Below are 56,997 nucleotides of genomic sequence, written 5' to 3' on the forward strand. Positions count from 1 at the left end.
CTTCCCGATCCTGCTCACACTATATCTCCTTGAAAGTCCTTTCTTCATAGTCCAGAATAAGAAAACCTTCAGCCCAGAATGTAGTATAGATCAATGGAGAGTTTGGAACTACCTCTCCAACCCAAGGGTGCCCTGGTTAATGGAAGTTTGGGGAGTAACAAGCAACCCCTTCCAACCCCCACCCCCACCCTACACACAAACATATTCTTGAAATGGAAGGGGGAAGGAGGAGGCAGGAAGTTTGCATTAGACACAGTTTAATCGCCTTCGAATAGATGAAAAGTTCTGGTTTACACTCCCCCACCGCATAAGTCATCCAGACAGGACCCTGGCTTAGAAAGAGGAAAACACAGGTGCTCTAGGAAATATAGCCACATATAATACATAAATCTTCTTCCCTGAAATAGAGCAGGTCCTGAGCAGAGCTGACTGGGGGCCACAGCCCACCCCCAGGGTGAAGTGGCTCTGGGACTCTGCCGGTGGAAGTGCTGGAAGAGCGGGGCTTGGAGGAAGCCCCCAGTGTGGTTACCATAGCCAGAGGTGGGCCGAGGCCTTAGGGTGAGTTACCCGAGAGGGCAGCAGTGCTGGGCTTTCCCTCACTCAGCCGAGGCTTAATGGAAGAACTGGTTGGCATTTTTTTTTGAGGGTACATCGGGGGAGAGGAGAGGAGAGGAGAGCCTCTCTGTGCCTTGGTTTCCCATTTGTGCATTCAGGGCCTCTGCAGGCCTCACACAGGGAGTCTGAGGGGATAGTGTTTAAGTGAGCACTCAGGCTTCCTCTAAGGAAAAGAAATGACCAAAGTGCAGACTTTTATTACTGCCATTCCTGCTCCTAATGGGAGCAGGAGTCAAAAGGAAAAACAAATTAAAAGGGGCTAATGAGAAAGGAGGAGAGATGAGACAGAGAGTGTGAAGGGCTATGCCGTTGGCATCTCATAAATTCTTATTGAGAATGGCACAGGTATTAAAAAAGTTTCTGGGTAGTCTACAAGAAATGTCAATTATTATCTCTACTACAACTACTTACATATATCTAATGGGAAAAGAGTGGGGCTTAGGTGTCAGAGTGGATGGGAGACAAAGGAGAAGCTACACTAATAAATACAACAAGTGGAAGGTACCTGTCCCATTCCTAAAAGGATTTGTGGGCAATGCTGGCACTTGGTGGCCAGGAGAATCTTCTGACCCCACTCTCCCTCCTCTTCAGTCCTGAAGACCCCAAGAACCCAGTTAGGATCCCCTGGCCAGAGGTCTCTGTGACTGCCTCTGGACTCGGCACGTGCAGCAGCTTGGGAGGATTTGAGCCAGTCTCAAAAACTTTTAGCCCCAGAATGAGACCAGTGACCCCAAGCAGGAGGGCTGGGATCTGGAGGGAAGAGAGGGGGTCCAAGGGGACCCTGTGGCTGAGGCCATGGAGAACCAGTGCCAGGGCCCAAGAGACCCATTTGTCCAGTTATCAGAGGTGACTGACATCTTCTGCCACTGCCTTGAGTTCAGAAATTTAAAAAAGCTTGCAGCAAGAAAATGCCAGTGTGCAACTGGGTGACTAAAGACCAAAGAAAAACAGTTAAAAGGGACAGCTTACTTGCTCTCTGTCTCAGGTTTAACTTCTCACCTGAAATCTCTCATAGCCCTAATTAAACACAAACAAAAGTCTCTTCCATAGATAGGCTACTTCTCAGCTTCAGCTGCCTCCTGTGGTGGCTCTGGGGGCTCTGGAGGTGGCATCTCTTCGGGAGTGCTGCTGTCCTCCGGCATCTCATTTGAGTTCAGGTGTTCTGTGGGGGCCTGAGAAGGAAAAGATATGAGATTCAACACAAAGCTGTCCCTCAAAATCCAAATGCAGATAAACCTTAGACACTGAACTCTTCCTCTCAGCCCCCTGATCACACTGATGCTACAGATATGCAGCCACCGACACCAAACTCGGAACCAACACCAAGCTATCGTCTTCTCGGCAGAACACAACTGAAGTTTATTTGAGTTTGATCCTTAACTGTTGGTTGGGGACAGATTTTTCTATTATTATTAATAGTCATAATAATAGGAATCACAAATAATTACACAGGTCCTCCCCACTTCAGAACAAGTGTCATAACATACTTATGTAACAAGGCCTGACCCAATGGTCCTCAATCGTGTTTCTGCCCGAACACACAGCTCACTAGAATAGTGATTCTGAACCAAAGAAGGCCAAGTGTCCAAATTTTCAGCTGGTCATATGTGGTTTGAAAATGTCCCCAAGTGATTCTAAAATACCACCCTTCTCCACTTTGAACCAAGAATAACTAACCTAGATTGTTACAATTTGAGTCCAGACTCATTTAAAAAATAATATTAAAAATGACAACAATAATATATAAACACGGGTTGCTGTACTTTAAAAGGAAATTCAAAATTTAGGAAAGGCAAAGCAGAGAACAATTATCTACCTTATAAAAAGAATTCACTTAAAAGTATGATTCTATTTTAAAACAAAGTTCAAACTACTAAAAATCTATTAGAACTAATGAACAAGGGCCGAGTACGGTGGCTCATGCCTATAATTCCAGCACTTTGGGAGGCCGAGGAGGGTAGATCACTTGAGGTCAGGAGTTTGAGACCAGTAGCTGGCCAACATGGCAAAACCCGGTCTCTACTAAAAACACAAAAATTAGCCAGTGTGGTGGTGGGCACCTGTAATCCCAGCTACTTGGGAGGCTGAGGCAGAAGAATCACTTGAACCCAGGAGGTGGAGGTTGCAGTGAGCCAAGATGGCGCTGCCGCACTCCAGCCTGGGCAACAGAGCGAAACTCCATCTCATAAAATAAAAACAAAAACAAACAAAAAAGAACTAATGAACAAGCTTGGCAAGGTTTTAGGGTATAAGATCCATATATAAAAATCAATTGTCTTTCAATACACTCCAAGTGAAAAATCCAAAAATGAAATTAGTAAAACAATTTCACTTACAATAACATGAAAAATAATCAAATATTTATGAATAAATGTAACAAAAGTGTAAAACTTATACTCTGAAAACTACAAAATGTTGTTGAAAGAAATCAAATCATACCTAAATATGTGAAAATACAGTCCATGTAAATGGCTCAGAATATTTAATCTTGTTAGGATGGCAATATTTCCCCAAATTGATCTATAGATTCAATGAAATCCCCATCAAAATTCCAGCTGGCTTCTTTTCATAAATGACAAGTTGATCCTAAGATTCATACGGAAATTTAAGGCACCCAGAAGAGCCAAAACAATCATGAAAAAGAAGTATAAAGTTGGAGGACTCACATTTCCTGATTTCAAAACTTACTACAATGCTAAAGTAATCAAGACAGCGTGGTACTAGCATAAGAACAGACATATTGAGCAATACAATAGAACTGAAAGTCCAGAAATGAACTCTCACATTTATAGATTTTCAACAAGGGTGCCAAGACAAGTCTATGGGAGAAGAATAGTCCTTTCAACAAATGGTGCAGAGACAACTGGATAGCTATAGGCAAAAGAAAGAATGTGGACCCTCTACCTCACACCATATATAAAAATTAACTCAAAATGGATCAAAAATCTAAATGTAAGAGCCAAAACTGTACAGCTCTTACAAGAAAACAAGGGCATAAATCTTCATGACTTTGGATTAGGCAACAGTTTCTCAGATATGACACCAAAAAGTACAAACAACAAAAGAAAAAAATAGACAAACTGGACTACATCAAAATTTAAAAACCAAAGGACACTATCAAGAAAATTAAAAGATAACCCATGGAATAGGAGAAAATATTTGCAAATTGTATATCTGGTAAGAGACTTGCATACAGATTACATAAAGAACTCTTACAACTCAACAATAAAAAAGACAATCCAATTAAAAAATAGACAAAAGCTCTGAACAGACACTTCTCCAATGAGCACATAAAAATGGCCAATAAGCACATGAAAAGATATTCGACATCATTAGTCATCAGGGAAATGCAAATCAAAACCACAATGAGATACCACTTCACATTCACTAAGATGGCTAGACTCAAAATGTCAGATAATAAGTGTTGCAGAGGATGTAGAGAAACTGGAACCCTCAGGCACTGCTAGTGGGGGTATAAAATGGTGCAGCCACTTTGGAAAACAGTTCAGCAGTACCTTAAAGGTTAAACATAGAGCTACCATGTGACCTAGCTATTTTACTCCCAGGTATATAGCCAAGAGAAATGAAAATATATGGCCATGCAAAAATTGGTACACAAATGTTCATAGCAGCATCACTCATAATAATCAAACGGTGGAAACAATCCAAATGTCCATCAACTGATGAATGGATAAATGAAATGTGGTATATCCATATAATGGAATATCATTTGGCCATATAAAGGAATGAAGTACTGCTACATAGTACAACATGGACAAACCTCGAAAACATGCTAAGTAAAAGAAGCCAGTCACAAAAGACCACATATTGTATGATTTCATTTACATGAAATACCCAGAAGAGAAATCTGTACTAAAAGGAAGTAGATTAGTGGTTGCCTAGGGGTGTGGCTGGGGAAGTTGAGGGGAAAGGGAGAGTGACTGCTAATGGGTACAGGGTTTCTTAGGGTGGAAGGGTAACGAAAATGCTCTAAAATTGATTGTTATAATGATTGTACAACTCTGTGAATATTCTAGACCAGTGAATCATACATTTTAAATAGGGATCAGCTGGGCGCAGTGGCTCACGCCTGTAATCCTCCACTTTGGGAGGCTGAGGTGGGCAGATCATCTGAGGTCAGAAGTTCGAGACCAGCCTGACCAACATGGAGAAACCCCGTCTCTACTAAAAAATACAAAATTAGCTGGGTGTGGTGGCACATGCCTGTAATCCCAGCTACTCAGGAGGCTGAGGCAGGAGAACCCGGGAGGCGGAGGTTGCAGTGAGCTGAGATTGCACCACCACACTCCAGCCTGGGTGACAGAGCGAGACTCCGTCTCAAAAAAAAAAAAAAAAAATTGGGACCTATGGTATGTGAATCATATATCTCAATAAAGTTCTTATTAAAAAAAGAAAGCTCAGCTGGGCACGGTGGCTCACGCCTGTAATCCCAACACTTTGGGAGGCTGAGGCGGGAGGATCACGAGGTCAGGAGATGCAGACCATCCTGGCCAGGATGGTGAAACCCTGTCTCTACTGAAAATACAAAAATTAGCCAGGCATGGTGGCGGGCGCCTGTAATCCCAGCTACTCGGAGGCTGAGGCAGAGAATTGCTTGAACCTGGGAGGTGGAGTTGCAATGAGCCGAGATCACACCACTGCACTCCAGCCCGGGTGACAAAGCAAAACTCCATCTCAAAAAAAAAAGCTCAAGTAATATTTTTTTTTAGGAAAGTACTTTATATACTTTAAAGATATACTTTATATATCTTAAATAGGACAGCTGGGAGAGTTTCCACAACTTTTGCATATTCCAGTTAGGAAGCCCCCTTCTACCACGGTAACCACATCACTAACTCTAATACAATCCCCTGACCTCTGTCTTTGCCCCTATAGCATTTTATGCTTTCCTCATCAAGGCACTTTTCACAATGTTGAGCAATGGCCTGTTTACTTGTTTCTTGCCCCCACTAGACAATGAGCTCCTTGAGAGCAGGGACATCGTTTGCCTCATTCATTGGTATATCCCTGGCAGCTAGTACAGTGGCTGGCACAGAGTCACTCAATATACACCAAAGAAATGACTAAATCTTAATCTACATCAAGGACACAAAGATCTGAAGGCAACATCAGGGCAGGTGTAGAGGCAGGGAAGCTGGGGTGATTAGAATACAATATTGCCTAATTATATTTCCAAGCTGTAAATTAGCCTCCGCCCTCTCTATATCGACCCAGCCTTAAGTCAGGAACACTTACTGGGCTCTGTGGCAAGAGGCTGCTACTGGTCTCTTGAGTACTGGGAGGTCGACTTCCACTTTCCTCCAGTGGCAAAATACCCCTTCGATCCAGCACACTGAAGGAGATAAGAGAGTTAACAAAGAACTGGGCATTCACCCCTCCACCCACCTGGCCTACGGAATTTTGCTGCATAGACTGGAAAATATAAACCTGTCCTTTGGCAATCTAGCCTGAACACAGCACACGCCTCTTATCTCCCATTCACTTTTTCTTCCACAAACCAGGAAATGTCACGTTAACCAGGGAACAAACAAATGAAATTAAGAATGAAAGATCATCCCTCCAAAACAACCAGCCCATGGTCTATGGTCCATGTAGACATGGTACCAAGTGGCAAGCCCTGGAAAGACCTATTTGACACCAAGAGGCCACACTCAGAAAAACACATCAGACAAGGTAACAGGATCAGGTTGAGCTGCTCATCCCAACAGTCCCAGGACTTTTGAGTGCCCTGAGCACCTGGGGGGCAAGGGGCCACACAGCACTTCACAGCAGTTCTTCACAATATTGCCATGGCTATAGGGATTCTGGACGCGATTCTTCCCTGTCCATGATCCTTTGATCTGCAAGATAAAAACCAAGGCTCACATTAAAAATAATGTTAAAATGAACAAATAATAATAATAAAATTAAAAACACACACAAAAAAGAAAAATAATAATAATAATGTTGAAGAAACACATGCAGCATGGGATAATAAAAAAGTTCTGGAAATGGATGGTGGCAATGGTTGCACAACAATGTGATGCCACTGAACTGTACATTTAGGATGTGAGGGCGATCTGGCTGCAACAACTGTCACCCCATTGATCGCCAGGGTTGAAAGACATTTAATATAGCACACTTTATATTATGTATATTTTATCACAACAAAAAAGAAATACATATACAGCCATGAAAAATACTCACAATAGAGTGAAAAAAGCAGATAACTGAATGATATATACTATTTTTATTTAAAAGTACATAATATAAACAAATAAATAAACATGGAAAAAAGTCTAGACAAGTCTAGAATATATAAATCATACTACTAACAAAGGTGATGTCTAAGAAGTAAATTAAGAGGAACTTACTTTTTCTTTTTGCTCATCTGTATTTTCTGATTTTCTACAGTGAATGTAGATTAATTGCTAACTTTTTTTTTTTTTCTCCAGACAGAGTCTCATTCTGTTGTCCAGGCTGGAGTGCAGTGGCATGATCTTTGCTCGCTGCAACCTCCACCTCCCGGGTTCAAGTGATTCTCCTGCCTCAGCCTCCCGAGTAGCTGGGACTACAGGTGCATACTAACACATCCGGCTAATTTTTGTATTTTTAGTAGAGACAGGGTTTTGCCATGTTGGCCAGGCTGGTCTTGAACTCTTGACTTCAGGTGATCCGCCCGCCTCAGCCTCCCAAAGTGCTGAGATTACAGGCGTGAGCCACCACACCCAGCCTAATTGGTAACTTTTTATATAGCAAGGATTCATCCAGTGCAACTGTCCCTCTCCATGCCAAACAGAGGCACCAGCTAGCCTTTAAGGACCCGTGAACAGTTAAAGGCTGTATACCCACCCAACTTTTCAACCTCTTCTTCCTAATGCTCCACAAGCATTCAACAAAGCCCTCTCCTTTCTCTTCCACACATCTGACTTAACAATCTCGCATACCACGTTTCTGCCTGCCTCAACCTCCCAGGCCCTGGAGACTCGGTAGTTCTCTAGCAGGTAGCAAGAGGATAGGCTTTGGGAAGAAGAATATGTGGTGAGGAGAAGAGAAAGTTGACTCACGTCTTCATTGGTTGTCTGGTTGAGAGCCACGAGGAAAGTATGAAATCCAGTCAGTCCCACGACGGACCAGAGTGTAAAGAAGCAAATGAGGACTTCTAGAACAGTGAGGTGTGGTTAAGGAGTATTGAAGAACTCAACATTAGGAGACTTGATGCCTCCGCCCATATTCAGAGCACCAGTCATACCATCTTTACCTCCTGGAACGTATATCACAAAAAGCCATGTTTCCATATATAACAATAGATGAATTCTGAACTTACTGGATAGATCCCTTATGAAAGAATTTCTAGCGTATCTAGGGTATTTAAGGGTGTGCCTATTTACCCATCATTGGCTCTTGGAAGGGGATGCGTGGGAGGGGCCAAAGCTAAACAATGTTGGCCATCACTGCCAATGGAAATTCTGTCAAAAAACAAAATTCATGTAATCCCGGCACTTTGGGAGGCCAAGGTGGGCGGATCACAAGGTCAGGAGTTCGAGAACAGCCTGGCCAACATGGTGAAACCCCCGTCTCTATTAAAAATACAAAAAATTAGCTGGGCGTGGTGGCGGGCATCTGTAGTCCAAGCTACTCGGGAGGCTGAGGCAGGAGAATCATTTGAACCCAGGAGGCGAGCTGGGGCAACAGTACAAGACTCTGTCTCAAAAAAAGAAAATTCATAAATGAAGAACTGGTGGGGGAAAAAAAAGAGGATGTGATTTATAGAAATCTCATCTGAACCCCCTTTGCAGAAATGCAGCCACTGTCCTGAGCAGGGGGTGAAGGAAAGACCTCCCTTTTAGTCCTGGTCATCTTCCATTCTGGTTGCTACCACTAAGACTATATTTTTTTTAATTATTTTAGACCTTGGCACGCTCTGATGTCTGAAAAACTAGATAGTGGGAGAACTGTGGGGAAAAAGCATGCTGGAAAGTAGCTTAAGAAGGCTTCACAGGGACATACTGCCAGCGGAGGATATGTTCCAGGAGTTTCTTTCAATGTCTCCAAGAAGCCAATTTTCAAAGATTCTGTGAAATTGGATGGAAGAGTAGAGAGAAAAATTAGTGACTTCAGTCAAAACTACACACTATCCTAGTGCCTACTCACTTCCTTCCCTCCCTCTCCCGTGTTACACACTGGCAAGAGCTAAGCTCTCACTCGGGCAAGGGTGAAGAGCCTCATCTCCTAGCTGGTAGTCTCATGACTAAAGAGTTCACATTTCCAGTGCAGGACCAGGCCCTGGACTAGACAGCGGGCAGAAGAGCAGCAGGCTCCCTTCCCTTTTCCCTAGCCCCCAACTATGGACATGTTAGGGGGATATTAACAGATAAAAGAAATCAGAAATACCCAAGAAAAATCCTCTCTCCTTGCCAATACGTGTCCCTCCCTTGTTCAAAATCCAGCTCAGAACTCTTCTCTTTCCAGAAAGCTGTCTTAAGACCACTCCCTTAACTCCACATCACATCTGCTCTTAGATTGGCGTGTGTGTGGGTGTGTATGTTTGTGCACATGTACACATGTGGGTGTGCTTTCTATCTCCCAAACTAGACCATGAGCTACCAAAAGACATTTCTCAGGCAAAACCCTTACCCTTTTCTACCCCTTAGCACAAGGCAAGTTTTACAAGGCAGAAGAAGAGAGGATGCTCCGAGACAAAATACATCCCCAACCTTTGGGATTACCTCAGAAATGCCCCAGTACTCTGGATACAGACCAGTAATTATGGCCCCAGTGCCCAGCAGTTGGCCAAAGAGAAGGCCAACACACTGATTAATACTCATTGATGTGCACTGAGGTTTGCAACCCTGCTCAAGAGCAGATAACTGTGCTCATTTCTAACCTGTCCTAAAGTACCTTTCACAATGGTACCACCAGGAAACCCAACCACCCTCTAAGCTGCCCTTAACTCTTCCCCCACCCCGCCCCACTCCAACAACGGACACTGCCCTGTATACTCACTGAGGGCCACATAGACGATGTTGAAGGCGAAGACATAGATTGTGAGGAGGGAGAGAGAAAGGATGAAGAGGTAGAAGTAGCGGTAGTTCCTCTTTCCAACACAATTCCCCACCCAGGGGCAGTGATGGTCGAAGCGCTCTGTGGGAGAAAGAGAGAGTCCAAAGCCAAAAGCCTCCAGAACAAAAATCAACCCCACCATCCCTATAATACCTAATTCAAAGACCTCCAGGATCATTGTCTATTTCAGTTGTAAAAAATACAGGGTTTTTTTTTTTTTTACTTTTTCAAAATGTTTTCATAACCATCTCATTTGATCCTCACAATTTCCCTGGAACTTGGGGAAAAGGAGATACTCTTTTCCCCACTTTACAGATGAAGAAACAAAGGCATGGAGAGGTTAAGTGATTTGCCTCACTCAGCTCATTAAAAGCAGAGACACTGCTTTTCCAAATAAAATCTTAATCGGTGGGCCTACTAAGTTCAAGAAGAATAAACAGGTCAAAATAGCCAAGGAAAAATGTAAAACTACAATATTTAAAATGGTATGGCATAGCTCAATGGAATGGAAAGAGCCCAGAAACAGATCTTAGAATATAGAAGATTTTGTTGTCTAATAAACTCAGCATTACAAAATCAGAGGTAAAAGGAAGTATTATTCCATAAACAATTACGTGACAATTGGCTATTTGGTGCAAAATAAGGATCGATTTTTTTGTCTTCATACTACTTGTCATAGTAAATTCCAGATGAATTAAAGAACTAAATGTAAAAACAAAGTGAATCCATAAAATAACTATAAAGAATAAATGTTTATTTGTCCTCTATATGCAGAAGGACTTTCTAAGCATAAAAGTACTGGAAGAAAACAGATGACAAGGAAAAATAGATTTGACTCCATAAACTTTAAAAAAGTATTTTGTGGTTTTGATTTGCATTTCCTTGGTGATCAATGATGTGATTATTACACATTGCATGCCTGTATCAAAACTTCTCATGTACACCATAAATATATATACCTACTATATACCAACAAAAAATTAAAAATTTAAAAAATATTTTGTGTATGTTAAAATTACCATAAAGAAGACTAAAGAAAAAAAAAACAATGGCAATCTATGTAAAGTTGTACCTGACTATATGAAAAGTTCTTAGAAATCAATAGGAAAATACAAATACTTCGTCAAGAAAATAATAGTCAAAAGTTACTTGAAATTTGCTAAGAGAGTAATCTTAAGTGTCCTCACCACACACACACATGCACACACAATGTTAACTATGTGTGGTGATGAATATGTTCATTTGATTGTGGTAAGCATTACAGGCAGACACCAAAATCCACCCATACTCAAGTCATTCAGCAGCCCTGCAGAACCCACGGATAAGAAAAGTTGCCCCTCATGTACACAGGTTTTGCATCTTGTGAATACTGTACATTTGAACCTTGAACAACTCAGGTTAGAACTGCGTGCGTCCACTTGTACATGGATTTGTTTCAATAAACACAGTTGGCCCTCCGTATCAACAGGTTCTGCATCCACAACTAAACCTAGATCAAAAATATGGTATTCACAAAATATGAAACTCCTGGAGACGGATACAGAGGGCTGACTTCATATCCATGGGTTCCACAGGGCCACTGCAGGACTTGAGAATGCATGGGGTTTGGTATTCAAGGGCAATCCCTGAAACCAATCCCCCAAGGATACTTAGGGACGACTGTATTTTGGATCCGCGTTTGGTTGCAGATGAGGAACACACTGATACTGTATTTATTGGAAAAAAAAAACCCTCATTATTAAGTGGGCCCATGCAGTTCAAAACTGCATTGTTCAAGAGTCGACTGTACATAAAACAAAAACAAAAAACAAACAAAAAGGAAATAGGGCAAAAACTAATAAATACCATAAAACCTATATTTAATATTTTTCCTAGTCACCAATAATTCAGTGTAATACTAGTAAAATAATAGCATATTTTATGCCTATCAAAATATGAATATAAATAATAAAATCCAGTGCTAGTGAGAATAGGGTAAAATGGACACTCTAACATACTGCTTGTGGGAGCATAAAATGAAAGAACCTTCCCAGAAAGCAATTTGGCAGTACGTATCAAGAGCCTTCATAAAGCTTGTACCCCTTTGGCAGAATAAGTCCATTTTCAGCAATTTCTCATAAGAAAATAGAAATGTACACAGAAATTTTAAGTTCAAATTTTTATTTTTATTTATTTATTTATTTTTGAGACACAGTTTCACACTTGTCACCCAGGCTGGAGTGCAATGGTGCGATCTCGGCTCACTGCAACCTCCACCTCCCAGGTTCAAGCCTCATCAGCCACCCGAGTAGCTGGGATTACAGGCATCCGCCACCATGCACAGCTAATTTTTGTATTTTTAGCAGAGACGGGGTTTTGCCATGTTAGCCAGGCTGATCTCGAACTCCTGACCTCAGGTGAAATGCCCGCCTCAGCCTCCCAAAGTACTGGGATTACAGGCATGAGCCACTGCGCCCGGCCGAAGTTCAAACTTTTAAATTAAATTTTGTATTGTTTGGAAGGCCCAGGCAGGGGAATCACGAGGTCAGGAGTTTGAGACCAGCCTGGCCAACATGGTGAAACCCCATCTCTACCAAAAAATGCAAAAATTCGTGGGTCGTGGTGGTGCACACCTGTAATCCCAGCCAATCACGAGGCTGAGGTGGGGGGATCACTTGAGCTCGGGAGGCGGAGGTTGCAGTGAGCTGAGATCACGCCACTGCACTCCAGCCTGGGTGACAGAGTGAGACCCTGTCTTAAAAAAAAAATCTATTATGGTAAAATATACATAATATACAATTTGCCATTTTAACCATTTTAAGTGTGCAATTCAGTGGCATTAATTACATTCGTAATGTGGAACCATCACCATTATCTATTTCCAAAACCCTTTCATTACTCCAAACAGAAACTCTGCACCCATTAAGCAGTAACTCTCCATTTCCCCCTTCCCCATCCCCTAGCAATCTCTAATCTTCTGTCTCTATGAATTTGCCCATTCTAGATATCTCATATAAGCGGAATCACACAATATTTGTCTTTTTGTGTCTTTTTTTTTTCACATAGCATGTTTTCAAGGTTCATCCACATTGTATCAGTACTGTATTCCTTTTTATGACTGGATAATATTCCACCGTATGTACATACCACATTTTGTTTAACCATTCATCTGTTGATAGACACTTGGGTTGGTTACACCTTTTGGCTACTGTGAATAATGATGCTACGAACACTGGCGTACAAGTAGGTTTTGAGTCCTTGTTGTCAATTCTTTTGGCTATTGTTATGGAATGAACTGTACCCCCACTCCCCAGTTCCATATGTTGAAGCCCTAACCCCCAATGTAGCTGCACTTGGAGGCAGAACCTTTAAGGAGGTAGCTAAAGTTAAATGAGGTCATCTGGATGGGGCCCTAATCCGATGGGACTGGTGTCCTTGTAAGGAGAGGATGAGACACCAGTAGTGTGTGAGCACAGAGAAAAGGTCACGTGAGGACACAGCAAGAAGGCAGCCATCTGCAAGCCAGGGGGAGAGGCCTCACCAGAAACCATCCCTTCTCGCACCTCTATCTTGGACTTCCAGCCTCCAGAATTGTGAGAGAAAAATTCCCATTGTTTGAGCCAGCCAGTCTGAGGTATTTTGTTATGGTAACCCAAGCAGACTAATATAGGTATACACCCAGGAGTGGAATTGCTGGGTCATGTGGTAATCCTATGTTTAACTTTTTGAGGAACCACCAAACTTTTCCACAGCAGCTGCATGATTTTACATTCTCACCAGAAATGTATGAAGGTTCCAATTGTTCCACATCCTAAAGTTTAATAATTATGATTGCAGCGTTACAACAATGAATAAAATAGAAGAATGAATAACGTCTAATGACAGAAGACTGCCTGAATAAACTTGAATAGAACCATATGATGGATTATGCAGTCATTAAAATAATATATTAAAGAAACATTTATTAAAGATGTAGAAAAACGCTCAGGATAGAATGTTAAATGACAAAAGCAGGATTAAAAACTCTATCATGTTACAGTCCAATTTTGCAGAAACACTAGTAGGAAATATAGCAAAATGGAGAGTGAATTTAGGATTAAGTTTTATTTATACTTTCTGCACTTCCCATATTTTCCACAATGAACATGTGTTATTTTGATGAATAAAAGACTACAAAAGAATAAAATACATCAATTTGGGCCAGGCGTGGTGGCTCACACCAGTAATCCCAGCACTTTGGGAGGCCGAGGCGGGTGGATCACAAGGTCAGGAGATAGAGACCATCCTGGCTAACACGGTGAAATCCCGTCTCTACTAAAAATACAAAAAAATTAGCCAGGCATGGTGGCGGGAGCCTGTAGTCCCAGCTACTCGGGAGGCTGAGGCAGAAGAATGGCGTGAACCCGGGAGGCGGAGCTTGCAGTGAGCTGAGATCGCGCCACTGCACTCCAGACTGGGAGAGAGAGACAGCCTCCGTCTCAAAAAAAAAAAAAGAATAAAATATATCAATTTGAAAGAAAAGTGAGCTGTGTACTGGTGAAAAAATAAGGCTGTAAAAATGGTCTATCTCCTGCTGAGGAAGCTACATCTTTTCAGGAAAGGGAAGAAAGGTATAGAGAAGAATGGTTATACAGATATATATTTTTTACAGTATTTTAAATCACATCTTTTCTGATAATACAAGTAATACATGCTCATTGTAGAAAACTTGAAAAAAATAAAAGGAAAAATGAAGAAATCACAGTAGTGGAGGATGGCATATGAAAAAATGAAGGAAACAAAATCACTCATAATCCCACAACCTATAGATAATAAACTATAAAAATTGTGGCATATTTCCTGTATTTCCTTGCATATTTCTTTAAACATCATTAGATTTTTTTAAAATAGGTAACTGACTTCACACTGTAAATGTAGCCTATCTCCCATTTTGTCATTTAGCTTTCTGGTATGAACTCTTTCCATCAGTCTAATGTACGAATGTCCTATTATTTATTTATTTATTTATTTATTTAGAGACAGAGTCTTACTCTGTCGCCCAGGCTGGAGTGCAGTGGCACAATCTCGGTTCAATGCAGCCTCCACCTCATGGGTTTTTTATTCTCATGCCTCAGCCAGGGTCTCAGCTGGGATTACAGGCACATGTCACCACGTCCAGCTAATTTTTGTATGTTTTAGTAGAGACGAGGTTTCACCATGTTGCTCAGGCCGGTCTCAAACTTCTGGCCTCAAGTGATCTGCCCACCTCGGCCTCCCAAAGTGCTGGGATTACAGGAGTGAGCCACCACACCCGGCTCTATAATTTATTTGGCTACTCATCTATTGGTAGACAATTAGGTTCTTTTCAACTTTTAATTGTCATAATAATCCTGAGTTAAACATTTCCACCCCGAAATATTTTCCCACATCTCTGATTTCATGGGACAGACTCCCTAGAAAGTGAACCACTGGCACCAAAAGGTATAGATGTTTTAAGGCTTTCGATTAATCTTATTAGATTGCCTTCCAAAAAGTTTGTTCCAATTTACTAGTGGAAGAATAAACATCAGGTTTTCCTTGCTAATTTTCTAGATTTAAAAAAGCATATTGGGCTGGGGGTATTGGCTCACACCTGTAATCACAACACTTTGGGAGGCTGCAGCAGGTGGGCTGCTTGAGCCCAGGAGTTTGAGACCAGCCTGGGCAACATGGGGAAAACCCATCTCTACAAAAAATACAAAAAAAAAAAAAAAAAAATAGCCAGGCATGGTAATGCATGCCTGTAGTCTCAGCAACTTGGGAGGCTGAGGTGGGAGGATCACCTGAACCCAGGAGGTTGAGTCTGCAGTGAGCTGTGATCGTGCCACTGCCCTCCAGCCTGGGAAAAAGAGTGAGATCCTATCTCAAAACAAAAGCATCCTGAAATCATTTATTTGACTATTAGTCATGATAACTAGCCAATTATATTGTTACGAACTGTTTATATTTCTCCTGGAATATCAGTGCTTTTTAAAAAAATTGATTTGTATGAGTTCCTTATAGTTAAGAATATTAATAAGGAAAGGAAATACTACCTCACATCAGACCTTTTTATTTTACTTAAGTTCTGGGGTACATGTGCAGGATGTGCAGGTTTGTTACATAGGTAAATGTGTGCCATGGTGGTTTGCTGCACCTATAAAGCCATCACCTAGGTATTAAGCCCAGCATGCATTAGCTATTTTTCCTAATGATCTCCCTCCCTTCCCCACCCCTCAACAGGCCCCGGTGTGTGTTGTTCCCCTCCCTGTGTCCATGTGTTCTCATTGTTCTCGAAAGAAGACATTCATGCAGCCAACAAATATATGAAAAAATGCTCAACATCACTGATCATTAGAGAAATGCAAATCAAAAACCACACTGAGATACCATCTCATGCCAGTCAGAATGGCGATTATTAAAAAGTCAAAAAACAACAGATGCTGGCAAGGTTGCGGGGAAATAGGAACGCTATTGTTGTTGGGAATGTAAATTAGTTCAACCATTGTGGAAGATGTGGCAATTCCTCAAAGATCTAGAACCAGAAATACCATTTGACCCAGCAATCCCATTACTGGGTATAGACCTTCTTCTTTTTTTTTTTTTTGAGATGGAGTCTTGCTCTGTCGCCCAGGCTGGAGTGCAGTGGCGCGATCTTGGCTCACTACAACCTCCGCCTCCTGGGTTCACGCCATTCTCCTGCCTTAGCCTCCCGAGTAGCTGGGACTACAGGCGCCCACCACCACGCCCGGCTAATTTTTTGTATTTTTAGTAGAGATGGGGTTTCACCATGTTAGCCAGAGTGGTCTCGATCTCCTGACCTCGTGATCCTCCCGCTTTGGCCTCCCAAAGTGCTGGGATTACAGGTGTGAGCCACCGCGCCCGGCCAGACCTTCTTTAAATATCAAGTTTCCTGCTTCATTTAAAATGGGTTTCGACAGCCGGGTGTGGTGGCTCATGCCTGTAATCTCAGCACTTTGGGAGGCCTAGGTGGGTGGATCACAAGGTCAGGAGTTCCAGACCAGCCTGACCAACATGGTGAAACTCCATCTCTACTAAAAATACAAAAATTAGCCGGGCGTGGTGGTGTGCACCTGTAATACCAGCTACTCAGGAGGCTGAGGCAGAAGAATCGCTTGAACCCAGGAGGTGGAGGTTGCAGTGAGCCGAGATCATGCCACTGCACTCCAGCCTGGGCGACACAGTGAGACTCCATCTCAAAAAATAAATAAATAAAATGGGCTTTGACAATAGATGCTGATGAGGCTGTGGAGAAATAGGAACACTTTTACACTGTTGGTGGGAGTGTAAATTAGTTCAACCATTGTGGAAGACAGTGTGGCAATTCCTCAAGGATCCAGTACCAGAAATACCATTTGACCCAGCAATCCCATTACTGGGTATATACCCAAAGCATTATAAATCATTCTACCATAAAGACACATGCACACATATGTTTATTGCAGCACTATTTACAATACCAAAGACTTGGAACCAACCCAAATGCTCACCCATGATAGACCGGATAAAGAAAATGTGGCACATATACACCATGGAATACTATGCACCCATAAAAAAGGATGAGTTCATGTCCTTTGTAGGGACATGGATGAAGCTGGAAGCCATCATTCTCAGCAAACTAACACAGGAACAGAAAACCAAACACCGCATGTTCTCACTCATAAGTGGGAGTTGAACAATGAGAACACATGGACACAGGGAGGGGAACAACACATACTGGGGTCTGTCGGGGGGTGGGGTGAGGAGGGAGGGCATTAGGACAAATACCTAATGCATGCAGGGCTTAAAACGTAGATGACAGGTTGATAGGTGCAGCAAACCACCATGGCACATGTATACCTATGTAACAAACCTGCACATTCTGCACACGTATCCCAGAACTTAAAGTAAAATTAAAAAAAATAATAATAATAAAATGGGTTTTGATTTATAAAAATCTTATATACATATAGTAGCTTTTTAGTATACACGCTGCCGAAGAGAGCACCATATAGCTTTTACCATATAAAGCAATATATATCTCCCAACCTTTGCCTAAAGAAATGGCTAGTAAGAGGAAAGCAATGCCCTTAGGATGCCACATGGTATACAGAAAAAACATTTATCCAATCATGGGAACTCAAGAAAAAGTAATTTTAAAAAGAACGTTAGAAGTATGCCTAGTGATGATATAAGCAATTTCACATATAGGCCTATCAACAGGAATCTTTATGGCCCATTTCTCATCTTGGCCAGGGTTTAGCACACAGTAGGCAGTGATTACAACAAAGCCACATATATGTGGATGGAAGCACAGACCACTGTATTAGACACACATATACCTGACCCTCTTGCAGCAGCAGCAAAGAGAAGAAATAAGCAGTTTGGAATCAGACCTGCTCTAGCCTAATCTCATACTAATTATGTGAACTTACATACTGGTGCTTCACCTATTTCCTCATCCGTAAAATGGGGATAATACCAATCTCATGGGGCTGTTACAAGTCTTAAATGAGAGAAAGGTAAATCACTTAGCACAGTGCCCAATATGTAGTAGAAACTCAATAAATGCTAGCAACTTTCCTCTTCTTGGGTTGCGTCTTAGACAGACCTTCCTTCCTCAATGCTGCCCTCCAGTGGACTAGGTGTCTCCTCCCACTATGTAAGGTGGGTCCCACATGAAAATCCAGTACAGGAAAATCTAAATTTCAAAAATAGGTAAAGTTTATTTTTCTCATTTACTAAAGAGGTTTTTGTAAAGTTTAGGCTAGAGGATATTTAAATTTTGATTTGATCTACACAAGTACAGCTGATTTGCAGTTTTTCAGGAGCTTGTTGCCTATCTAAATTTCCCTATCTAAATCTAGCTCATTTCTCATCTAAATCTATCTTCCCTCCTCCCAAAATTGGTGACCACCCTGACTTTCTAGTTCAACTCAGCCTTTTCCCTAGGCAATGTCCCCGTAGTTTTACTCACCCACACAGTTGTCACAGATGCTGCAATGGGAGGCCCGGGGAGGCCGGAAGATCTTGCATGTGTAACAGTATTTCAGTTTCACAATCTGGTTGTTTATCTGGAAATTCTTGATACGAGGCGGTGGTCGCTGGCCCTGGGGCACCGCACCATTGGTAGCTTCTGTAAATCAATAAAGACAGTTAATATCACAGCTAGCCATTACTTGAGCCCAAAAGTCTCACCACCTCTCCAAAACCAATGGGGGCATTCAAAGGTTCCCTAAGCCCCCTGTCTTTTATAGACTAGACACTCAACATCACAGAATATGCCCATAAAACTCCACTAAGTGCGTGCAGTTCTGTTGTATACATAAGAAAAAGTGTTTCTTCGAGGCTTTTTTTTCTGATTACAAAGAAAAACATTCATTTAAAAAAATAGCTAAAAATACATTAAATGAAAACATCCAATTTCACTAATAATCAGAGAAATAAAAATTAAAGCACAAAGATACCATTTTTACCTATCATATTAAAAAACTTTACAAAGAATAAAAATACCCCATGTTAGCAAGGGTGGGGAAAGGTCATTCTTAGATCTTATCAGTGAGCAATATGGCAGCTGCTACTAAACTTTTTTTTCTTTTAAGATGAAGTCTCGCTCTGTCGCCCAGGCTGGAGTGCAGTGGTGGGATCTCAGTCTTGGCTCACTGCAACTTCTGCCTCCTGGGTTCAAGTGATTCTCCTGTCTCAGCCTCCTGAGTAGCTGGGATTACAGGGGCCCACCACCATGCCTGGCTGATTTTTGTATTTTTAATAGAGATGGGGTTTTATCATGTTTGTCAGGCTGGTCTCAAACTCCAGACCTCAAGTGATCCACCCGCCTCAGCCTCCCAAAGTGCTGGGATTACAGGTGTGAGCCACCGTGCCCAGCCAGCTACCAAAGTTTTAAACGTGTATATTCATTTACTGATCAAGTCTACTTCGAGAAACTTATCAAAATTATAATGAGATATACGAAAGATGTTTATATAAGGATATTTGTCACAGAGTTCCTTTTAATAGTGAAAAACTAAAAATAACTTCAATGTCACAATAGAAGGGTGGTTAAGTAAATTATGTTATGTGCATAGAATGGAATATTATGCAGCCGTTAAAAATGACATAGACGAAAGAATGGTGAAAACAGGAAAATACAATATATGGCAAAATGAAAATGTATGTTAAAAAGCAATACGCATAAAACAATACTATCTTGCAAACAAAATATATGCATGTGAAAAGAAAAGACTGGTAACACAAAAACAGTTACTGAAATAAAAGTAATGCTTGCTTATTGTAAAAATTTTGGAAAAAAACAGAATAGGGCCAGGCATGGTGGCTCACGCCTGTAATCCCAGCACTTTGGGAGGCTGAGGCAGGCGGGGCACCTGAGATCAGGAGTTTGAGACCAGTCTGGCCAACATGGCAAAACCCCGTGTCTACTAAAAATACAAAAATTAGCCATGCATGGTGGCACGCATCTGTAATCCCAGCTACTCTGGAGGCTGAGGCAGGAGAATCGCTTGAACCTGGGAGGCAGCCTGGGTGACAGAGCGAGCAAGACTCCAACTCAAAAAAAAATTTTTTTTTGGAAAAAAACAAAGTATAAATAAGAAAACATAAAAATCACTGACAGTCAGTCTCTCAGCTCAGAGATATTTATATTTTTTGGCGTATTTCCTTCTAATCTTCTATTAACAGGTAAACATTCATAATTTTTAAAAAATTGAGATCGTATTATAAATGCAGATTTGTACCATGAAGTATTTACTTAATATTATATGCTGTGAACATTTTCTCATTGTTAATTTTTTTCTAAAACATAACTACTGGTAATATTCCATCATATACGTGTACTATGATTTATTTAAATATTCCATATTGTTGGGATTTTTTACTATTTAGGTGATGTTTCATGTAAAAATTTAAAACATTACAGAGAAAAGCTTAAATCTCCTTCGATCACCACCTCAATCCTAGTCCCCTCCTCCCTTCCAAGAACATACTCATGTGTTAAAATTAATTTCTAAAACAGAAAGAATAAAGAAAAGAATGGTGAAGTATAAGCAGTAATACATGAAGTTGCCGGCATTAAAATAGCTACTCATGTTTAAAAGAAAAGAAAAAATGATGCACCAAAAATCCTTCTACAGTAATTTGTAAAAATCTGTTTATCTCCTTTAGCTAAACCCTCAGAGAAGTAGAACTACTGGGTCAAAGGGTATGACCCTTTAAAGTCCATATTACTTGTTGCCAAACTGCTTCCCAGACAGACCGTATGAATTTGCATGCCTGCCCATCCGCAGCATATGAGAGTGCCTGTCTCATTGCACTCTCACCATGCAGTATAATTCTAAAAACAGAATATTTTTCAATTCACTTTGATTTTAAAAATATCTGCCATATGGAACATTTTTCCTTTTTTTTGTGGAGTGGGGTAGATGCTGTGAAATCAAACAATAACAATGTGTCACAAGTCTTAAAAGGATGAGGACAGCTATTCATTAGAGGATAAGTACCAGCATGCCACCTTAATATTCTATGCATATGCTTTCCATGAGGGCACCTGGGAGACAGGGTTCACGGTTCACCTTTCTCAGGAGGCCGTATCAGGCAAGGGCATCACATGACTTCCTCTCTCCCCATCCCCCACCCACAGCATACCCAGTACAGGACTGAATATAAGATGACAAAAACTTGCTAACATAAACATACCTATGAACTGAAAAATGTACTCTTCTAGTGAGAGAAACATGCTAAATGCAGAGGCCACAATGTGACTGCTTGAGTCTGAGCCCCAGGCCCAGTGATCAGGCAGAAAAGAGCTAACTTTGTTAACAACCTGCTGTGAGAGGCAGGAGACAAGTCAAGGTACTGCCTTGACCCTCAGTTTCTCCATATGTGAATGGGAAGGGAACTGGAAAAGAATAATCCAGATGGAGAAAAAACAGCACTCACAACTCTTCCTCACCATCTTGCTCCTAACTACTCCTAGTTCTATCGGGTCTCCCCAGAACTCCAGCTGTGCCAGCACACGTCGCCTCTGCTCTCTTCCCACTATCCCCACCCTCACCCCACCCCCAAATAGTTATAGCTCACATGTGCACAAACCCATTTCTCCTTAGCTCAACTAAAACAGGCTGGAATTTTTCAAAATGAAATCCATTAAGAAGCCTAAGGGAAAACACAGCTAAAATAAACAAAAGAAATACATGGGCCGAGCGCAGTGGCTTACGCCTGTAATCCCAGAACTTTGGAAGGCCAAGGTGAGAGGATAACTTGAGGTCGGGAGTTCAAGACTAGCCTGGCCAATATGGTGAAACACCGTCTCTACTAAAAATACAAAAATTAGCTGGGAGTGGTGGCGGGTGCCCATAATCCCAGCTACTCTGGAGGCTGAGGCACGAGAATCACTTGAACCTGGGAGGTGGGGGTTGCATTGAGCTGAGATCACGCCACTGCACTCCAGCGTGGGGGACAGAGTGAAACTGTGAAAAATAAAAAAGAAGAAAGGAAGGAAAAATAAAAAAGAAGAAAGGAAGGAAAGGAAGGAAAAAGGAAGGAAGGAAGGAAGGAAGGAAGGAAGGGAGGGAGGGAGGGAAGGAGGGAAGGAGGGAGGGAAAGAAAAAGAAAAAAGAAATACATGGAAGCCTTCAAAGCACTGTCAAAGAACTAAAGGCTAGCCACAGATTGGTGCTCTACTGGCACAGCTTCTTAGTCTTACAAGTCCTGGGTCCCTTTTTCTTACTCTGTCTAGCTTGGATGCTGACTCAAGCTACCTGGGTACCAAACCTGAGAACCATTTAGGTAGGCACTGCTGTTGATCTGGTGGGCTCCCACTCCCTCCTAGTACTTGCATCATAGTCTTCTTTCTCACTGTGAGATCCCAGGATATCTCCTCCTCTGGCCCTGGGATGGTTCTGCTTCAAATCATGAAGCCACCCTGGCTCCTAGATAATGTAGCACTTCATCTCTGTACCAAAGATCCTTATCCTGAGCTGCAGTCTGCACTCTACTGAGCCTGCAATTGCTTCTTTTACCCCTCCTAGAATTCTCAGTGGTTCCTGGCACCACAGCTGCCCCCTTTCACATTGCATGTTCCCCTAAAGCAGCATTTTTTGTTTGTTTGTTTTGGTTTGGTTTTTTGAGATGGAGTCTCGCTCTGTTGCCCAGGCTGGAGTGCAGTGGCGCAATCTAGACTCACTGCAACCTCCGCCTCCCAGGTTCAAGCAATTCTCGTGCCTCAGCCTCCCGAGTAGCTGGGATTACAGGCACATGCCACCACACCCGGCTAATTTTTGTATTTTAAGTAGAGACAGGGCTTCACCATGTTGGCCAGGCTAGTCTTGAACTCCTGACCTCAAGTGATCTGCCCGCCTCAGCCTCCCCAAGTGCTGGGATTACAGGCGTGAGCCACAGCGCCCGGCCTAAAGCAGGAATTCTTGGTTGGGGGGGACATGAATGAACTTCAGAAGATCTATGAATCCCTGAAATTACATACAAAATTGTGTACATGTACATGCATATAAGAGCATTTTTATGGGGAGAAGGTTTACAGCTTTCATCAAAAAACCAAAAAGTGGCTCTTGAGCCACTTGCTCGAGCCCCCTCCCACTCTGTGGAGTGTACTTTTGTTTCAATAAATTTGTGCTGGCCAGGTGTGGTGGCTCACGCCTGTAATCCCAGCAATTTGGGAGATCAAGGCGGGCGGATCACAAGGTCAGGAGATCGAGACCATCCTGGCCAACATGGTGAAATCCCCGTCTCTACTAAAAATACAAAAATTAGCTGGGTGTGGTGGCGTGTGACTGTAATCCCAGCTACTCGGGAGGCTGAGGCAGGAGAATCACTTAAACCTGGGAGTCAGAGGTTGCAGTGAGCCAAGATCACGCCACTGCACTTCAGCCTGGTAACAGAGCCAGGCTCTGTCTCTAAATAAATAAATAAATAAATAATAAATCTGTGCTTTCATTGCTTCAGAAAAAAATGTGTTGGTGACCACCTCCCCCAAAAAAGTAAAAAATCATCCTCCTGGGAACAATACAGCAGGACCTTGGTAACAAATCCTTCCTGAAATGTGACCAAATGCAGTGAAGGACAAAGTCTATGACTTTAGACTGTTGCTAGACCTGCATTACTAAATTCACAGGGTAGTCATGATCTCAGATTCAGGATCTCAGAGAGAAAAGGCTAGAAGTGATTATTAATTTGCAACTACTATTATGATTCCATTCTCTTACTGATTAGGGCCACCCACTACACAGCAGCTTGCCAGCTGGTTGGAAGACTCACCTATCTCCATTTCTATGAAAGCTGCTTCATCTGGTAGCGCCCGAGGAATCACTCCAGGGTCACTGAAGCTGGTCCTCAACAGTGTAGCCATGGAGAATAGGAAGAGCATGGCAGCAAATACAGGGATGGCAGGAGACAGCTGAACAGCCAGGTAGCGGCACCTGAAGAAAGCAGGCAATTCAGCATTTAATGATACCTACCCTATATTGATCTCCAATTGTTACCAGTATGTCAATCTGGCCCCCACAACAGAATCAGCAGCACCTCAAGGGCAGGGACCATGTTTCTTCTCTTGAATTACCCCAAACCCCTAACATATGGCTTTACCCATAGTAGGAGCTCAACAAATAATTGACTGCTGCCACCTATAACATACAGAAGACACGCTTGAGGACACTCTCTTACCCCCAAGTCCAGTCTATCCTATCAACCCACTGGGAGCTACATTTCCTCTACCTCAGGAAAGGTTCACACCTGCTAAGAATAGGGAAGCAACTGAACCTGGATTTCTAAGCAACACAGGTTGATCTCACTCTGGGAATGTCCAGGGCTTCTCATAACCACTGATCTGGCATTCAAGCTGAGCTTGATGAAGAGGGAGAAAAGATGAGGACCAACCAGAAAGCAGGTTCACAGTGTCAGACAGAGAGTATCTCAGCATGCTTCAAGACCAGTGAAAACCTTCAGGGCTGTTGACTGACTCTGCAACATCCATTCCTCTGGTCTCCTCAATTAGCTCAGCTAATAAGTGACTAACGACCATCAGCAAGAAAATAAGAAAATCGTTTATCCTTAGTACCCCTTCCCAACATCATGTTCACTCCCCTCTTTCCTCATAATGCATCTGGCAAGCAATTTCTCTTCCTCTCTGAATATCCCAACTCTACTCATCTTTCAGGTGCCAGAGACATCAATATCATTGTCATCATTGCAACTATAATTTATTGAGGGCTCTCCATAAGACAGGCACTGCACTAAGCTCTTCATCTACATTATCCCATCCAATTCTCACACTAAATCTATGAAATAGATCCTACTATACCCATTTGATAGATGAAGAATCTGAGACTTAGAGAATTCTTACCTCCTCCAAAAGGCTTATGCTAAGCTGCACTAATCTCTCTCTTCTCTACTCCCTGTGGTCCTCACTTCCAGAGCCTTGCATTATTTCTCAGTATGTTGATGGCATCTCCCTCAACTGGACTTCCTAAGAGCAAGGACCTAGTCTTATTGGACTGGGAATGCTCGGGTTTGAATTCTGGCTCTACCAGCTCCTAGTTGGGTGACTTAGTTAACTTCAGTCTCCTTATCGATAAAATGAGGATAATAACAGTGCTTGATGTGGTCATTGTGTGGATCAAACGCACTAGTATAAATAAAGTGCTTAGAACTGCACTTGACACACAGTAAATACTAAACACTAAGTAAAATGTTAGCTATTAACATTATCACCATGATTCTGTATCTCCCAGAGCTTTAATACAAATAAGGGAACAAAGAAGCTATCAATAAATACTTGTTGATCTGAACTGAATTTCAAACAAAATAAATAGGAATATGTGAGGAGAGTTATCGCTGACCTATTTTTATCCTCCTCCTCCTGAGGCACATTTCTCCTTGAAAACAGAGTTTTCACTTGGAGGCAGACTATAAGTGGATGAGCAAGGAGCAGAGAGAGAGCAGAGAAAGTAAGCTAAGAAAAACGCTTACCTCATCAGCATGGGGAGTAAGCAAGCTACTGGCCATTCAAAGCAAACGTTTAACCCCTGGTTATATATTCTCTGCAGTTTCGGAACAACCCCCATGAGGTCTTCCCCTAGCTCCCTGCCACACACACAACTTCATGGGGGGACACAAGCCAAGTTTTATATTAGACTAAGCAGTTTTTGATGAAGGTGAACATATGTACTGAACCTGAAGGATGATTTTCGTGACTTTTGTGTTTGCTTGCTTGCTTATTTTTAACAAAATCCTTCATCTTAAGTTGCTTTTTTAATGATTTACTTCCTTCTCCTAAAAGCCAAGGGTTGGGGGAAAACTGGAGAACTGAAGGATCTGGCAGCTGAGTTCAGGGTAATTAAGGTTCTTACATATCACTAGCTTGTGGATTACCCTATTTTCCACTACTCCTTTTCACTGGTACAGATTAACCAAAAAGGGAATTCAGAAGCAAAAATCACCTCCACTTATCAGGAACCCAAAGGATGCAGGAAAAGCATGAGGCTTCATTTCATGAACAAGCCAAGTGAAATTACCACACTAACAGCAAATAGGAATCTTCCTGGCCACTGCCCATCACTAAGATCATTCTTGAAAACAAAGAAGTAATGTCTCCAGGACGCAAACTGCCCTGGATGTATAGTCTCCAATGAAAAGCCTTAAAAAATCAGATGTATCTGATTGGCCACCAAAGAGAGCTTAATTTTTTTATTAAAGGGAAAACATACAGAGTGAGTAGAGCAACAGCAAAAAATTCTAAATTAATGCTGCCCCGCTGCACAGAAGGACCCGAGCTTAACTAAGTCCAGTTCCAACACCTGCTTGTAGGCCAGACAAAGGACAACTTAGATTTGAATTACGCTATGCCATCAAGGATAAAGGTCTCTGTAATCTCCACACAGAGCATCTTCTGCACCTGCTAAAACAATCCACTCTGTATGTCAACAAGTACACAACAGGCCTATTGTATTGTTCTCCTCCAGAGATGAGGCTATTGGCAGCCAGTCGTCTCTAGTGAGTGGGTGTGGCTGGGAAGCCAGATGTGGGACTAGCAGGCCTTTCTACTCTGAGTAAGGGGAAACTTCGAGCGCCAGCCACTAAGACTATTGTGAACTACAACCCATAGTGTTTGTCTTCAAAAGTTATGATAAAAAATACCCCCACCGGGGGTATTGGGAAGGGAGGATTGGGAAGATGTTTGTCAAAGGACATAAAATTTCAGTAAGGAAGAATAAGTTCATGAGATCTATTGCCCAACATGCGGACTATGGTTAATAACACTATATTGTATACCAGAAAATTGCTAGGAGAGTAGATTTTAAGCGTTCTCACCATTAAAAAAATAAGTATGTAAGGTAATACATATGTTAATTAGCTTGATTTAACTATTCCAAATGTATACATGTATCAAAACATCATATTGTATACCAGATACATATATATCTTTGTATATATATCTTTATATATATATATATAAATATTTGTCAATTTAAAAAATACTTCAAAAATATCACCCTAGACTAATCCCATAATTGCTATAAGCTGGAAGTCTGTCTCTGACAAGAATAAGCTACGTGAAAGTTTGGTGGTAATTCCCAATATAGACCTCCAAAGTCAGGAGTATCCTCAAACATCACTAATTTGTCTTAGATAAAGATTAGATCAGCCAGGCGCAGTCGCTCACACCTGTAATCCCAGCACTTTGGGAGGCCAAGGCAGGTGGATCATCTGAGGTCAGGAGTTCAAGACCATCCTGGCCAACATGGCAAAACCCCGTCTCTACTAAAAACACAAAAATAAGGCCGGGTGCAGTGGCTCACGCCTGTAATCCCAGCACTTTGGGAGGCTGAGGTGGGTGGATCACAAGGTCAGGAGATCAAGACCATCCTGGCTAACACAGTGAAACCCCGTCTCTACTAAAAATACAAAAAATTAGCCAGGCGTGGTGGTGGGTGCCTGTAGTCCCAGCTACTTGGGAGGCTGAGGCAGGAGAATGGTGTGAACCCGGGAGGTGGAGCTTGCAGTGAGCGGAGATTGTGCCACTGCACTCCAGCCTGGGTGACAGTGCAAGACTCCGTCTCAAAAATAAATAAATAAATAAATAAATAAATAAATAAATAAATAAGCCGGACGTGGTGGCATGCACCTGTAATCCCAGCTTACTCGGGAAGCTGAGACAGGAGAATCACTTGAACCCATGAGGCGGAGGTTGCAGTGAGCTGAGATTGTACCACTGCACTCCAGCCTGGTGACAGAGCAAGACTCCACCTCAAAAAAAAAAAAAAAAAAGACTAGATCAGATCCGTCATCCACAAATATAAGCTAATTGTTTTTGAAACTCCCTATATCACTCCATGGAATAATAATATCCATATACTTCTTAAAACAGAACTCTCCTGTATTCAAAGTACCAAGAGGCCTTTCTCCTTCCTGGGGATTAGAGTTCCTTTTCTCCCTTGTGAATTTTATAAATGCAACCATGTCCCAACTAAGTCTTCATTTCTGCCACCTGAAGAGACATCATCATTTTAAACCATCCTCTACTGACTTCTTGACTGTCCTCAGGCTACCATAGCTGGACTAGACAACTGGACTCCCACATGTCCCCTCAGGCGGCACAGTGGTACTGACCAGCAGTAACCATCAGTGCCAGGCTGGGCTCATGTGTCGTGTCCCATCCCCCATCCCTAGCATGCTAGTTCACTGGAGGGATGATGATAATGACACAGACTTCAATTCACATGAAAACACTCAGAAGAGATTCATGAGTAGAATGGGTAAGAATCTAGACAGAGAGCTATGCCTTACGGATTGACAGCTTGGATTGGTGTTCTGTACAATACACTGCTTCTAAGTCTCCCTAACAGCTTTCTTGCTATGTTTTTTGGTTTGTTTGTTCTTTTATCAATGTAATCAGTCAGCCAACAAGTACTTGTTGGTCTAACAAATGAAGAACAAGGGAAATAGGAGTTAATTTTGTTGGGGAAAACGTAACTGAAATATGAAACAGCTAAAGAATAAGATGACCGATAATCAAGTGTTAGAATGGTGACTCAGCCTCTAAGGGCTGTAAGTGGTCAGGGAAGAGCTCTGTAGGGGAGCTGCTGGCTGCTTGAAACTGCTCCAGTAGCAGCTGGTAAGTATGGCTTTAAGGAAGAAGGCCCAAGGATCAGAGCCCCATGATACTCTTTGGTCACACATGGGAGAAATAAGCCTTTGCTATAATACCTCCCTGATATGGATGGCCATCTGTCCTCTTACTACCTACCTGCTACTGACTGAATGTCTGTATCCCTGCAAAATTCATATGTTGAAATCTTAACATCCAATGTGATGGATTTTGGAGGTGGGGCCTTTGGGGGGTGATTAGGTCACCTAAGGCTCCACCCTCATGAATGGGATTAGCATCCTTATAAAAGAAATCCTGGCAAGCTCCCTTGCCCCTTTGGCAAGGGAGAGAAGACAGCCATCTATGAACCAGAAAGCAGGCCTTCATCAGTCACCAAACCTGCAGGCATCTTGATCTTGTACTTGCCAGCCTCCAGAACTATGAGACACAAATTTCTGTTGTTTATAAGCCACCCAGTCAATGGTGGTTTCTTACAGCAGCCAGAACAGACTAAGACACTACCTCTAGAACACAATAAACATGTAGAACCACCCATAAGACTGTTTCAAGATTCTTCTGATGACCCTCAGAGTCTGCTGAGAGGGGAAGTTTCCCTTAACACTAAAAACATAATTTACAATCAGCCTCCAGATTTACTTCTATGTGAAGGTCAGAGAAAAATGCACAACCCTCTTTTGCTCCAGTAGCAATAAAGAAAATTAACCAAACAGGGACACTTTCAATTCTGAAGTGAGAAGCCATCCTCTCATCAAAATCTCTATCCAGGTAAACCCGCTCAGTAGTTTCCAAATTTCAGTTATAATAACAAAGTTCAAATTTCAGTTACAATATACCCCTGCTCGAGAACTTAGAACCATTCACTGCTGCCTATTATATTATGCCCCAAACTCCACAGGTCAGTATTCCAAGGCTCTCCATTAACTGGCCTTATCTAATCATCATCATAGGGGCCCTGTCTTCCCCACTCCATTCCAGAAACATCCCACTAATTAATCACCCTGAATTAGCTAGCTTCTTGCTACTGCAAATAGCCTAAGGTACCTCCTTTGTTCTTAAGCACAATACTAGCACCAGCATCTCTGAGGAGAAAGATTTAGGAGTCTCTTCTTTCCCTCAATAACATCTCAACTGATGTCAGCATGTTGGGGAACATCCCTGTTCTCTGGGCTTGCTTTTCCCAAAACAGAGGATCACTATATTTAATTAAGACTCATCCTCAAAAGATGGGAGAGGCATTCAGTGGAGACTGACAATGTGAAACTCATTACCACAAAAGGAAATAGAGGCTGAAAATGTAGAGAAATTCTGAATGACAGAACCATAAAGAATTATTAAAGGAGCCAGGCATGGTGGCTTACACCTGTAATCCCAGCACTTTGGGAGGCCAAGGCTGTTGGATCACTTGAGCTCAGGAGTTCAAGACCAGCCTGGGCAAGATGGTGAGATCCTGTCTCTACAAAAAATACAAAACTTAGTCAGGCATAGTGGCTCACTCCTGTAGTCCCAGATACTTGGGAGGCTGAGGTGGGAGGACTGTTTAAGCCCAGGAGGCAGAGGATGCAGTGAGCCAAGATCACACCACTGCACTCCAGCCTAGGCAAGAGAGGGAGACCCTATCTCAAAAAAAAAAAAAAAAAAGAGGAAAAAAAAAGAATTATTAAAAGAAAGCAAACTGCCGCCAGGTGCAGTAGCTCACGCCTGTAATCCCAGCACTTTGGGAGGCAGAGGCGGGCGGATCACCTGAGGTCAGGAGTTCGAGACCAGCCTGGCCAACACGGAGAAACCCTGTCTCTACTAAAAAATACAAAATTAGCAAGGCGTGGTGGCGCATGCCTGTAATCCCAGCTACTCAGGAGGCTGAGGCAGGAGAATCGCTTGAACCCGGGAGGCGGAGGTTGCAGTGAGCCGAGATTGTGCCATTGCACTCCAGCCTGGGCAACAAGAATGAAACTCCGTCTCAAAGAAAAACAAGAAAAAGAAAGCAAACTGTTCAGGAGATACAACCCAAGGAACTCTTGGGAAGAACTCTCTCTCAAGGAACATACTTCATCAGGAAGTTAAGTTTAGCTAAGTACTGTAACAGATTGATACCAAAGAGGCAACTATGCCTTTCTAAAACTCATTTGGTTAGTCAAGTCACAGACAGAATCCGAAGCTAGATAAAGCCAAGACTGACCTCCATAGAGTCATTCCCCAGAGAATGCACTCTTGGTTACAGAGCACAATATAGTCACTTTTTCCTCTTCCCAATCTCACATAAGGATGCTCTTCAGGAACCTGGACCTTGTCACTGTGGGCACTAACATTCTGGTATGTCAAAGTTTGGCTTTGGTCTACATAGTCTTGTGTCTCCTCAAACCTAGTAAGTTCATATTATCAGGTCTGCTTTTTCTATTTCACCTGTCTGCCAGACACACCTCCTCTTTCTTTTCTTTATTTTATTTATTTATTTATTTATTTATTTAGATGGAGTTTTGTTCTTGTTTTGTTGCCCAGGCTGGAGTGCAATGGCACAATCTCGGCTCACTGCAACCTCCGCCTCCCAAGTTCAAGTGATTCTCCTGCCTCAGCCTCCCAAGTAGCTGGGAATACAGGTGTGCACCACCAAGCCCAGCTGACTTTTTGTACTTTTAGTAGAGACAGGGTTTCACCATGTTGGCCCGGCTGGTCTCGAACTCCTGACCTCAAGTGATCCACCTGCCTCAGCATCCTAAAGTGCTGGGATTACAGGCATGAGCCACTGCGCCCAGCCCACACTGCCCCTTTCATCAGGATAAGTCACTAAGTAACAATGTACAGAGCACACATTGCTTGATTTTTCTCCAAGCCATCCTCATCTTGGCAGCAGGGACCAGGAGTGGCCACAGCAGTGATGATCCCTCGTTAACTCACAAAGCTCCTGATAGGCTTCCCTGTTCCTGCAAGGCTACCAGAAATGCCATGCTGCAATACCATCAGTTCTCTGCAAAGATGCCTTCATTTTCTAGGAGCATAAGCTTGGGAGACCCAAAGAGCCTAGATACCACTGGGTAACACACACACTAGCTCGCAAGAATCTGGAATATGCTGGCCTAGTATTTGGTACTATGTACACTTTACTAAAGCATGTGTGTTTGAATATCTTCAGGATTCCATAGCCAAAGGGTAACAATGAACAATGGGATAAAATGTCGAAATTAGAAGAAAAAGCCCTGAGTCAGTATAGAGACGTTGGCTGGTCAACTCATCTTGATAAAGGAACCTCACTTCTGTGGGCCTGGTTTCCTCACCCCACACAAGGATGGAGATAGTCTCCAAAGCCCTTTCCAGATCTACCATTCTATGATTCTGTGGGTCAAGATTGTTAAATTTTAAGTACATCTAGAATGTTTTAATTCAGCAACACTTATTGGCCATCTACTCTATGTAAGGCATGGTAGAGAGCACTGTGGGGGCTACACAGCCATTGAACATAGTCTCTGACCTTGAAAGAGACTAGCTGCGGGGGACAACAACAGTGAGAAGTGTAATCACCACATAGCTCCAAACTATAAGAAATGCCATGTGATTATCTGTTGAATGAGCGGTGTGTACAATTAGCCCAATGAATGCAGAAATTACTGGAAAGTTTTCATGAAGAAAGACTCAAGAAAGAATTTGAAAGAGGGGTAGAATTTGGATAGGCTAGAAAAGTATTGTTTGTATTGATTACTATTGATTACTAAGCAGTGTTACAAAGCTGTTTTCAGTTCATCCAATTCAATGACTCTTCTGCCAATATATACATCAAAAGCTCTAATGGGGACCAATCTGACAGAACCTGGTCTGACAGTGCCTTGATAAGATTTCCTTCATATGCAGAGGACACAGTGAGACCATAAGCACTGATTATAGCAGCAAACTGCTTCTGCTTCAGGGGTCAAGAGTCTCATAGTCATTCTTGCCACAAGAGAAGTCTGAGGACCTTGACGCCACTAGTGGCCAGGTCAGAAAGCTAAAAGAGAAAGCTGGAAGCCAATTCCAGGAGACAGTGCACTTGTTCCTTTCTCCAGGATCACACTTTATCAGGAAGTTGAATTTGACTGAATACCACGATAGCCTTTCAGTAGCTGGATGTCTCCTAGGTTGTCAGTGGCATTCTGCTACAGTGTCCTAACACTTCAGGCCAAGCTGGTAGCTATGTGTTCATCGCACAAGCTGGATAGAGCTTAAGCAGAAAGAACTGAAAATTGTTCATGTGCTCAAAGCTGAAACTGGCAATACACACTCACATTTCTTAAATACCTCACCCTAAGAATTAATTAGAAAATCCTTTTTCTTTAAGCATTATACCATTTTTCACTCTGCTTTTAAACTTAAATACGTTTACCATGAATACAATTATATTTAAATATAGCAACCTACTGGTAATCTATAATCTCCTTTTGTGTGTATTTGAGTCTTCCAGACAGACACAGAGTTATACAGAATTTCAGGTTCTTGGAGTTGCAAGAGGCTTAGTGAATATTTGGCCAAATTTCTACTCGGTGACAGCGGCCCTGAGAGAGACCCCCCGGCTTCTTCAGAAACACCTCTAACAGGCCGGGCACAGTGGCTCATGCCTGTAATCCCAGCACTTGGGGAGGCTGAGGCAGGTGGATAACTTGAGGTCAGGAGTTCGAGACAAGCCTGGACAACATGGTGAAACCCTGTCTCTACTGAAAACACAAAAATTATTTGTATTTGGCAGATGTCTGTAATCCCAGCTACTCGGGAGGCTGAGACAGGAGAAGTGCTTGAACCTGGGAGGCAGAGGTTGCAAAAGCAGAGATCATGCCACTGCACTCCACCCTGGGTGATGGGGCAAGGCCCTGTCTCAAAAAATAAATAAAAAATAAAAAATAATTAAAAAAAAAAAGAAACACTCTAACAATACAGAGCTAACTGGCCCCAGGATGGACAACTTTTTTTTGTTTTATGTATTCAATCTACTATGTGTCCACTGAAAATTACAGGTCACTCATTTGAAAAGTCTTCTAGAAGGTATGTAAAGGCATAATCCAAAAATAAAAGGACATCTGCCAGCACTGCTAACATTATGCGTTTTTCATTAAGGGGCACCCACATGCCTGACCAGACTTATCAAGCCATCTGGCTGGCCCAGAGCTGTGCTGCAGGCAGCTATAAATCAACTCACACTTGTTCCTAAGCACCTGCTGCAAGCAGGACCCTGCTACTAAAATGCAGCTCCAGATGTGCCTCAAGATTTGGACTATCTTCCCACAAGGCAAAAATACAGCAGCCAGAGGATGTGGAGTCTCTACTCCTAGACAATGTAAGAATGAAAATAGATCACCATTTGTCTATTCAGACACCCTCACCTGCCTGAAGGCAGGGGGCTAGATCAACTGATTTCCTGAGGCCTCACTAAGTTCTTTTTTTTTTTTTTTTTTTAAGACAGAGTCTCACTCTGTCATCCAGGCTAAGATCTCAGCTCACTGCAACCTCCGCCTCCCAGGTGCAAGGGATTCTCCTGCCTCAGCCTTCCGAGTAGCTGGGACTACAGGCGCACAACATCCACACGGGGCTAATTTTTGTATTTTTAGTAGAGACGGGGGTTTCACCACGTTGGCCAGGCTGGTCTCGAACTCCTGACCTCAAGTGATCTGCCTGCCTCGGCCTCCCCAAGTGCTGGGATTACAGGCATGAGCCACTGCGCTAAGTCCTAATACTAACAAAGCAGCCCACATTCTGCTCCCCAAACCCTGCCCCCACTATGTGGTGGACAGGAAATTATAGATGCCAAAGAAAAAGGCCGACCAGAAGGAGATTTCATTCCTCAGAGGCATGCTGGTGTACCTTGTACAACCTGTCACTGGCTAGGCGCAAGGCAGCCACCACCTAAAGTGTCTATGTGTCTGTATATGACAGACACACACACACATACACAAGCACACACATGCACACATGTACAAAGTATTCATCACCAGGGTCCTCTCCTCTGTGGTCACATTTCCACCTTCCCCCTCCACTCCTCTGCTAACACATTTACTTCCTTCTCCCCTCTTCTTCCCACTACTCCCTCCTCCAGCCCTATCTTCAAAAATATTTAGTCTTTCACACAGACAGCTGGTACTCAAGTAAGTTTTACAAATAACCTCACCCTTCAAAATGCAAGAAATAACCTGGGGCGGGGGGAAGTCATCATGGTAGAAAACTCAACCTGCCTCTGTCAAATGGTAACTTGGCTAATTAGAAGCTTCATCCCACCAGCGGTTTTCTTCAGAGGCCTGCAGGGGCCTCAGTGGAACAGATTCCAGTCAGATTCTTCTGCTGGCTCCCAGATACAAAAGGGGACAAATGGCAATACCTCCAAATTTCAAGTACCCCTGGCCAGTCAAACCAGAGGTTTCCTGGGCCCAGAACTACCAACTAACTCAAAGCCTGGGAACAAGGCTCATCTCTGTTTGGAATAGTTGTAATAAAAATTTAACCTGGAGGTGGGGGTGGGGACAAAAAGAGAAAAAGAGAGGAAGAATGATAAAGAACAGATGTCAGCTTTGCACTTCCAAGAAGAAGCAGGGCAGGAATGAGGCAAGGAATACTTGGAGAGAAGGGTGAGGAGAAGGAAAAACAATTTTTAATGCTAGGGGCTTATGCCTGCCTGACTACACATGCTCACTGGTACCACACACAAGCACGTGCGTGCACATATGCACACACACACACTCATTCAGGAAACTCAAACTGGAAAGCAAATAAGAAGCCTTCAGCAACCTGCCTGACTTCGCTAAACACTTCACAAAGTCAGCAGTAGCGGCGGCAGCAGCAAAAGGACCTTTAACAAAGAGTTCCTCTGACCTTACTTTCCCAGCCCCGTTATAAACTGGATCCCCCTCCCCCTGCTGTTACTCAAGCCAGCTGCAACCACCCAAAAGTCTGGCAAAGCAGCCCAAAAATCACTCTGGGTGCACTGGGAAAGCCTGAAGCCCTCACAGAAGGACAAAAATGAGCCCCAAGGGACCAGAGCTCATTTTACTTCCCCAGTAGGCTGGCCAAGGTGCCCCCTCCTACCTCCCATGGCCACACCCCAGCATAAGCCCTCCATTTCCAGGTCACCCATGTACATACACCATAGCATGCTCACCTCAGGTGTGGCTTACAGTCCACACACACACCTCTTGGCTCTCAAAGGCCTCCTCACAGTAATCCCAAAACAATTAGCAATGCTCCCATCCCTAGAGTGTAGAGCATTCTCAGCACACCCAGGAGACACGCCACAGTGCCCTAGAATCCAGCCGGCCACCTCCCCTAGAGATGAGACCTACACAGACTTCAAACAGTGGCTCGAGTACGAGGTATTACACCACAGAAAAAAAATCACTCCAAGGCTGGTACCAGACATACACAGAATATAGAGCTGTTTACGTTGAGTGATTTTGAGGGAAAGAGCAACTCACTTCTAATAAGCACGTATGTGCCACGCACACAACTAGTATGTGGTCCAGCTGAGGCTGGAACTAATCTGTAGGTTCCCAACTCAGTTGGCTTTTCACTGTACCAGCTAGCTGAGAGCTGAGCCTTAAGGAAACAGGACCCAGAATAACAAAATAGGTGAGGATTGCTGAGTAATGTAACAATGAGGGGTGCCCTCAGGTTTGTGTGCAGGGGAGGCCATATGTCATTTAGCTTCTAAGGAGACCACTAAAAGGGAGAGGTGAGTAATTAAGACAAACTTTCTTATTTCCCAAGTCTATCAAGGACAGCCCCAAATCAGTACTACAAAATTGGTATCAAAGGTATTGGTCTCTTTAGGAAGTACATACTCTGTGATGACCACGAAGCAATGAATTCAGCTGGCATCTCTACAGACATCGCTCAAGAGGACGTTAAAGTCATCCAAGGACCAGCCCCAAACTCCCCAGAAAGCAGGTTCTTCCCCTGGACCCAAAGTAACCATAATCAGGTAACTCTACTCAACCGAAACTCACTCAAAGGCGAAGAAGAGTGTACATGTCCCCAGGATGAGGAAAAGGGTCAGGTAGAAAATGCCCTTTTGCCGGGCCATCATGACGCGGCCATCACAGCAAAAGGTGTTCCTGCCTGGGAGTTTCTCCCATTTCCGTGTCACCTTCTTTCTCACCACCATCACAGACATGATTGGAATTCCTGCTCCAAAATGGGTTTTGCGATTACACGAGAGAAGAAACAGAGGCTGAGCCCAGCTTTGAAATCACGTTGCCTGCTATTCCTGCCGCTGGGTCAAACATCATCAAAAGTCCAATTGTTAGCCCTAAGAAAAAGCAGAAAAAGAAAAAAAAATGAGGCAATAATAAGAAAATACAGTTCAACCCTCCTTTCCCAGAGACAGAAAGTTGAAAACTGACTGAAGGGGTGGGGACGGGGAAGTGGGAAAAGTTTATTTCCAATTCGTGTTTGTTCTCTAAAAGAAGGTATGATAAAAGGTTCTCAAAAAAGGAAAGGGGCCAGTATTTCTTCTTAAATAAGCCTCTATGCTTCCAATCTAATGCTGATGATCTGATCATCACAGAACCTTGGAACTAGAGAGGATTTTATAGGTGATCGTGCCAATTATTAATACTTTGTTTTGTAAATGAGTAAACTGAGGACCAGAGAGAGGAAATAACTTATCCAGGACCACACAGCAGCAATGCTGATACTGCTAACTTCCAGTCAAGGGCATGTTCCACTATGCCACAATGTTCTTTCAACATCATTAAAAGGACTCTAAAAATAATAGTAGAGTTTCTGTCCTTATAAAACCTCCCTCCCTTCCTCCACTTCACCTTCTTTCTTCAATTAGCCACTCGAATATGAATCACAGCAGGGAACAAGTCACCCTCTGGCAGGGCCAGGAGGTTCTGGACGCTCTGTGCACATACGTGCATTGTATTTACACAAAACAGATTTCCCCTCATCAAACCCTCTGCAACTTCCTGAGTCCGGGAAATGAAACAATCTGGCTGGTCTAGCCTAACATTTGTGAGAATCTTAATGAAACCACATCAGAGACCTGTAGGTGAAAGGCTGACTTAAGCAGGAGAGATTCTGGAATGGTTGGTGACTGCTGATGGCTGGTTGGGGGGTGGGGAATGGCAGCAGCTAAGAAAAGTCACAAGGGCGCTTTCTGGGACATGTCCTAAGTACCATCTCTACTCAGCATCCTGAATTCCCAGGCCCAGAGTTTCTCAGCCTCTGCTACCCTTCTCCTCCGCTCAGGTGTGGTGTTGTGGCCTCTATTTACCGACACCACATGCCCCACGCTGGCAGGACTGAGGCGGAAGCCTGCAGCCCGACGGACGGAGGGAGAAACAGCCAACTCGAGATCATTCCTGGGCTGGAGAGGGCAAAGGTCCAAAAACAGCCTAGGAGCGGAGCAGGGAAACGAGAAGGTAGAAGGTTCGGGGAAGGGGAGGGGGGCCCAGAGGTGCAGAGAACCCGTCCTTTGTGTAAAACTAACCTGGAAGACAATCTCCTCCCGATAAACCGGCCCAGCAGGAGAAGGGAGACCAGGAAGGGGGAGCTGGCCTGGAAGAACAAAGATCAAAATCCGTCGGGAAGCAGCGACCGGCTCCCCAGCGGGGGGCCGGAGGCCGGGGCCGAGCCGCGGGCGCGGCCTCTCGAGGCCCGCCCTGACTCCGCCACGCCGCGGACCACCGCCCCAGGCAGGTTGGGACGCGCGCCACATCCACACGCACACGCAGCCACACGCTCGTACACACTCACACACGCCCCGCCACGTGTAGTCACCCCGGGCCAGGGGCTCGGCGGCTGCCGAGCTGAGAAGGGCGGTGCCGACGTCCCCGCCTCCAGGCGCCGCGGAAGGGGAGGCAGCCCACCCTGCAGCCGAGCCCGGGAGACCCCCGCCCCCACCCCTCGTTACCTGAACCACGGAGACCCAACTCGGCCGGCAGCTGACGGCAGGAAACGGACCGTCCCAGGGAATCACGTCGGCAGCCAAAGGTGGCAGCGACTTCTCCTCCCCGGGCCGGGAGGCTGTCTCCTCCTGACAAGGGGCCCCAGTGGTCGGGGCCCTAAACCAGCTGTGGCAACCGCCCACCACTGGCCAAATGGAACGCTCCTCACGTCACCAGGTCGCTCCAGTAGTTGCTCGCCCTCTATTGGCCGATCGGCCTCGGCGCCTCCGCCCCGGCCGCCCCTATCCCGAACTGCCATTGGTTTTGCCTAACGCCACTCGACGATGCCTCCGCCCACTCCTCCACCCATCTCCCTGCTGCATGCCCACCTGCCAAGCCACTGCCAGCCTCTCTTTGGGGTCTGAGCGCCAGTATGTGAAGTGTTGCCTTCTATTAATATAGTTACGCAGAGACGGAGGTTAAGGGTAGTGCCGATGGGACAGCAAAGGGTGGAACCAGGCTACACACGCGCGCGCGCGCACACACACACACGCGCGCGCGCGCGCGCACACACACACAGTGAGATGCTGAAGCAACACTAGCTCACAGATCCGGGTGCTCACCCCAAACTAGGTCTGCCATGGGCCTCTCCAGCCCTGCTTGCATTTTAAAATCAACCGCAACTTGAGATTTTACTCTTTATCGGCATAAAAACAAGTCCTCTGCCTCCCAAGTCTCATTCAGTAGCCAGGGACCCCATATCTGTCCCAGTCACCCTAGCCTACATCTCTAAGTCTTTCAAATCAAAACACACAAACAAGCATAAAAAGCATGTTGTAAAGGATAAATGTCCCCAAGAACGTATTATCATTTTGCGGCACCTAAAACAACTAATTGACATTAATGGAGTTAAAGAAACTCCACTGAGGACATAAATTCTTCCAGGTAGGTAATGAAGTAAAGATTGCCAAAAAGGTTGTAAATTTTTATTCGGTTTGGAAAGCTTGTGATAATTAAGGGGAGAATCCAAGGCAGAATTCCCACCCACCAACCAGATTGATTCTTTCCTTCTGCCACCCAGCTCTGCATTACTGCCACCATGAGCCACTGCTACTGATCCGAGTGAGTTGCATGCATTAAAAGTTTGAGATTGGGCTGGGCGCGGTGGCTCACGCCTGTAATCCCAGCACTTTGGGAGGCCAAGGCAGGTGGATCACCTGAGGTCAGGAGTTCAAGACCAGCCTGGCCAACATGGCAAAACCCGTCTCTACTAGAAAGACAAAAGTTAGCGGGGAGTGGTGGGACTCGCCTGTAGTCCCAGCTACCAGGGAGGCTGAGGCAGGAGGATCGCTTGAACCCAGGAGGTGAAGGTTGCAGTGAGCCAAGATCATGCCACTGCACTCCAGCCTGGGCGACAGAGAGAGACCCTGTCTTAAAAAAAAAAAAAAAAAAAAAAAAAAAAAAAAAGTTTGAGATTGAAGGGGGAAACAATTGAGAACCACAGTATTATACTATAGGGTGACTTTAAAAGACACTAGGTCTGTTTTCACCAGTATGGCTCCTGCCTTCCAAATATAAGAGGAAATATGAGAAAAGGTTAAAGGTGGCATCTCCTTTCCAAGTGTAAGAGGAGATAAGAGAAAAGGTTGAAGATTGGAGGAGAATGCCTACATTACCAGCCTAGGTTTTCCTAAGCGTGATAAAAATTTCAAAGTTTTAGAGATTTGGTATTTGGAATTAGTACAGAAGAGACTGCCAAAGCTCTTCCTAAGGCAGTTGTATGGTAGTTGAAGGACCACATACATGGTCAAGAACTATTTTTCCTTTACAGTATATGTGTCCCACACAATATGAAATAAAAAGCTACATAATAATTACATTTGACACTTTCATGGCACCCTTCAAAATTCTTAAAGGATTTAAAAAACACTAGGTAATTCTGAGATGTGTTGTAATTAACTTGCAAAGGAAGGTTTGTCTTTATAAAGCTTCCATTGTTCCTTAGCACTCATGCTGATTATGATCATCAGTTTATTCCTCATGAAGTGTACGATCAGTATCATTGCCTCCAATTCTCCCACTTTGAATTCTGGAGGGTGCTGGTATTGCACACACTTGGTATGGAGGGAGAAGAACTTCCCTAAACCTCATCAGCCCTGTGGATTTCCAAGCCTATGTATATCAGATGCCCTTAGGAATAGTATGGTCACCCCAGCTGCCATCCTTCTGACTATGGAGCAGTGAAAAATAAGCCTCTGTAGCACTCAAACATATTTTGTCCATAGCTCAGGTGCAGGTGAAGCCTGAGGAGTCCTGGAATCGATGTGTCATGGTGACACATTCCTGAGCTCTGTCCCTCCCTGCTCTGGGTCACATTCCCTCTCGGATTAAGTGGCTATGTGAGTCAGGCTTGTTTTATTACAATCTGTTATTATTTATGCTCAACACTCAAAGAAAAATAAGGAAAATTTATGTGGACAAACATCCCATAGTACTTCCTCCTATGTAGTTACATCATTTTATATAATCCTTAAAGTCTTAATACACACACACAACTAAATTGTGACTATAAACTGAGACTGTTTTTTCCTATTCTTTTCTCTTCTCTTTTCAACAGACTTCCCACTTTTTACATCCAAGTCAGTGTTGGCTCTTTTGAAAAGAGGTTACAGGCCGGGCACAGTGGCTCACGTCTGTAATCCCAGCACTATGGGAGACCAAGGCGGGCAGATCACTTGAGGACAGGAGTTTGAGACCAGCCTGGCCAACATTGTGAAACCCTGTCTCTAGCCAGGCATGGTGGCAGGTGCCTGTAATCCCAGCTACTCAGGAGGCTGAGCATGAGAATCACTTGAATCTGGGAGGCGGAGGTTGCAATGAGCCCAGATCGCTCCACTGCACTCCAGCCTGGACAACAGAGCAAGATTCCATCTAAGAGAGAGAGAGAGAGGGAGAGAAAGAAAGAAAGAAAGAAAGAAAGAAAGAAAGAAAGAAAGAAAGAAAGAAAGAGAAGAGAAGGGGTTATAGTCATGTGATGAGCACTAGAAACACCACAAAAATCAAGGTATAGCCTTCCAGTTTATAAGACAGCTCCTTGTGTTATCATGTATGTTCTGGAGTATTTGTTTAAAAATACCTGTCTCCACATTTATTCTTCATGTGTGTGTGTTTGTGTGTGTGTGTGTGTGTGTGTGTAGGCGTGTGTAGGTGTAGGTGTAATGTGCTGTTTGATCCTGAGTGCCACCACTGGGTTGAAGCTTTCCTGTTAGTGCTGCTTCAAAGACTCTTCTGTAACCACCCGGAGACCCATTCAGTACTACATCCAGGAGCAGACATAAAGCATCAGCCCCCATCCTGCTTTTGAGCTCATGATAGCTCCTTTATTCTCTATTTTCTGTAGCCTCAAACTTGTCATGTCACTTTGCCCTCCTCCCCACACACACAGCCCTTTCCACCCCACCTCTCTGACTTGCACATCTCTTTCTGCTTTCTGGCTATAAATGCATGTGTGTGTAGAACGAATTGATGAACAAAAGAATGAACCACGGAATGCCCTACCCACGCATGATGAGCTAGTATTCTTAAGCAACATCTGTTTCTCTGAGGCCTGGGCTGCTATCACTGACATAGAAGATCCAGGATGGTAGGTAGCTCAGAAAGCACATAAGCCTTACGGCCAGACAGGCCTCGGTTCAAATCTTGGCTCTGCTACGTAATAGCTTGTATAACCTGTGGCAAGTAATTTATCCTTTCTGAGACTATTTCTTCATCTGTAAAATAAAGCTAATACCTATATCATGGGGTTATAAAGGGAATTGTGTGCTAACTGTCTGGCATGGAAGAGAGACACAGTCAATGCTGTATGTTATAATGACGTCTCCATTACTGCCCCCTCCCATCTCCCTCCCTTAGCCATCCTGCTGACTGGGGTAGAGAGGTAGAAAAAATGAGACCCATTCTTCACTGTATAGAGTCCTTGTCATCCATGTACCACCACGTTTTCATAACCTCTAAATTCATCACTGAATTGAATCCTTATCTGACTGGGTTTCCCAGTCCCCTACCCCACCCGGGACTGGGGAAAGCCTGGATAGTAATCTTGTTCTAGTAGAATGGCTGATCCTTAGCCTCCTCTTCTCAAGCAAGTCATTGACATTCCTGCCACATTATCTGTTTCAACAGGCAAAAGGTAAATGGGATTGCTTTCACTGAGCACCTCCTATGTTCACAGCCCTGTGCTGAGATTGTTGGCTTCTCTTGGGAACTAAGCAGCACCTTAAAGATGTCCTCGCATGGCCAGGTGTGGTGGCTCACGCTTGTAATCCCAGAACTTTGGGGGACTGAGGCGGGTGGATCACCTGAGGTCAGCAGTTCAAGACCAGCCTGACCAACACGGCGAAACCCCGACTCTAACAAAAACACAAAAATTGGCTGGGCTTGGTGGCAGGTGCCTATAATCCCAGCTACTTGGGAGGCTGAGGCACAACAATCGCTTCAACCCGGGAGACAAAGGTTGCAGTGGGCTGAGATTGCGCCACTGCACTCCAGCCTGGGCGACAGAGCAAGACTCCGTCTCAAAAACAAACAAAAAAGATACTTTTGCATGAAAGCCAAACATGCAGAAAGCCCCCCAAAAAACAGCCTGGGATGGCCAGGAAAGTGTTCATCACAATGCAAGTGAACTGCCCAAACCCAGGTCTCTGTTTCTGCCTCAGATGCCCGGCCGCTCCCACTGGTTCCCAATTTGACTTCATCTCTGGACTGTGGATTTCTGACTCTGCCTGGGATGGCTTTAGGTCCTATGCTTGAACCCTCAACAGTAGCCCTAAGACAATCCTCTCATTAAAAGAGAATCATAACAGCAATAGAAATCATTTATTGGGGACCTCCTCTGAGCCAGGGATTGTAGTAGGTGCTTTATACATTTAGATTCTCAGATTACGGTCTAAACTTGATGTGCAAGTGACAGCATCTGATACTGACCCGGCACAGCCCTAGTCTCTGACTCTGCCCAGCTCTCTCATTCCAAGAGCTCACCTCAATCACTGTGCAGCCCAAAAATAGAACCAGTTTATCAATCAATCATGAAGTATGTATTAAGCAACAGCCATAGTTTGCTCAGCCTGTACTAGGCAATATGGGAAATACCAAGGAAGTATATGACATGATCCCAGCCTCCAAGGAACTTAAAATATTCTAGGGGCAAAAAGACTAGCACCTATGAAGTCATTAAAGATAAATACAAAACAGTGCAGAGTCAAATTCTCAACTATGCATAGCAGAGTCTCCAACTTCTTAAGGAGATCTTGCCTCAAAGGGTTGTAGCTTCTCAAATACTATTGGTAGAGGAGTAAACTGGTAAAAATCTTTCAGCAGGGCTATTTGGCGGTATCTTTTAACATTTTTGCATTACACAACCACTGACCCAACAATCCTACTTCTATCTAGAAATACTCGCACAAATGTTCAAAGATATATGTTCAAAGATGTTCACTACACACATTGCAATTGTTTGTGAATGTGCATAATTGTGTATGTGTAATTGCAAAAATTAGCAAACAAAAAAGGCCATTAACTATTGGAAATCCACATAGTACAGTACTATGCAACTATTAAAAATAATGGTATATAACATTCATACAGAAAAGAGCAGACCACTGCCTTCCTATATGTGGGAATATTTCAATGGAAATTTTACATTAAAATATTTTCTTGAGGCCGGGCACACTAGCTCACGCCTGTAATCCCAGCACTTTGGGAGGCCGAGGCGCGTGGATTGCTTGGGGCCAGGAGTTTGAGACCAGCCTGGCCAACATGGTGAAACCCCGTCTCTACTAAAAATACAAAAATTAGCCAGGTGTGGTGGTGCGCACCTGTAGTCCCAGCTACTCGGGAGGCTGAGGCAGGGGAATCACTTGAACCTAGGAGGCGGAGGTTGCAGTGAGCCGAGATTGCGCCACTGCACTCCAGCCTGGTGACAGAGTGAGACTCCGTCTCAGAAAAAATAAAAAATAAAAAAATTTTTTTAAAAAAAGAAGCTCTGGACGCATATAGGCAAGAGCAGAAAGGCAAGAAGGGGGCCTCAGAGCAAAAGAAGAAGGACAAAGACAAAAAAACAGACTCGGAAGAGCAAGAAAAGAGCAGAGATGAGAACAATGATGAAGATGAAGAAAGGCTGGAAGAAGAACAGAACGAAGAGGAAGAAGTAGACAACTGAATAGGGCAGGAGACTGTGGCATCTTGGAAGGTACCACTTGAGATGTGCTACATGTTTCTGTGAAGCTTTTTCATGCTGGGCAGAGTAGTCTCAGGCAGAAGTGCCTGAAGAGATCAGAATAAAAACTGACTAGAAATACCATCAAAACCAGCACTTCCTAAACTCAAAGCATCTGAGTAGCAGAATCCTGTTTTACTTCATCAACCTCAAGGTTATGACTTTTTGGCAAAAGGGATTCTGAACGGCTAAATTAGTCAGTTTGATCACTTTTGGTTACTTATTTGTATGGTTAGGTGGTTTTTGATCCGCAGTCTTTCCTATTCCCCCAAATAAGTAATAATAACTTCCATGCTGCCTGATGTGTTCCAGATCACAGAGGCAGCCAAGGCTCAGGAAAATTGGGGCTTTGCTTATGGTCAGCCTATGTTTGATTGCACAGTCTTTGACAATAGTAGCTTACTAAGACTGGTCAGAATGAGTAAGCTTTAGGAAACTACTAAAATGCTGTGGGATAATAACAAAATCTGTTCTGTCTCTTCACTTGACAGAAGCATTAACTGAATTTTGTTTTTCATAGACCCACTTGGCTCAAAACCTTTCTAAATTGCCTGTAGATATTCGACCTGCTGGGGTGGGGGTAATCTGGTCACAAATGTTCTTAAATCAGCAGTTTAAAATGGTATTCGTCAAGCAAGGGTGCCAGTGTCTTACTTTTACAAAAACAGATGGCATAGTGTCACATGTACCTTACTCTCTGCTACTGTACAGCTTTGGGATTTGTCATCACCTGCTGGAAGGTGTAAAACCCCAGGCTTCCTCTTCTTGAAGTCCATCTCCCAGACTTGTGACTATGGCTTTTCATTCTTCAATTCATGATGAGTTCCAAACTTTATTTCCTCTAGGCACAGCTTCCTCCCTCTGCGCCTCTTACTTCCTTTCTCTCTTCTGCCTCTCCTCTGCTCCCCATCCCACTTTCTGCTCTCCCTCCTTTTCTCACTTATGTCAGTCTAGGAGCTTTGATTACCTGCTTAGTACTCCAAAGTGTGAGTTCCTCTGATCTCTTGATTCCTTGGTTCTAATCTCATCATGCTTTTTGTTGTTGTTGTTGTTGCTGTTTGTTTGTTTGTTTGTTTGTTTTTGAGATGGAGTCTTGCTCTGTCGCCAGGCTGGAGTGCAGTGGCATGATCTCAGCTCACTGTAACCTCCACCTCCTGGGTTCAAGTGATTCCCCTACCTCAGCCTCTCAAGTAGCTGGGACTACAGGTGCGCACCAGCATGTCCAGCTAATGTTTTGCATTTTAGTAGAGACAGGGTTTCACCATGTTGGCCAGGATGGTCTCAATCTCCTGACCTCATGATCCACCCGCCTCGGCCTCCCAAAGTGCTGGGATTACAGGCGTAAGCCACCATGCCCGGCCTTGTTTATTTATTTATTTATTTAATTATACTTTAAGTTCTAGGGTACATGTGCACAACATGCAGGTTTGTTACAAATGTATACATGTGCCATGTTGGTGTGCTGCACCCATTAACTTGTCATTTATATTAGGTATATCTCTTAATGCCATCCCTCCCCCCTCCCCCCACCCCACGACAGGCCCTGGTGTGTGATGTTCCCCTTCCTGTGTCCAAGTGTTCTCATTGGTCAGTTCCCACCTATGAGGGAGAACATGCAGTGTTTCGTTTTCTGTCCTTGCGATAGTTTGCTGAGAATGAAGGTTTCCAGCTTCATCCATGTCCCTACAACGGACATGAACTCATCCTTTTTATGGCTGCATAGTATTCCATGGTGTATATGTGCCACATTTTCTTAATCCAGTCTATCATTGATGGACATTTGGGTTGGTTCCAAGTCTTTGCTATTGTGAATAGTGCTGCAATAAACATACGTGTGCATGGGTCTTTATAGCAGCATGATTTATAATCCTTTGGGTATATACCCAGTAATGGGATGGCTGGGTCAAATGGTATTTTAGTTCTAGATCCTTGAGGAATCACCACACTGTCTTCCACAATGGTTGAACTAGTTTACACTCCCACCAACAGTGTAAAAGTGTTCCTATTTCTCCACATCCTCTCCAGCACCTGTTGTTTCCTGACTTTTTAATGATCGCCATTCTAACTGGTGTGAGATGGTATCTCATTGTGGTTTTGATTTGCATTTCTCTGATGGCCAGTGATGATGAGCTTTTTTTCATGTGTCTGTTGCCTGCATAAATGTCTTCTTTTGAGAAGAGTCTGTTCGCATCCTTCGCCCACTTTTTGATGGGGTTGTTTGATTTTTTTTCTTGTACATTTGTTTAAGTTCTTTGTAGATTCTGGATATTAGCCCTTTGTCAGATGGGTAGATTGCAAAAATTTTCTCCCATTCTGTAGGTTGCCTACTCACTCTGATGGTAGTTTCTTTTGCTGTGCAGAAGCTGTTTAGTTTAATGAGATCCCATTTGTCAATTTTGGCTTTTGTTGCCATTGATTTTGGTGTTTTAGATATGAAGTCCTTGCCCATGCCTATGTCCTGAATGGTATTCCTAGGTTTTCTTCTAGGGTTTTTATGGTTTTAGGTCTAACATTTAAGTCTTTAATCCATCTTGAATTAATTTTTGTATAAGGTGTAAGGAAGGGATCCAGTTTCAGCTTTCTACATATGGCTAGCCAGCTTTCCCAGCACCATTTATTAAATAGGGAATCCTTTCCCCATTTCTTGTTTTTTTTCAGGTTTGTCAAAAATCAGATGGTTGTAGATGTGTGGTGTTATTTCTGAGGCCTCTGTTCTGTTCCACTGGTCTATATCTCTGTTTTGGAACCAGTACCATGCTGTTTTGGTTACTGTAGCCTTGTAGTATAGTTTGAAGTCAGGTAGCGTGATGCCTCCAGCTATGTTCTTTTTGCTTAGGATTGTCTTGGCAATGTGCGCTCTTTTTTGGTTCCGTATGAACTTTAAAGTAATTTTTTCCAATTCTGTGAAGAAAGTCCTTGGTAGCTTGATGGGGATGGCATTGAATCCATAAATTACCTTGGGCAGTATGGCCATTTTCATGATATTGATTCTTCCTATCCATGAGCATGGAATGTTCTTCCATTTGTTTGTGTCCTCTTTTATTTCGTTGAGCAGTGGTTTGTACTTCTCCTTGAAGAGGTCCTTCACATCCCTTGTAAGTTGGATTCCTAGATATTTTATTCTCTTTGAAGCAATTGTGAATGGGAGTTCACTCATGATTTGGCTCTCTGGTTGTTATTGGTGTATAGGAATGCTTGTGATTTTTGCACATTGATTTTGTATCCTGAGACTTTGCTGAAGTTGCTTATCAGCTTAAGGAGATTTTGGGCTGAGATGATGGGGTTTTCTAAATATCCAATCATGTCATCTGCAAACAGGGACAATTTGACTTCCTCTTTTCCTAATTGAATACCCTTTATTTCCTTCTCCTGCCTGATTGCCCTGGCCAGAACTTCCAACACTATGTTGAATAGGAGTGGTGAGAGGGCATCCCTGTCTTGTGCCAGTTTTCAAAGGGAATGCTTCCAGTTTTTGCCCATTCAGTATGATATTGGTTGTGGGTTTGTCATAAATAGCTCTTATTATTTTGAGATACATCCCATCAATACCTAATTTATTGAGAGTTTTTAGCATGAAGGGCTGTTGAATTTTGTCAAAGGCCTTTTCTGCATCTATTGAGATAATCATGTGGTTTTTGTCTTTGGTTCTGTTTATATGATGGATTAAGTTTATTGATTTGCATATGTTGAACCAGCCTTGCATCCCAGGGATGAAGCCCACTTGATCATGGTGGATAAGCTTTTTGATGTGTTGCTGGAATCGGTTTGCCAGTATTTTATTGAGGATATTTGTGTCGCTATTCATCAGGGATATTGGTCTAAAATTCCCTTTTTTTGTTGTGTCTCTGTCAGGCTTTGGTATCAGGATGACGCTGGCCTCAGAAAATGAGTTAGGGAGGATTCCCTCTTTTTCTATTGATTGGAATAATTTCAGAAGGAATGGTACCTGTTCCTCCTTGTACCTCTGGTAGAATTCGGCTGTGAATCCATCTGGTCCTGGACGTTTTTTGGTTGGTAAGCTATTAATTATTGCCTCAATTTCAGAGCCTGTTACTGGTCTATTCGGAGATTCAACTTCTTCCTGGTTTAGTCTTGGGAGGGCGTATGTGTCCAGGAATTTATCTGTATCTTCTAGATTTGCTAGTTTATTTGCATAGAGGTGTTTATGGTATTCTCTGATGGTAGTTTGTATTTCTGTGGGATTGGTGGTGATAACCCCTTTAGCATTTTTATTGCATCTATTTGATTCTTCTCTCTTTTCTTCTTTATTAGTCTTTCTAGCAGTCTATCAATTTTGGTGATCTTTTCAAAAAACCAGCTCCTGGATTCATTGATTTTTTGAAGGGTTTTTTTGTGTCTCTATCTCCTTCAGTTCTGCTCTGATCTTAGTTATTTCTTGCCTTCTGCTAGCTTTTGAATGTGTTTGCTCTTGCTTCTCTAGTTCTTTTAATTGTGATGTTAGGGTGTCAATTTTAGATCTTTCCTGCTTTCTCTTGTGGGCATTTAGTGCCATAAATGTCCCTCTACACACTGCTTTAAATGTGTCCCAGAGATTCTGGTATGTTGTGTCTTTGTTCTCATTGGTTTCAAAGAACATCTTTATTTCTGCCTTCATTTTGTTATGTATCCAGTAGTCATTCAGGAGCAGGTTGTTCAGTTTCCATGTAGTTGAGTGATTTCGAGTGAGTTTCTTAATCCTGAGTTCTAGTTTGATTGCACTGTGGTCTGAGAGACAGTTTGTTATAATTTCTGTTCTTTTACAGTTGCTGAGGAGTGCTTTACTTCCAACTATGTGGTCAGTTTTGGAATAAGTGCGATGTGGTGCTGAGAAGAATGTATATTCTGTTGATTTAGGCTGGAGAGTTCGGTAGATGTCTATTAGGTCCACTTGGTACAGAGCTGAGTTCAATTCCTGGATATCCTTGTTAACTTTCTGTCTCGTTGATCTGTCTAATGTTGACAGTGGGGTGTTAAAGTCTCCCATTATTATTGTGTGGGAATCTAAGTCTCTTTGTAGGCCTCTAAGAACTTGCTTTATGAATCTGGGTGCTCCTGTATTGGATGCATATATATTTAGGATAGTTAGCTCTTCTTGTTGAATTGATCCCTTTACCCTTATGCAATGGCCTTCTTTGTCTCTTCTGATCTTTGTTGGTTGAAAGTCTGTTTTATCAGACACTAGGATTGCAACCCCTCCTTTTTTTTTGTTTTGCATTTGCTTGGTAGATCTTCCTCCATCCCTTTATTTTGAGCCTATGTGTGTCTCTGCACGTGAGATGGGTTTCCTGAATACAGCACACTGATGGGTCTTGACTCTTTATCCAATTTGCCAGTCTGTGTCTTTTAATTGGAGCATTTAGTCCATTTACATTTAAGATTAATATTGTTATGTGTGATTTTGATCCTGTCATTATGATGTTAGCTGGTTATTTTGCTCGTTAGTTGATGCAGTTTCTTCCTAGCCTCGATGGTCTTTACAATTTGGCATGTTTTTGCAGTGGCTGGTACCGGTTTTTCCTTTCCATGTTTAGTGCTTCCTTCAGGAGCTCTTTTAGGGCAGGCCTGGTGGTGACAAAATCTCTCAGCATTTGCTTGTCTGTAAAGTATTTTATTTCTCCTTGACTTATGAAGCTTAGTTTGGCTGGATATGAAATTCTGGGTTGAAAATACTTTTCTTTAAGAATGTTGAATATTGGCCCCCACTCTCTTCTGGCTTGTAGAGTTTCTGCCGAGAGATCAGCTGTTAGTCTGATGGGCTTCCCTTTGTGGGTAACCTGAAATTTCTCTCTGGCTGCCCTTAACATTTTTTCCTTCATTTCATCTTTGGTGAATCTGACAATTACTTGTCTTGGAGTTGCTCTTCTTGAGGAGTAACTTTGTGGCGTTCTCTGTATTTCCTGAATTTGAATTTTGGCCTGCCTTGCTAGTTTGTGGAAATTCTCCTGTATTATATCCTGCAGAGTGTTCTCCAACTTGGTTCTGTTCCCCGTCTCTTTCAGGTACACCAATCAGATGTAGATTTGGTCTTTTCACATATTCCCATATTTCTTGGAGGCTTTGTTCATTTGTTTTTACTCTTTTTTCTCTAAACTTCTCTTCTTGTTTCATTTCATTCATTTCATCTTCTATCACTGATACCCTTTCTTCCAGTTGATTGAATCGGCTCCTGAAGCTTGTGCACGCATCATGTAGTTCTCATGCCATGGTTTTCAGCTCCACCAGGTCATTTAAGGACTTCTCTACACTGATTATTCTAGTTAGCCATTTGCCTAATCTTTTTTCCGGGTTTTTAGCTTCTTTGCGATGGGTTCGAACATCCTCCTTTAGCTCAGAGATGTTTGATTGTCTGAAGCCTTCTTCTCTCAACTTGTCAAAGTCATTCTCCATCCAGCTTTGTTCCATTGCTGGTGAGGAGCTGCATTCCTTTGGAGGAGAAGAGGCACTCTGATTTTTAGAATTTTCAGCTTTTCTGCTCTGGTTTCCCCCCATCTTTGTGGTTTTATCCACCTTTGGTCTTTGATGATGGTGATGTACAGATGGGGTTTTGGTGTGGTTGTCCTTTCTGTTAGTTAGTTTTCCTTCTAACAGTCAGGATCCTTAGCTGCAGGTCTGTTGGAGTTTGCTGGAGGTCCACTCCAGACCCTGTTTGCCTGGGTATCACCAGTGGAGGCTGCAGAACAGCAAATATTGCAGAATAGCAAATGTTGCTGCCTGATCATTCCTCCGGAAGCTTCATCTCAGAGGGGCACCCGGCCGTGTGAGGTGTCAGTCGGCCCCTACTGGGAGGTGCCTCCCAGTTAGGCTACTCGGGGGTCAGGGACCCACTTGAGGAGGCAGTCTGTCTGTTCTCAGATCTTAAACTCCATGCTGGGAGAACCACTACTCTCTTCAAAGCTGTCAGACAGGGACATTTAAGTCTGCAGTAGTTTCTGCTGCCTTTTGTTCAGCTATGCCCTGCCCCTAGAGGTGGAGTCTACAGAAGCAGGCAGGCCTCCTTGAGCTGCGGTGGGCTCCACCCAGTTCGAGCTTTCTGGACGCTTTGTTTACCTACTCAAGCCTCAGCAATGGCTGGCGCCCCTCCGCCATATTTATTTATTTTTTTAAGAGATGGGGTCTCTCTCTCACTCTGGCCCAGGGTGGAGTACAGTGGCATGATCATAGCTCACTGCCTGCTTGAACTCCTGGGCTCAAGTCATCCTCCTGCCTGAGCCTCGCGAGTATCTGGGACTACAGATGCATGCCACCAAGCCCAGCTAATTTTGTCTCATGTCTACTAAAAATTATTTTGTGAAGCCCCTCTGAACCTTAAGGGAAATCTGATGTTGCTCAGGAATCTAACTCTCCCCAAACCATCCTCTTTGACTGCTTCTAAAATATCTCTGTTGGCCTTTCTTAGCCTTTTTCTGTTTCCATTCAGTGCTCCAAGCACTTTTTGTTTGTCTCTAAGTTGAACGCTTGGGGCTTGACAGGTAGTAACATGTAGTTTGGCACTGTTAACTTGTTAAATAAATATAGTGAAAAGTTTGTGAATAAAGAATGCTGAGAAGATTGTAATGCTTTGTACAAATAAAGAACACTCTTGTTAAAAATATATATATATTTTCTCAATAATTAACTATCTATGTGCTGACAGGCAAGTGTCCCCTAAATATTAAGTGTAAACATTTATATTAATAAAATACAACTTTTAGGCCAGGTGCAGTGGCTTGCACCTGTAATCCCAGTACTTTGGGAGGCCGAGGTGAGCAGATCACCTCTTGACAAGAGTTTGGGACCACCCTGGCCAACATGGTGAAACCCCGCCTCTACTAGAAATACAAAAATTAGCCAGGCGTGGTTGTGCATGCCTGTAATCCCAGCTACTCGGGAGGCTGAGGCAGGAGAATCACTTGAACCCAGGAGGTGGAGGCTGCAATGGGCCCAGTTCATGCACTCCAGCCTGGGCGACAGAGCAAGATTCCATCTTCATAAAAAAGAAAAAAAAAAGAAAAACAACAACAACAACAACAACGACAACAACAACAAAAGAACTAACACAGGAAGTGGGCTTTAAGAAGAATGGACTTTATTCTAAGCAATAGACAAAATAAGGAAGAAGCTGGAAGATAGCAGAGATATGGTAAAGAAGGCATATATCTAGCTTAACTACAAAAAAAGGCAATCAAGAATGCCATTTTCTAATAATAAAGGCAGCTAGAATATGGAATGATATAGAGTTATTGATGGAGGTTGTGACATTGGAACTATAAAGAAGAAAATGCAATCAAGGCACATCCCTTGGCTTTACACTGAAAAATATTTATATAATTATAACAATGTAAATACTATCTTTATTGGTTTTCAACTTTTGGAGTCTAACCTAGAGACAAATCACAGGAAATTTAACTATGATTACAAAGTATAAAGGAAATGTTAACAAACTTAATGTAAAAGCATAGCTTACAGAAGTTGGAAAATAGAATGAGGGGAGGTGGAAGGATGTGTAGCGGCACTAATACTCTAATTTTAGAAAGTGTACAATTAAGAGATATTATCTATAGATGAACAAGAAATAGAGGTTTATGTACCTTATATAAAGGCACAAAGAGACCAGGCACAGTGGCTCATGCCTGTAATCACAGGGCTTTTGGAGCCTGAGGTGGTGGATTGCTGGAGCCCAGGAGCTCAAGACTAGCCTGGGCAACATGGCGACACTTGTCTCTACAAAAAAGTCAAAAAATTAGCTGGGCATGGTGATGCAAGTCTGTCACCCCAGCTACTCAGAAGGCTGAGATGGGAGGATCACTTGAGCCCAGGAAGTCGAGGCTGCAGTGAGCTGTGATCACATAACTGCACTCCAGCCTGGGCAACAGAGCAAGACTTTGTCTCAAAAAAAAAAAAAAAAGGCACAAAGATAACCAAAAAGGCATGCAAACAAAAAGATACCATTAGAATGATTGCCTCTGGGGAAAGGACCTAAACAGAGAAACTAAAACTAGTGATGTATTAGCAGGAAGAAAAAGGCAGTGCTGCAGCAGAAGTGAGCTAAATCCCCACCTATCAGAGCAGGTCAATAGAGGATGTCTAGAGCTGGTAAACCAAGGAAGGATTCAGAAAAAATGGATTATTGCAACATTCCCCTTACTGGTCTCCCTGCTTCCTCCCTAACCCCCTTTTAGTCTGTTATTCACAGAGCAGCTAGAGAGATTCTTCTGAAACCTGCCTCCACCCATGACTTGTCCAATGGCTTGCTATCTCACTCAGAACAAAAGCCAAAGCCATGACAATGGTTTACTAGGCCTTATGCCATCATCTGCCTCACCATCCCCCGACCCCTGCAGCTCCTGCTACTCCCCCTTGCTCATTTCACACCAGCCCCAGGAGCCTCCTTGCTGTTCCTTGAACAAACTGGACATGTTCCCACCTCAGGACCTTGGCACCAGCTGTTCTTTCTGCCTAGAATTATCCTTCCCCAGACATTTGCATGACTTTCTCTATCACCTTCTTCAGGTCCTTACTCAAATGTCGACTTCTCAGAGAGGTTTTCCCTGGCTACTCTATTTGTTTTTGTTTTTGAGACAGAGTCTCACTCTGTCACCCAGGCTGGAGTGCAGTGCTGCAATCTTGGCTCACTGCAACTTCCACCTCCCAGGTTCAAGCGATTCTCCTGCCTCAGCCTCCCAAGTAACTGGGATTACAGGCACCTGCCACCATGCCCGGCTATTTTTTGTACTTTTAGTAGAGATGGGGTTTCGCCATGTTGGCCAGGCTGGTCTCAAACTCCCGACCTCAGGTGATCCACCTGCCTCGGCCTCCCAAAGTGCTGGGATTACAGGCTTGAGCCACCACGCCAGCCAAGAGCAGAGATTTTCATCCGTTTTGTTGGCTGTTCCATGCCCAGTGTTTAGAACGGTGACTGGCACACGGTAGGTACTTGCTATAGGTTGAATAGTGTCCCCCAAAATTCATGTACTGAAATGCCAGTACCTCAGTATGAAACTATGTTTGGAGATAAGGTCTTCACTAAGGTGATTAAATTAAACTGAGGCCATTGGGGTATGGCCCTGCTCCAATATGACTAGTGTCCTTAGAAGAGGAAGAGATACCAGGGACACACATGCATAGAGGGACAACCAGGTTCGGAGGCAGCAAGACAGCAACCATCTGCAAGCCAAGGAGAGAGGCCTGGAACAGATCCTTCCCTGGTGGCCCTCAAAGGAAACCAGCCCTGCCAGCACCTTGATCTTGAACTTGCAGCCTCCAGAATGGTGAGAAAATTAATTTCTATTGTTTAAGCCACCCAGTGGTATTTTGTGATGGCAGCCTGAGCAAACAAACACAGTGCTCAACTAATATATTGTTTAAGTAAATGGATAAACAGGTGAATGTATATGGCAGAAATCATTAGAAAAACCCAAACCAGAAACAGTTAAGTGGCAGTTCTTAGGGAATGGGACTACAGGTAGGCAGGGGCAAGGCAGGAGATAGTTGCTTTCTATTATGAGTGATTTTTATTTACATAAATGCATTATTATCATGATTATTATTATTATTATTTTCGAGATGGGTCTTGCTGTGTCACCCAGGCTGGAGTGCAATGGTGCAATCATGGCTCACTGCAACCTCAACCTCCCAGGTTCAAGCCATCGTCCCACCTCAGCTTCCTGAGTAACTGGGACTACAGATGCATGCCACCATGCCCAGCTAATTTTTTTAAATTTTTTTGTAGAGATGGGGGTCTTGCTATGTTGCCCAAGCTGGTATTGAACTCCTGGGCTCAAGCAATCCACCCTCCTCAGCCTCCCAAAGTGCTAGAATTATAGGCGGGAGCCACCTTACCCAGCCCAATGCATTATTTTGATAAAGATTTTTAAATGTTAATTTTTTGAGACAGGGTCTTGCTGTGTTCCCCAGGCTGGAGTGCAGTGACTATTCACAGGCTCAATCATGGCGCACTACAGCCTTTAATTCCTGGGCTTGAGATCCTCCCACCCCAGCCTCTGGAGTACCTGGGACTACAGATGAGCACCACCACATCCAGTTTAGATGTTAATTTTTTTAAAGGAGTTTTTTGGGAGGCCGAGGCAGGCGGATCACCTGAGGTCGGGAGTTCGAGACCAGCCTGACCAACATGGAGAAACCCCATCTCTACTGAAAATACAAAAATAGCTGGGCAAGAGCAAAATTCCGTCTCCAAAAAAAAAAAAAAATGTGGGGGGAATTTACAATTTCCAGAACAAAACATAGGTTTGTGAGGTTTTATATTAGTGGTTCCCCATGAGGGTGATTTTGCCCCCTTCCGAAGGGATATTTGCCAATGTCTAGAGACATTTTTGGGGCAGTGTTACTGGCATCAAAGATGCTGCTAAGCATCTTACAATGCACAGGACAGCTTGCCGCAACAAGGAATTATTCAAACCAGAATGCCAATAGGGGCAAGGCTAAGGAACCCTGCTTTAAATAAATGTGTGGATCATAGATGCATAACAAGTTATTACGGAGCGTTATGACTGTTTAGTAAATAGAGTCAACCTGTGAGAAGAACATGATGTAGGAAACCCACCATACTATCCCACAATCCATTCTTTTTTTTTTTTTTTTTTGAGACAGAGTCTTACTCTGTCACCCAGGCTGGAGTGCAATGGCAAGATCTCGGCTCACTGCTACCTCCACCTCCCAGGTTCAAGTGATTCTCCTGCCTCAGCCTCCCGAGTAGCTGGAATTACAGGCACATGCCACCATGCCTGGCTAATTTTTGTATTTTTAGTAGAGACGGGGTTTCACCATGTTGGCCAGGCTGGTCTCGAACTCCTGGCCTCAAGTGATCCACCCACCTCGACCTCCCAAAGTGCTGGGATTATAGGCGTGAGCCACCGCGCCCAGACCCACAATCCATTCTTTAGTGCCTCAGAGAAAAATTCTAGACCAAGTGATAGTTCCAACAGCAGTGCTAGGAATATAGGAAGCATAGTAAATACAGAGTTCTTTACTGACTTCTGTCCACAGGTCCTATATAAGCCTTCATTATCTACAAATGCAAATCCCATATTACCTCACTCTCCCTTCACTGCCTCCTCCTGTCAATCTAATGCCTCCCCTTGCTCTTCACGAGTCAACAC

The 56,997-nt window shown here is 43.4% G+C and overlaps 1 protein-coding gene across 3 annotated transcripts; it reads right to left on the reverse strand.

The window, feature by feature from the left end:
* Positions 1-240: 240 nt before the first annotated feature.
* On the reverse strand, positions 241-38,895 carry ZDHHC9 (zinc finger DHHC-type palmitoyltransferase 9). 3 transcript variants are annotated; one of them, XM_016943855.3, is made up of 11 exons: positions 38,652-38,895; positions 38,229-38,296; positions 36,739-37,040; positions 23,941-24,101; positions 18,632-18,790; positions 9,622-9,759; positions 8,642-8,690; positions 7,683-7,785; positions 6,373-6,476; positions 5,872-5,968; positions 241-1,787 (listed from the first exon to the last, which is right to left on the reverse strand). In XM_016943855.3, the coding sequence occupies exons 3-11, from the start codon at positions 36,903-36,905 to the stop codon at positions 1,671-1,673; spliced, it is 1,095 nt and encodes a 364-aa protein (XP_016799344.1). In that variant the 5' UTR covers positions 36,906-37,040; positions 38,229-38,296; positions 38,652-38,895; the 3' UTR covers positions 241-1,670. The 3 variants fall into 3 exon arrangements, with proteins under 3 accessions (XP_016799344.1, XP_063660950.1, XP_016799346.1); XM_063804880.1 differs by lacking the exon at positions 38,652-38,895 and adding an exon at positions 38,495-38,571; XM_016943857.3 differs by lacking the exon at positions 7,683-7,785 and having other exon boundaries at positions 8,626-8,690; positions 38,652-38,873.
* Between the last annotated feature and the right edge of the window lie 18,102 nt (positions 38,896-56,997).

The sequence above is a fragment of the Pan troglodytes genome, chromosome X (genome assembly GCF_028858775.2).
Source record: "Pan troglodytes isolate AG18354 chromosome X, NHGRI_mPanTro3-v2.0_pri, whole genome shotgun sequence".
NCBI classification, from domain to species: domain Eukaryota; kingdom Metazoa; phylum Chordata; class Mammalia; order Primates; family Hominidae; genus Pan; species Pan troglodytes.

Excerpts from the sequence above, each read along its gene's own strand:
- ZDHHC9 (XM_016943855.3), bottom strand. The coding sequence starts at position 36,905 with ATGTCTGTGATGGTGGTGAGAAAGAAGGTGACACGGAAATGGGAGAAA. Across the intron at positions 18,791-23,940 it reads TTTCATAGAAATGGAGATAG|AAGCTACCAATGGTGCGGTG; the intron begins GTGAGTCTTCCA and ends ATTGATTTACAG. Across the intron at positions 7,786-8,641 it reads TTGAAAGAAACTCCTGGAAC|TGTTCTAGAAGTCCTCATTT; the intron begins ATATCCTCCGCT and ends ACCACACCTCAC.